A 69,338-nucleotide genomic window follows, 5' to 3' on the forward strand; every position below is an offset into this window, starting at 1 on the left:
CTTTACATTAAATGAATCCTTAACACAAAAAAAACGTTGCAATGAACGTGCTTTGTTTTAAATAAATCACACACAGTAAACAAAACCTTAACAAAAAAACTTTGCAATGAACTTTGCAATTTAGACGCGCAAACTGCGTGCCGGTGCGGTGAGACGTAGCCTACATGCTCGGGCAGATTCGGCTTGAAGTCGTTCATCCTCGGATGCGGTGTCGCGCGCGCTGTTACAAAAAAAGCGGTGCACACAGCCAAGTGAAATGGGGTCTTGCCGGTCTTGCGCACCCAACGCGTCATTTTTTTGCCGTCCGCACCTTCGCGCTCGTGTGGACGCGTCGAGTATAAACAAGGCTTTACTCCGTGTCAGCGCGCGCTCTGATCGGTAAAGGTGCACAGACCTCTCCGAATCATCTCCAGCACTCAGCCTCCGATCGCACCACTAACTCCGCCTCCGTTTCCCTCGTAAGATGATATTAGTATTTAAACATTCTCTATGATAAAAAATGTTTGTAAAAAATATTTTAATAGCACGGTTTTGGCGGTTATAGAGTTCTATAACTATAACCGTTGGTCTCACGGTTATATAATAACGTCACACCCCTCATAACACTTTCCTACTATTCGACTATGAGGTTCATAGTCGAATCAGACCTCTCCGAATCGAATCGTCGAATCCTCGACTATTAGAAGTCAGCCCTAGTACATAGTAATTTCTGAACATTCACAACTGTTTCAACAGGATGGGCTCCACCCAAACAAACTTGGTTCAAGAGTGCTAAAGGACAATATCTACTTCTCCCTCAATCATCCTTCTGCAGTGTGTGCCAATCCACTCAACCTGAATTGCACACACACACCTGGACACAGTATGAATGACCACAGGACTTCACTTCAGCACCTGAATGGACATGTGGTTGACATATCACACAAGGACAATGATAACACCATGCAGCCACAACAACTTCTGCTCACGGACACAATCTCTGCAGAGCCCTGCCCACAGAACTCACCACAGATAGACCGGGACATATTAGAACTGCTCCAAGATTCAGCTCCCAAGGACGACTTTCTGGAAAACAGTGAGGGAAACCAGGACAGCATATTACAGCCTCCGATAACACCAGAGCAACAGCCCCTCTCCCCAGACACGTTATCCCTCTCTCCAGCATCTCCACTTCTGTGCTTCTCAGAGAAAATGGAAAAACTGGTGTATGCTGGAACCAAACTATCCCACTCTTTTGCTGCAAGCCCCCAGATGTCAACCAAAAAACGGCAGGCCCCACAACCACCAAAGCCTGCGGGCCCAGCCCCTCCTCCTCCCCCTCCTCCCGTGAGAGCTCTTCGGCCTCTGCCACAGCGCCAGGGCTCACACCCTCCTCAATCTGCTCGAGGTGAACCAAAAACAACTGATACCAGCTCTCAGTGATATGTGTCGGGTCCCCGCTATGATAACAGTAACTTTCTTAAATGTTTACGAAACAAGCGGGAACCCAGTGTGCCTGAATCTTTCTCTATTGCTCTTCAATTACATTATAGAAAATCTAAGGCCTTCAAAAGCCGTACAGCAAACCCATCTAATCTGGTGCCTATTACACGCCAAACTAAGATTGCTGTGGGGACAAAAAGTAAGACTGTTAAGTTAGCACTTTTAAACATCCGCTCACTTAAAAATAAATCACTTCTAGTCAATGACTTAATAACCACACACAACCTGGACTTTATGTTTCTAAATGAAACTTGGTTAGAAGACAGCTGCAGTGGAACAGTCCGCAATGAAACATCCCCTCCTAACTTTACTTTTATGAGTGTCTGCAGAGCGGGTAAGAGAGGCGAGGGTTTAGCTGCTCTTTTTAAAGATGTCTATGAATGTAAGCAAATATCATTTGGGAATTACCCGTCTTTCGAATATCTGGGTATTGTGTTAAAAGGTGCTCCACGTATTTTAGTTATCATTATTTACAGGCCTCCAAAATACTCTCCAGCCTTTGCTGAGGACTTTACATAACTCCTATCAACAATTTCCTCCGAGTTTGACTGTTTTGCCATTGCTGGAGATTTTAACATTCACATAGATAATGCAGAAAACAATATGGCAAAAGAAATCAAAACTGTTTTAAAAACTTTTGATCTGACTCAGCATGTACATGGCCCCACACACAATCGTGGACACACTCTAGATTTACTTATCAGTAAGGGTCTAAACATCTCATCGATTGTTATTAAGGATGTAGCACTTTCTGATCATTTCTGTATTTTCTTTGATATATTGATCTCTCCTGCCATTGAAGCTAGACCTGTGTCTGTCAAGAAGAGATGCTTAAATGAGAACACTAGTGTGCTATTTATGAAGGCTATATCTTTAAAACCAAGCATATCTGCTGACTCTGTTGATTTTCTCCTTAATTCTTTTAACTCAAAGTTAAAAGTGTAATTGATGATATTGCTCCTGTGAAAGTCAGGAAGAATAGTGGTAGACAAAAAGCCCCTTGGAGAAACTCAACAGCTGTGCAAAATATGAAAAGACAATGCAGAAAAGCAGAGCGCATATGGCGGAAGTCAAAACTTGTAGTCCATTATAACATCTACAAAGACAGCATCCATGCTTTTAATATTGAACTAGGCAAAGCTAGACAGACTTTCTTCTCGAATATTATAAACATCAACTTAAACAACACACGCACTCTTTTTGCTACTGTAGAGAGACTGACAACCCCCCCAAGCCAGATTCCCAGTGAAATGCTCTCAGACAGCAAGTGCAGTGAGTTTGCTTCTTTCTTTTCTGAGAAAATCAATAATATCAGAAAGGTGATCAGCACATCCTTGAGTTGCTCTGGGGTCAGACAGATCAGACCACAACCGCAGAAAGTAGTTACTATGTCTGCTATTGAAGAAATTGAAGGCAACATTTTGGATGAAACCGTACAGCACCTTAAAACATCAACCTGCGCCCTTGACGCACTACCCACATCTTTTTTCAAAAGTGTGTTAAACAGCTTAGAAGCAGATCTCCTAGAAGTGGTAAATGCCTCACTTCTCTCTGGGAGTTTTCCAAAGTCCCTGAAAACTGCAGTTGTCAAGCCCCTCCTGAAAAAGAGCAATCTGGATAAGACCATCTTAAGCAACTGTAGACCGATCTCAAATCTTCCTTTCATAGGCAAGATCATTGAAAAAGTTGTCTTCAATCAGGTGAACAAATTCTTAAGCTTGAATGGATACTTTGACAATTTTTCAATCTGGTTTCCGATCGCATCACAGCACAGAGACAGCGCTCATAAAGATAATAAACGATATTCGCTTAAATACTGATTCAGGCAAATTATCAGTACTGGTACTACTCGACCTCAGTGCTGCATTTGACACTGTCGATCACAACATACTTCTTGACAGGCTGGAAAACTGGGTGGGGCTTTCTGGGATAGTCCTAAAATGGTTCAGGTCATACTTAGAAGGGAGAGGTTATTATGTGAGTATAGGAGACCATAAGTCTGAGTGGACATCCATGACTTGCGGAGTCCCTCAAGGCTCAATTCTTGCGCCACTCCTGTTCAACCTGTATATGCTCCCAATGAGCCAAATAATGAGAAAGAACCAAATTGCTTACCACAGCTATGCAGACGACACCAGTGTTGAGCATGTTACTTAAAAAAAGTAATTAGTTATAGTTACTAGTTACTTCTCACAAATAGTAACTGAGTTAGTAACTGAGTTACATCATTATAAAAGTAACTAATTACCAGAGAAAGTAACTGTTGCGTTACTTAAAAAAAAAAATCAAATAGGCCTATGTCAAATAATTTGGATGCCCCCAGTATTAAATGTGTTAAATTAATGAAATGGACACTTAATAGTGTAGATTAGTGTTCAATGTTTTATAATAATAATTTATTCTATTTTAATGTTGCTGTGGGACAATGTGAGAGACGCCTATTAAATTCAATATATTATTCTAAATATTAGCATTACTATAGTAGAATAATAAAACATTATAGATGGTTTACTTAATATCGCACAGACCCCAACTGGCCAACAAATAAGTTTAAAAATAAATTATGCTTCTTAAGAAATGTACCAAAAATGATTAAAAATAATAATAAATATGCATACTCTTTGTGCATATTAAAATGATAAAACTGTTACACAACTTCACAACTAGTAGACATACTGTAGCCTGAGTATTTTCTTCCTAACAAAAGTAAACAGTTTAACAAGTGCTCTCTCAATATAATACTGAACAATTTACCAAAAAAAAAAAAATATAATACTAAAATATAATATTTTGGGGGTTTATTTTTTATAATAGCGAACGTTATCATCAGAGATTATTTAAGCCAAATTCTAGACATGTTTACAACCGGTCAAACAAATAGCCTATGTTTTCTGTGAATGTTCCCTGCAGGTTATTTTCGGGTTTATTTTATAACCTAAACAGAACGTTACCTGACGGTGATTTTTTAGATTTTACTTGTATAACCCTGTAAATTAATTAAAGTTGTAGATATGTGTCATTTATTTATAAACAAAATAATGCTCGGACACCCTCGATCTCTCTTGCGCAACTGTTGAGCGCGCTCTCGGACACTTTCGGTCTCTCTCGCGCATTGAGCGCGCTCGCGCCAATCGCTTCGCTTTTGTCCACTCCGGCGCCTCATAAACACACACACACACACACACACCAGAGAAAAAAACTTTGCAGGTCCTATGGCGGAGAGAGAGCCTACTCGGATGAAAGCCGCTTCAGTGAGTTCAATTATAGTAACGCCACATTTTTTTTGTCAGTAACGGTAACTGTGTTGTAACGGGGGAAACAGTAATTCGTTTGATTACTCGTTACTGAAAAAGATAACGCCGTTAGTAACGCCGTTTATTTATAACGCCGTTATTCCCATCACTGGACGACACACAGCTCTACTTAGCCCTATCGCCTAACGACTACAGCCCCATTGACTCCCTGTGCCAATGCATTGATGAAGTAAACAGTTGGATGTGCCAAAACTTTCTTCAGTTAAACAAAGACAAAACTGAAGTCATTGCGTTTGGAAACAAAGATGAAGTTCTCAAGGTGAACGCATACCTTGACGCTAGGGGTCTAAGAACTAAAAATCAAGTCAGGAATCTTGGTGTGTCTCTAGAGTCAGACCTTAGTTTCAGTAGTCATGTCAAAGCAATAACTAAATCAGCATACTATCATCTGAAAAATAGTTCAAGAATTAGATGCTTTGTTTCCAGTCAAGACTTAGAGAAACTAGTGCATGCTTTTATCACCAGCAGGGTGGATTATTGTAATGGACTCCTCACTGGCCTTCCTGAAAAGACCATAAGACAGGGCAGCTCATACAGAATGCTGCTGCCAGGATTCTGAGCAGGACCAGAAATTATGAACATATCACACCAGTCCTCAGGTCTTTACACTGGCTCCCAGTTACATTTGGGATTGATTTTAAAGTATTATTACTGGTATATAAATCATTTAATGGGCTAGGACCTCAATATATTGCAGATATGCTCACTGAATATAAACCGATCACTCAGATCATTAGGATCACATCAGCTAGAAATACCAAGGGTTCACTCTTAAGCACGGAGAGTCTGCTTTTAGCTATTATACCAGCCGCAGCTGGAACCAGCTTCCAGAGGAGATCAGATGTGCTCCTACAGTAGTCACATTCAAATCCAGACTCAAACCACATCTTTTTACCTACTGAATGAGCACTGTGCCACTGTTCGTCCGATTGTTTTTACTGTATTTTATTTTTAATTCCAAACTGTTTTAATTATTCTTATTTGTTTTGATTATTTAAATTTTTTCTATGTAAAGCACTTTGAATTACCATTGTGTATGAAATGTGCTATATAAATAAACTTGCCTTGCCTTACAATCCAACGGCCAATACAATTTGTCTATGTATTTATGCCAATACTATGCCAGTCACAACACACGGAAGGAGAGGCTTCATCGAAGAGGCTAGTTTGGAAGGAGAGGCTTCATCGAAACAGGAAATAAATGGCGCGTTCCAGCCACACAGGTGTGAGAGGTGCTGTAATAATGTAAAATATGTGAAAAATAATGTGTCTTTTGAACAATCAAGCATGAAAGAATATTTTAGAACAACCAAAAAACAAAATCAAGACTTCGTAAAAGGGCATTATTATAGGACCCCTGTAAAGCAATCCACACATCAGTAACTTGCAGGGTGTTTATTAGTGTTAATTGCATTACAACAGTGGTAAAATAAAATAAAATTGTCAAAGAACAATCAATTCTGCATGATCAATTCCACACCGCTCACATTTTGTGAATTAAATTTGGATGTATTTTCTTAAGAAAATGTGAAATTTAATTCTTCGTGTCTTATTCTTCCTTGAAATGTTTCTGAATCCAGGAGAGAATGTCCTCATCGATATGAATGGAAAGAGTTCCGTCTGGATTGATGGGAACAGCGACAGGGAGACGAATATTCATCCTTGACAGTGTCATCTAGAGCAGCCGGAACAAAAATAATTAGTTGTATTTTCTTATTATATCTCTGTGAGAGTCATAATTTAACTGAAAACTATTTCACCTCTGGAATCCTAGCAATGACATTCAAGGATCTCTGACTTGGCAAGGCTGCAGTCAGTTCAATCTCTTTCTCACTGTTCGATGCTCTTTCTAGGCTAAAGCCCGTCTGGTAAGCCGCCATAGGAATGTGCTTAGACAGCCTAATTGTAAAGGGATGCACAAAGAAGAGCAGATTAAACCAGTGCCATTTTCTAAACTATACAATACATTTGTCATTCAGTGTTGCTGAACATTACTTTTTGGCATATGTGGTGACAATTATTGGCAGCCTCTCCCATTCCAGCTCTAGACGTGCAGCAGGGAATTCGCCCAGGACACCGGCTTCAGCTTTAGCAGTGACTGCATACTGTTGGCATTCTTGACCCCAAGCAACCTTGGCCTGAAGGACATTTGTGTTCAAAGGATGGTATTGATGTAAATTATTTCACTTAAGAAATTAATTTCGATAATAGTTCCAGTCTCACAGTGACTTTGTGCTTGCTCAGCAGGGCACCATCAGCACAGATCTTCATGTTGTCATTTTCAGCGATGGAGGAAACAACGAGCTGCACTCTTGCTGTTGGCTTGTCAAAGTATGCAGCAAGTTGGTAGCCCAGCAGCTTGTGGTCAACTCTCACAGCACGGGCAATGACAGCAAAAACAGGTGGAAGAGCATTTCCGAGGAAATTAGCCTGAAGCATAAACCATAATCAATTTAAGTGGAATTTAGTATAAAATGTCACCTTTGGGTTATATGTTATTAATGACACTAATTGATTCACCTGTTTCTGGAGAGCCTCAAAGCTAGATGCAGTGCTTCCACTGCTTACTGCCTTTGAGGCGCCGTGGGGTGCCAAGAACTGCAAGCAAAACACATTATAGACATGATAATTGATGATCTAAAAAGAAACAAGATTTTTAACAAAATAATTTTTAGTATAGTTACCCGGTCTTTGTGGAACTTCTTGAAGGGCTCCATGACCATGGCAGTCTGAAAATCCATATAACATGATTAACCCTTCAGAGTCTTGGGCTATTTTGGCCCTTTTTGAGTACTTTTTCATTTTTTAATTTTGCGACATAAACAAATGTTTACCATACTAATTTTTGGTATCATTTTTTTCAGCACATCATCACCTATATGACCAGACAATTAGTTTTTCACTTTGGTGTACTGTATCAACATACTGGACCCAAAATCACACAAAAAACACAAAATCCGAATAGAAAAATTATAGCTTTTCTACTACAAAAAACACAAAAATGCTCAATGAAGCATTTTAAAAGGTTTAAAATGTAGACACAAGTTGTAAATGTCAACAAATACAGGTACAATTCAGATATAATCAAGCTATATACAAAAAAAATATGATTATCAAAAAAAGCGGGTGTAGCCATAGGCTTTTTTTTTTTTTTTTTTTAGCTTTGCCACTTTAAAAAAAAAAGTGCACACAATTCTACAGAGAGCTATATTTAAGGCCTTGCATTCCCAGAGTATGAGGGCTCCCAAATAGTGCTAATACAACATAAAAAAAGGTAAAATTGAGATAAAATCAAACTATATACAGCAAAAAGCAGGTGAGGCAATAGGCATTTTTTCTTTTCTTTTTTGCTTAGAAACTCTACAAAACACTTAATGTACAATTACACAGACAGCTACATTACAGGGCTTTCATTCCTTGAGTAAGAGGGGTTCCTCAATAGTGCAAATATACCATACTAAAGGTAAAATGAACACAAAATCAAACTATACATACAACAAATATCAGGTGTGTTTTTTGTTGTTGTTGTTTTTTTTCATCTGTGCCACTCCTCAAAACAGTTTATCTAAATCTACTCCTAAACTACCTAAACTACTCCTAAACGATCTACACTATTCCCAAACTACTCTCAAAATCTACTCAAACTAGCAATAATATCTCTCTCTCTATATATAACGTATATATGTCTCTCTTTATCTACTCCGTAAATCTCCTGCCTTTCAATTTCGCGTCTTTGCTCAGTTGGCTCCTCCTCCAATCCGTAAAATGTGCAGCCTGAAGAGCAGAGTCAGTAGATTCACACGTTTTTCTCCGTTTTGTTTTATGACAAAAATCGACAAAGTTATTAGAATAAATGCAACGTCTGTCACATCCCATCTTGCGTTCTTTTACGAACGCGTCAATATACACGTCATTTTTTTTATATAAAGTTTAAATTATCATATCTCCGTTTTTACGTGGTCTATCAACACAAAACAAAAAGTAAAATAGAATTTCAAGCCAGCACTTTCGACAGAAGTGGACGGCAGCGCTCAACGTGACTTCGTTTTTTTGCTTCGACGTCTTAAACTGGACATGTGATTTGATCACGCCGGCGTGATCAGCGACCCCGAAGAGTTAAGTGTAAATGCATATTTATGACACAAATATTGGCTACCTAACCAACACGCTACTTTCCACGTACTCACCTTACTCCTACGAGAGTTTGACATGGAGGAGCTTGAACTGCTGCTGCTGCTGCTGCTGCTGCGGCTCCTGCGGCTCCTGCGGCTGCTACTGCTGCTTTCAGAGGAGACGGACGCATTTTTGTCTTCAGTCTCCAGGATTTCCCTCAGTTTCAACAGGAAGGCCTTTCCTTCTGGAGTCTCTTCATCAATGAGGCTGATTTGCTTAAGGAGCCTCTCAGCAGCTCTGGGACCAACTTGGACTTCAAGCTCCAGTCTTTCAACTGCAGGACCTTCAGCTAAAGCCAGAATGACAATTATTATTTTGTCTGAAAACATTTGAGTTTAATCAATGTAATCTTCCATGAATGAATACCTCTTGTCAGTGCAGCACGGGCTGAGTGCTGTCCAATTATGTAGAAAAGAGGAGAATTTCTGATAAAAGCAGCATTGCGAGAGTGCACCTCAACGCACCCCTTGATTTCAATGTATGGGACAGCAAGACAGAGAGTCTTGTGAAATGGAGCAGCAGCTCTCACAGGAGTCTCATCTGGTGTTTCAGAGGACTGAAAAGAATAATTGAGTATTATAACAAGAACAAAACTTAAAACTTTTTAAAACTTAAAACAAATTAATGCTCTGCATACTAACACATATACATCATATGTGTGTTCAAAATTTACCAAATAATCAGCAGTCTGGGCATTTTGCATGGCAGACTCAGGTACTAAGGGAACAATCCTCTCAGCGTTGGGCTCTTCAATGTTTCTGACCACAGCAAGAGTCTCAAAGCTGTTGGAACAAAAAAAGGTGAATCTCACTTTCAGAAACCTTTTGAATTGTTTATGAATTGATTCAGAATGTTTGCAACACTGGTCTGACTAAGATTTTATTACCTCGCATCAGCAATGTGTTCAGGAAGATCAACAGGCAGAGCCTCCACCTTGTAGTTGCCCTTGAGAATGTCTGCTCTTGCAACCACTTTTCCAGGGACAATAGTACGGACCTTTCCTCTTGCCATAACAGCAGCTTGGATCCAGGCAGTGTTCACTCCCATCACAGCAAAGGTCTGGAGAGCAACACTGAAATAAGAATAAGGGAGATTGTTTGTAAAACTGTTGTGTACATTATATCGAATCTTCATGAATGTAGCTTCAAAAGTCTACCTTGGTCTAGCTTCAGCTTGGAGTTGAACATCAGTCTTCTTGAGCTGCTCAAGAGTCATAGTCTCAATCTCCTCAGGGAGAGGAGGTGTAATGGTGGCCTTAACTAGAAGGATGAACAGAGCAACATCAAACTTTGAAGTGACTCCCTCATATCCAAGAAAGATTTAAAAATTCTAAGAAAAAAACATACCATTGAGACTTGCAGCAGCAACAGCAGCAGTGTACAAACTGAGCTCCATGGGCACACCAACTGCTGTTGGCAAAATACGACGCACTTCAGATGCAAGCAGGGGTTTGGCATACTGGAAGGCAACTCCTTCCTGCAAAGCTTTAAGGGCACGCTTCAACTGTTCACGTGGTTTGGGTCCAGTGGCCATCTGAGGATGGTGTTTATGAGAACTTTATTCTAATTGTGAGAACTATTTTTGAGACAGATCACAAAAAATATATTAATGAGAGACAAGATATAAAGTGCAACACAGTACCGGTATTGCTTCTTCAATGATGGTCTTGTCAATGTTGAAATAAGCCACTTCTTGTCCAAGTAATTTGACATAGGCTGAAGCCCATGGCTGATTGGTTGGAAAGTCCTTCCAGTTTGTGAGCTTGAGGAGTTAAAACAGAGAAGTTATATACATTTTGCCTATATCATGTTTATTATATTACTTAAAAGTACACAATTATACTGTACACTGGACATGAAAACTTACAGCTTTTAGTGTGCGCTTGATCCTTGTGATACGGTCAACACTTTCATCTGCAGCAGGAGATTTCAGAAGAGCCTCCTGGATTCCTTCAGTTCTCACACCGATCTGTTTGAAAGGATCAATTGAGTGAAGACTGAAAATATTTTAAAACCATGAATCAGTTTTTTTTTTTATGTCTTGGTTGTCCCACCTCAAGAACATCAGCAGCAGCTCCAGCCAGGTAAGCACGTGCTTTAGCTACAACAGCTCTGGGCAGGATGGTTGCGGCATCATTGATCATGTAGGCACTACCAGCAGCTCCAATCATAAGAGGAGCTGCACAGGGACAGAGGTAAGAATACATTTAATGTGTCAGGAGAGTTCTTTACACATTTTAAGAAACTATTTTCTTATTTAAACTATTTTTTTAGCTCTCTCTCAAAAATGGCAAGACTCACTATGATAGAAGTCCAGCTGAATGGCTCTGCTGAAACGGAAGCTAAGCCTGTCCAGTTTGCGATTCATGAGTTTGATGGCAACATTAGCTGCACCCGCACTGAAATGGACAACCATAATTATCTCTGGATTGTGCTCAATTCTGTCTGTTAAATTAAAATATTTGAAAGATTATTTGTTATTCTTACACAGATGCCATATCCGGAGCAGTGATTCTGGTCAAGGACTTCATGTGGGAATAGGCAAAGCTCGCAACATGCATGTTAGTCTCAGTCTTCAAAGCACCAGCAAGATTGGAGACGAGAGCCACTGAGGGCTTGGCCTCGAACAAAACAATACAAGCAACCATACGCACTTCAGGGTGAAGAGCCCTGTCCAATACAAGCTGCAGGGCCACTGGCTGAACCTGAGGCAGAAAACAAGGTTAGTATATTATTGAATAAAAATGTGTGTAATCTTTACAGTAATTGATTCCTACAGTGTCTGACACTTACCAGTTTGTGCTCTTTCTTGGCAATGTTCCTCAGAGCCAAGATGGCATCAACCTGGACTTTAAGAGGCAGAGAAGTAGCTGCAGTTCTCAGTCCAGGTAGGAGCTTCATGATGGTTTTAAGACTAGCAGGGTGACCAGCATTGCCCATAACTTTCAGAGCCAAAGTGATTTCAGGAATGTCATTCTTAGAAATGGCCTCTGTAGCAATATCATGGATGGGCTGAGGAGTTTGAGGCACATACAGTTAGACAAATATAAAATACTATAGTATGTCCATGACAGAAATTTATGGATGTCTTGAGGTGTTTACCTTGAGGAGCTCGGAGGGGCAAGTGGGAACTGCAAAACAGTGTTTGGCAATCATGGAACCATATCCAAGCATGACGACTTCACGAAGAGCTGGGATTTTGGCGATTTTCTCGTGCATTGCCAAACTCTGTTCAGCAACATATAGAAATGATTAATTTGATTTAGGTAAGATTTGAAGAACAGCACTTTGAGTATAGTAAGATGTACTTACAGCTGTCAACTGGATGGTCTCCAAATCAGCAGTGACCATTTGCAAAGCAACCACAAGAGCCTGAATGAACTCAGGAATGGTAAGTTCACCAGCCAGAAACTTCTCCTTGATGAATTTTACAATGACTGGTGTGCCAACAGCAGGAAGAGCATCCAGAAGCCAGCGCCTAACAGATTCATTGTTTAAAATATATTCATAATAAAAAATTGCCCTTGAACTATATTCATATTAACTTATTGCTCAAATATTGTACCTGTAAACTGGTTTGTCTTTGAACTGAGCCCAGATGGCCTCAATATTCTCCAAGGTGGCAGCACGCAGGAGCTGGATGAGCTCAATAAACTTTTGTGGAGCATCATCGTGGACCATGGCCACATTGTTTTCAACAAGGTGCTTTAAGACCTCAGTAATCTAGAAAGAGTAAGGGCAACACTCAGATGACATCTTCATGGATCAAAGGCTTTGACTTGGAGACTTTTAAAGATGTTAAGTAATGAATTATACCTGAGCGGGTGCATCACTGATCTTCATGAGTTGAATGGGGGTCTGAAGAATTTCAGTTGAAAACTCATACTGCAAGGATCCACGGGCCAAGTAATCAGCTTTGATTGGAACAACAGGCGTCTTCTCCATCTCAACAAAAGTCAAGGTTTGTCTGGAAAAAAAATATTATTTATTATTTATTTATTAGTAATATTGTTACTTCATATTTTAAGAGAAATCTCACAGAGGATCAATCTTACTTTGCTTCCATCTGGGCAGCACCATGGATCTCATTGAAGGGTGAAAACTGATGCACTTCCTCAACTGTGGCTTCAGCGATCAGTACACCGGCGGCAGATGGTTTCATGATGTAGTTGTAAGATGCAGTTTCAATCAGACTCTTGACCCTCTGTTGGGTGAAAGGTATGTTGCCATTTGACTCTTGGCATTTTCATTATATTGAGTAAATATTTCAATTCTTTCTAGTCTTCTTCATTACCTCTGTGCATTCAGCACATCTCTCAGTGTATGCCAAACCGACGTCCTTCTTGATTCTCTCCTGACAGTGGTTCAGATCCTTAGACTTGGTGACAATAATGTGATTGGCCTTTGTATCCTCATTGATGACGTAGTGGGTCCTGCACACTCCCTGAACTCCATCCTTGAAGGAAAAGTCAAAGAATTAGATTGCAGAACTCAAAATAGATCAAAAACGTACTAGGATAACTTTCTAACCTCTTGCAGCTCATAGATGTTCTGGGTCTTCTTGAGGTTGAGCTGAATGATGTTGAGGATTCCTCTGTGCAGGTTCAGTACTGTAGGGGAGACTCCTGCAGGGGCGAATACCTTTCCAACCACACCATTAGCATACTCAAACTTGATGGGAATCTGAAGCTGATCAGCCAGAGCTGAGGTGAGCTTAGTGGCAGGAACAAATGGATCCTTGGGCCAAATGCCAGCATACTCGTGGAGTAGAGGATCCATGAGCTGTAAGGAAACATTTTTACTTTAAATGAGGGAATTGTTGCAATTGCAGCTATAGCTTAACACCTTTTTGCCTGTCAGTGTGGAACACCTAGAAAGTGTATAGTTCTCAATGGTCATTACCTTCATCATGAAGGTGTTCTCTGACACAGCACTGATGTGAACCTTGCTGCTGACTTTTATTCCTGCTCTGGCCAGACCTTCTTGAGGAAGACCACCCAAGAGCAGAGCCTCATACTTGTACACATAGGTCTTATCAGGGGCAAACTCAGGAACTGAAAAGTGTACAGTATTTTTGATCTTAGTCAATTGTTAGGGTTATATTTTTAAGCAATAATGCAGTCTAAATTACCACTTAAACAGCGCAGTCTCATCCCAAGACGTCATATAACTGACGTCTTGGGACGTCTTTTGACCATACGTCAATATCCGCCTTTTTAGGGTACCCTTAAACGTCGGTTAGATGACGTTATCGGATCCTAACTCTACCCCAGACCTAAACCTACCCCTAAACCTACCCCGTCACCTAACTGACGTCAAAGGTAAAGCGTCAGTTGTATGACGTCCCAGGATCGTCATAAACCATCGTTTAAGGGTACCCTAAAAAGGCGGATATTGACGTATGGTCAAAAGACGTCCCAAGACGTCAGTTATATGACTTCTTGGGATGAGACTGTGTTAACTTAAAACTCATTTGCCATATCATATTACTTACCAAGGTTGATCTGTTGAGCCGCTGAAAGAAACAGAAAAAAATTCTATGAAAATCTTGTTTTAAATTTGGTTTTCAAGAGGTTCTTAATTTTCCAAACAAGTTATTCTATAGAGCTAAAAAGAGAGAGAAAGAAAAATATATAAATATATTTTCACTTACCCACAAGGGCTACAGTCAGGGCAAGCACAACAGCTCTCATGGCTGATGGTTTGTGAAGAGCTACTCAGAGAAACGGACCTTTTATAGCATTTTCTTGCTGACCAAGTACTAATTCTTAAATTAATTATTAACCGATGTCTTTAAAGGAATATCAAATTGCACACATGACAAGACTTCTGTCAACTTATTTTAACATAAATATCAGTAGAGGTTAGGTTACCCTGGCCTGTCATCATGTCATTCTTCAGCCAATGTCCACAGTGAAATCATGCTGATCATTTGTCTTTTATGTTCAAAAAGGTGATTTTTTTCCCCCTATCATATAAAATAATGCTGAAGCAACAAAATTATCTATGGAGGTATTATTACAGAAAACATATTCAATATTATTGTAAATTGTTATACAAATAATAATTGTGGTTAACAGCCTTGGATTGAAGGAAAATCTTAGCTATCAGTTTTGGGTTAGGTTACCCTGGCCCTTAATCTAAAAACTTGTTAAAGTCCATATTTATACATTTTATGTAAAGACTGGTGAAATAACTTTGGTTGAACTTTGGAGCTAGACGTGGAGTGATCTCTGGACAGTTTTATAATTGTTAATGCAAGTAATATTTGTTAAACACATATAAAAACTATTAGTGCAATCACAAAGAAAAACTGCAAAGTATTCAACAGACTGCATATGAGCTCGGCACCTCGTATTAAAAAGTCAACAGTGATAGAACCAGTGGCGGCCGGTCAATAGGGGGGGCTGGGGGTCCCCTTCAAGTTAGCCAGAGAAGAAGGCTACTTCAACATGTTAAAAATAAGATAACTATATATTGCAAAATAATTATGAAATAAAAAATTTTTTAGTCATAATATTCGACTGGTAGTCATGATAGCACCTCTTAAAAAAAATTGTATTTCGTTTGTTTTGTGTGTGGGGGGCGCCGGGCAAATGGTTGTCTATAAACTTTGAAACGCTTGTGACTTGAGGCTGAGCTCTAATTGTCTTGTTTCTTTGGGGAGCAGAGCGCTGCACCCCAGACCCTCCCACTTTTGATTTTAGTCAATCAATATAGGGTATATGTCGAACGTCACATGACCAAACCGAAATTCTGAGCTGCGTTTAGCCCCGACAAAAGGTTACAAAACTTTTTTAAACGGAAACAGTGGTGCGTTGAACACCCTGTTCTGATTACGCAAGAGTTACAACTATGGCAGCTAAGAAGGCCATTCTTTGTGTTCTTTTTGAAGAATTTTGGAGCCTGATGAAATCGTTTTTAAGCAGATGTCTTAACAAATGTAAGTAGACCGGGAAGATTTTAAACCGTTCATTCATAAATGCGCAAGATCGCTGTGAAATTACAAACCGGAAGTCAAAAGACAATGAGTGCAGCGCTGAAAAGGCTACATAAGGTCTATATTGTCCACCAAGGCAGAAATGTACGTGTCTTGTGTCGACACGCCCCACGGAAGAGAGGGATGGGGTGAGCAGTTGCTCATTATCATTTAAAGAGACACATGCACCGAAACGGGTCGCTGTGAACAGAGCTGTTTTTGAGGAGGTAAAAAGGGCTTTGTTTTACCCAACCATTGAGGTATTTTAACCAAAGTATGTTACAAACTTTACATGAAGACCCTAAAGAATCATACCAACTTGTGGAAAATGGGCATCCGATAACCCCTTTAAAGGTGACCGGTTTGAGCAGATTTGGAAGGCTGTTTTTGATTGCTAAACTGGTTTTAGTTCTTCCCCACTCGCATGCAGATGCAGAGAGAGTGCATGCAGATGCAGAGAGAGTGTTCTGCATGGTGGGTTTGAACAAAACCAAAACTAGGAACAGTTTGACTCTGGATTGAACGCTATCATCCATCATGACTGTGAAAATTGCTGGCCTTGAGCCACAGTGCTTTAATGCTGCGTTCACACCGGACGCGAATAGTGCGTCAAATTCGCGCCTACCGCGTCTAGTTATACGCTTGACCACTTTGAATCCATTCGCGTGTCAAAAGCGAAATTGACGCGTGTAAAAAACAAAAGTTTGAAGCGAAAATTACGCGCGTCAGAATCGAAACCCGTTGGCGGCCATCTTTTTTATGTTGATCGAGCATTCATCGAGAGAGTCACCGCTCTGTATTTGCTCTGAATAACATATATTCTGAATACGAGAGCAGAACGGTGGCGTAGGGATCATCGTCGCCGTATTTATGTCCACCAGACCCTTCGGAGGCGAACCCAGTGTGGCGAGTTTCACCATTTGCTCGCTCCAGGAGCTGCGCCTGGATGACGGCCGCTGTCAGCGGTACTTCCGCCTGTCCCGCGCCCAGCTTGATGACCTGTTGTCCCGCATCGGAGCGAGGATCACCCTCGCCCTCATCCACCTAATCTGTCATTTATTTTTGTTTTGATGATAAATGAAGCCAGCCTCCAAAAGTGATTAATCTGTCTAATCTGATTTTCTCTCTTTCTCACACATCACTGTCCAGACACGGACTTATATTGGTTGTCTTTACATTATAATAATATTTCATATAATCTTGATATGGAATAAATAGCATTCAATAGAAAATGAATATGTCTCATATATTGAAATCAAGTTTTATGTGATAAAATATTTGCTTTGTTGTGCATTAGAACTACATTAGAACCACCGTCATATTACAAAATAATTTATTGAAGCATCCAGATACTTCACCACGTGACAGCAGCAAGCAGCTAGGCTCCTGATTGGTTAACGCGGCGCGAATTGGCGCAGAAGTTCAGATTTTTCAACTCGGGCGGCTGACGCGAATTCGCGTCAAACACGTGAATGCGCAAAATGCACCATTCGCGCGTAACGCGCGCGCCAGACGCTCAATTCGCGCCATTCGCGCGAACTTGACGCGCGAATGAGGCGTATTCGCGTCTACCGCGACGCGCTCTACGCCTCATTCGCGCCGCAGGAATTTTTTTCGCGCGTAACGCGTCTTTGCATTGACTCACGGTGCAGATCCACTTGTCCGTGTGACACTTCTGTTGCGCCGCGCTCCACCTTATTCCCATGGGTGACGTCACGCGACTTTAACGTGCCCGCAAAGCATCCCGGGAAGGCGGCGCTTCATTTGGAAAAATGCTGCGCGTCAAAAGCTGGCCGATGCCCATCTTTATGCAAATGAATTCCGTTGAACGCGACGCGACTATCCAATAGAAGTAGAGCATATGGAGACGGGGGGAAGTCTCTCGCAGGTCCTCTGTTCTAGACTGGCCGCTGCACGCCCATAGCGGTAAACTTGAGGAACGCCCATCCAGACTGATCTCATGAAATGGCGTATGTATGACACGCCAATTCGTATTTCCATTTTTGGCGTGCTATCAACACGCATAATCGCTTTTCAGCGTGTTTATCAACGCCTTTGACTTAACGTTATATTACTGTATTATGTACATATAAATATATGACCTACCCCAACCCCGTCCCTAAACCTACCCGTCACTGGGGTTAATACCATTTATGAGTCTTCTCCTACCATCCTAGGAAAAGAAATATCGCTCCACAGATGTAGAATATAGATTTTGCTTCGTTTCGCTCGGACATTTAACGGCGTACACATACACGCGGAATCACTCGGACGTTTAATGGCGTAGACATACACGCAAAAGATTTCGGCGTGGACATACACGCGGATAGCTCAAAATGCGTATAGATAACACGCCACTTGAATTGAAAGTGGCGTGTATGTTTACGCAAAGTCATGATGTCATGTTGGCCCATCAATGTACAAATGTGGGGAGGCGTCGCGACAACACGCGACTGTCGTGTCCAAAAGTGGATCTCTACCGTTAGGGCCGTTACATAGTCAACGCGAGCAAGCAACGCGAGCGACGCGAGCTACACGCTCCTTTTAATAGTACGCAAGCGTCACGGCGATGCGTGAAATGCAATACACCGATCACGCAACAGGGGGTTGTAGAGTCTAGAGTCGGGTCACGTGATATTCAGATCAAAATGGCAACTGAAGAGGAGTGCATATTGCTGATTTTACATCGGCGGCAACAAAGGTAGCACAGAGATAGGCGGTGGTACTTTTCCTCTTCGCCTGCCATTGTATTCAAATCTTCTTCTTCTGTAAACATAATAATATACCTTTTTATGTACATTACTTGCAATGTCGCCCCCACCGACAACGCATAGTATTGCTTGCATCGGTGCGTCGCGTATCAAAAACTAGGATGACACATTTGGCTACGCATCGACGCATAATGGCGGCCGAAGCGTAGCGATGTGTAGCCTTGCGCACGCGTATGCGTACCAATGCGTTGACTATGTAAGGGCCCTTAACATTGAAATCACTCGCGCTATTCGCGTCCGGTGTGAACGCAGCATAAGTGGGAGCCCCCTACCCCTGTCATCAAGGCATCAAAATGTGCAACAAACACTTACAACACAAAACACCATTCATAAGCTAAATGTGTACAGACACACACAAACACACAACTTGACATACATGCCCAGGCCAAGTTGTTATGACTGAGTGTGTACATTGAGAACTGCTGTTCAGTTGGCTCGTTTGGGGCCAAATTTCTTTTTCTTTTTTGATAAATTTGTATTTTTGAAATATATGAAACTATTTTATTTGGATGACATGACAGGCAATACACAGCACCTTGCCTGAGCCAATCAGCGTCCAGAAACCTCGACCACGTGATCTGCAGAGGATAGGCAACTTCGCTCCTGGAGGGCCACTTTCCTGCAGAGTTTAGCTCCTCCAACCCTAATTAAACACACCTGAACAAGGCAATCAAGGTTTTCAGGATTACTAGATAGATACAGACAGGTGAGATTTTATCAGGGCTGAAGCTAAACTCTGCAGGACAGTGGCCCTCCAGGAGCGAAGTTGCCTATCCCTGCCATAGTGGATTCCAAGTGATCAAGGGCTTAGCACGTTCCAAATCAGCCTATTGCAAAGGTTCCGCCAAGTAGTGGGCACTCATGCAACGAAAGCAATGACGCACATCCGAGTGAACGAGACGGAGGGAAGTTAGCGACTCAGCGAGTGAAGGGCATGGCGATTTTGGACTGGAACGCAGCACAATGGCTTGTGTGGTATAGTTATACAATGTCTCTTTTCAAATAAAATATAAGTCTTTACTTAAACTCTTTGTGTAAGGATTATTATATATACACTATTAAATTAGACAAATAATCGAGTGTCTCTTCTTTAATTGGACATACATTCAGTCATGTCTGCAATTTACAAATACGTTGTCAATATCATTAGGATTAAGATAAAAAGAATGAATCCTCTATAAGTATTTTGGAGATCACAGTTTTTGCAAAGGTATATTGGGCTTTATTGAACTTTATGAAACTATAATAAATGAATATGTATTTTTTACTACAAGTAAATTTATTGAACACTTAAAATGATTTGCTATCCTTTGGCTCCCTCTAGTGGATGACATTAATATTGTGGGCTTCATCTCTGAATCGGATTGACATAAATGACTGATCATTTTTTTAATGATTACTTTATTGCTGATAATATACCCACATTAAACTCAAATTCACTGATTCATGGTACCTTATTTCATTCTTTTAACAGTTGTTTTTTCAAGTAAATTTTTCAACAGCTAAGCAGTAATGATACATTATTATATCACTTGTTAAATGGTTATTTAACAATTACATTCAGTCCTGCATTACTAACAGTGTGATTTAGCATGCTAATAAATAGTAACAGAAATTACCCATATGGACGATTTCTTGATGTGTCATCAAAGCGGTTGACGTTGTCTAATTACAAATAAACAAATTAAGCTGAAAAGTGGCTTTTTTTTCACATGTTCTGATAAGGCAATGATATTAGATTCATATTTTAAACCAGTCTACAGAATAAATAACTACTAAATAAATAAAATGGAAGATCAATTGGACTACATTTGATGATTGGGTAACACTTTAGAATACGGTTCCTTCGTTAATGAATAACTACACAGGAACAAATGAGTAACACAATATTAACAATCTAGTAACTACTATTAACTAACAAGAAATTCTGATTAACAAATTAGTAAGTAAAAGCGCACAGATGAAAGCGGTAGTTCACTATTAACTAATCAATAACTACTTTTTTTTAATGCTTCCCAGAGAACTACTATAAGAATCATGGTAACTAACTAGTAATGACTCAAGTGTTACTTCATACTTCTAAAGGAATGACTAATTATTTGGATCCGTATTCTAAAGTGAAGATCACGCTAATTAACTAGTAATTACTCAAGTGTTACTACATACTTCTAAAGGAATTACTAATTCTTTTAAGCTTTTGAGGTTTTTGGTGAAGTTTTAGATAGTAATTCCCATAGAAGTATGTATAACACTTGAGTAATTAGTTAATTACCGTGATCTTCACTTTAGAATACGGATCCAAATAATTAGTCATTCCTTTAGAAGTATGTAGTAACACTTTGAGTCATTACTAGTTAGTTATCATGATTCTTACATGAAAAGCCAATCCTAAAGTGTAGAATCTTCTAATCCTTCACAACATATTTGCACACACGTATATGAGGTAGGAGACATTAATAAAATCTCTTTTTTTTTTTCGAGGTATAGGTTAAATAATAAAATCACTTTATATGGTATTTGGATGGCCGATAACTCAATATGTTCCAGCCGTCACCGTGACTCTGGCCAATTTTCTGGCATTCCTCTGGACTGGCATTGAATCACTACAGGACAAGTGCTGACAACTGCATTTAAAAAGCCATTTCTTTAAAATTATTCAGTTGATAAATAGTTCTCTAGGAGAGACCATAGGCTAATTATTTCCCAAATCATAAATCTGCTATGCTATTACATATTGATAAACCTTGTGTATTTGTTTACAGCAGTTATTAATGTTAATGTAGTGCTAGTCATTTGTCCTGCATTAGTTATTGATTAGTTTTGCATGAACTATTAATCTTCTTCAGTAGTTCTCTGGGAAGCATTAAAAAAAGTAGTTATCAATTAGTTAATAGTGAACTACCACTTTCATCTGTGCGCTGTTACTTACTAATTCGTTAATCAGAATTTCTTGTTAGTTAATAGTAGTTACTAGATTGTTAATATTGTGTTACTCATTTGTTCCTGTGTAGTTATTCATTAACGAAGGAACCGTATTCTAAAGTGTTACCGATGATTGGTATGATAGACTTTAGACATAGGCTATCTAATGATGTTGACATGTAAACTCAACTTAACAGTGGTTCTCCAAAAATGAAATGAACTGTGCAAGCAAATTAAGTGCAACGATTTACAAACTACACTCACCGGCCACTTTATTAGGTACACCTGTCCAACTGCTCGTTAACACTTAATTTCTAAGCAGCCAATCAGATGGCGGCAACTCAGTGCATTTAGGCATGTAGACATGGTCAAGACAATCTCCTGCAGTTCAAACCAAGCGTCAGTATGGGGAAGAAAGTTGATTTGAGTGACTTTGAACGTGGCATGATTGTTGGTGCCAGAAGGGCTGGTCTGAGTATTTCAGAAACTGCTAATCTACTGGGATTTTCACGCACAACCATCTCTAGGGTTTACAGAGAATGGTCCGAAAAAGAAAAAACATCCAGTGAGCGGCAGTTCTGTGGGCGGAAATGCCTTGTTGATGCCAAAGGTCAGAGGAGAATGGCCAGACTGGTTCGAGCTGATAGAAGGGCAACAGTGACTGAAATAACCACTCGTTACAACCGAGGTATGCAGCAAAGCATTTGTGAAGCCACAACACGCACAACCTTGAGGCGGATGGGCTACAACAGCAGAAGACCCCACCGGGTACCACTCATCTCCACTACAAATAGGAAAAAGAGGCTACAATTTGCAAGAGCTCACCAAAATTGAACAGTTGAAGACTGGAAAAATGTTGCCTGGTCTGATGAGTCTCGATTTCTGTTGAGACATTCAGATGTTAGAGTCAGAATTTGGCGTAAACAGAATGAGAACATGGAACCATCATGCCTTGTTACCACTGTGCAGGCTGGTGGTGGTGGTGTAATGGTGTGGGGGATGTTTTCCTGGCACACTTTAGGCCCCTTAGTGCCAATTGGGCATCGTTTAAATGCCACGGCCTACCTGAGCATTGTTTCTGACCATGTCCATCCCTTTTTGGCCACCATGTACCCATCCTCTGATGGCTACTTCCACCATGTCACAAAGCTCTAATCATTTCAAATTGGTTTCTTGAACATGACAATGAGTTCACTGTACTAAAATGGCCTCCACAGTCACGAGATCTCAACCCAATAGAGCATCTTTGGGATGTGGTGGAACGGGAGATTCGCATCATGGATGTGCAGCCGACAAATCTGCGGCAACTGTGTGATGCCATCATGTCAATATGGACCAAACTCCCTGAGGAATGCTTCCAGCACCTTGTTGAATCTATGCCACGAAGAATTGAGGCAGTTCTGAAGGCAAAAGGGGGTCCAACCCGTTACTAGCATGGGGTACCTAATAAAGTGGCCGGTGAGTGTATTGTTAGTAACTAGCTCCTTGTGCTGTGGCTCTCAATCTTTTTGATTGTCTAACACAATAAAGCAAAGGCCCCAAATATTGGCTACACTGTAAAAAAACAAAAAACAAAAAAAAAACAGTAAAATTGTTAACATGTTTACTGACCAAATCTTTACAATTTAAACTGTCGTTTTAAATCCTGTCTTTGTCTTTTTTTTCGACTTACATTTACTTGCAGTTTTCCAGTTGGAAACTTTTATTTGTAATTTGTCATATCACATGAAGGCAGGGTGAAGGTGGAGATTCTTTTAAAATTGGTCAAAATATAGATGAAATTCTAATTATTGAAGAATCTTAAAACAAATGAATGCCAGGGACATTTTGTTTCCAACAAAGAAGTAGTGAAGAATGGATTTGTACACAGATGAGTACTTAGATGTTACTGCAGATGCAATGGGGCAGTCTAATCATTTACAAATGTCTGTAGATGGCAATGTGTGACTAATATGTCACTTTACTACTGTAACAGGGGAATTCACAGTTAAGACCCAAGGACCAGATATGATGAATGAAGACCAGGAGTCAAAGATGCAATCAATTGAATAACATTTTACTGAAGAATAGTTGGCAGTTTCATTAGCAGAAATCATCTTCAACACTCAGCAAGGAATTTAGGCCACTTTCAGTACACACTCAATACAGCAGCAATTATACTCTAACACAGGTCACTAAACTACGTCATCACGTCATGTTGAACGATTCTGACTGGTTAAGACATAGATAAACTTGGAAAATCTCCACATAATGGACAGAAGCATATCTCCATTGATTATCTGGTTGACAAGGATCCTGGTTTAAGCACGAAGTTACCCACCAAGGCCACGAATCAATAATATATATAAAACCAAAAGGACTGTCAGGATACACAGACTTGCAGAAGTACTGAGTAACAATAAACAGTCTTTATTCAAACAGATAGATGGTATATTGAAGAAGTATATTGCAGGCAGACCACAACCATGAAGACAATGATGATGAAGCAATGGAACAGGGGTACGTTGCACCACACACACCCTACACACCAGTATAACACTGAGTACTAAATAAATTAGATGTTTTCTCTTACAAGGAGTTGGAGAACTGGAGACTGGAGACAGGCAGCTTTGGAGTCAAGGAAAGGAACACGGAGGTAGGTATCGCAGGTAAGGAATATCCACAACTTGGGTGAGTCCTAGTTCAGACCAGCTATGTTTACATGGACACCTTTTGATTCAATCGGAATGAAATCAATCCGATTGATGAATCTGAACACGGTGTTTACATGAACGATAAATAAAGTAATCGGGTTGATGTGCGCGTTAATGTGTCACATGCTTCAAATCGGAAATTGATTTTTCGACATGCACACACTGCACGAATATGCTGCCGCTGTTCGCGCATAACTATTCTCCTCTATTGTTTCTTTATTTGTTTTAAACAGCAGACTTAATTTTTTTCGGTCATTATTTGGAGACAATGAGCATATGAACTGTTTTGCCGTGCTGCTTATATTTATCACGCAGTAAAACCCCGCGCCCAAAACCAGTCGTCTGTGGATGAGAGTCTGAAAAAAAGATGGGAATGGTGGGAAGTTGTCCTGCTTCACTTCACAGACGCTGAGTGAAATGAGAATTTTAGAATAACGGGACACTCATTTAGATTACACTTTATTCAAAAGGAAGAACAGCTCATTACGCTATTTCAACGTCATTGCACATGCGCAGTCCTTTTAGTTTCGGTTTTCAATCCAATCAAGTGTTTACATGTTCTCTCGATCGGATTACAAAAGGAATAAACCATCCCTTTCAATCCGATCGAAATTCCAATCGGATCGAGCTCAATCAGATCGATTAAGGTGTTTACATGAAGGCTTTTTAGTCTGATTGAGCCGTCAATCTGGCTCAATGATTGGTGACAGGTTGTAATCAGCACTCCGGTGAAAGTGAGCCTTGTGAGGGAGTAAAGGTGGAGCGTGGCGGATCCCTGACTGTATACCCCCTCCACGGCTCGCTCCTGAGGGCCGGGGACCACGATGTCGATGTGGTCGCCCTCTGATTTGGACAGTTCTCATAGAAGGAGGTAAGTAGATCAGGGTCAAGTATGTCATCTCTAGGAACCCAATAACCCTCCTCTGGACCGTACTCCTGACAGTCCACAAGGTACTCCAATCGACCACCTCGGTGCTGGGAGTCCAAACAAAACTGAACTGAGTAGACCCCTCTGTCTTCTACGATGGATGGCTTGTTGGAGGAACGTTGGAGAGTTCCCCTGACCATGGGAACAGGGGCGGTTGGTATCCGAGTATGCACTGGAAAGGAGTCTGGCCGCTGTTCCTCTGGCACAAGTAATTCTGAGCGTACTCTGCCCATGCTGGAAACTGGCTTCAAGAGTTCTGGTGGCTGCAGCAGAAGGTTTGGAGGAATCACCCGATTTCTTGGACCTTCCCTTCCATCTGCCCATTGGTTTGAGGATGGTTGCCCGATGACAGATTTGCGGTCACATCTAGGAGCTTGAAGAAGGCCTTCCAGACATTAGAGATGAACTGAGCTCCACGATCAGACTTAGTAGCTGTGCAAATAATATAGCCACAAATCTAGGTCCTCTGTCATCCAATCTAAAAAACACATATATTAAGAATCTGGGTTTTATCTTTATGAGAGAGTAGACATAAGCTAAAGTTGTGATGAATAGTTTTTCAATTGCGAAATATCGCTAAAACTATCTTTCAGTGATCTGGAGAAAGTAATTTATGCTTTTATTTCTTCACATCTTGATTACTGCAATGTTTTGTACCTGGGTGTAAGTCAATCTTCGCTGTCACGTCTTCAGAGAGTACAAAATGCGGCAGCAAGGTTGCTGACAAAAATAAGAAAGAGGGATCATATATCTCCAATTCTGGCCTCTTTACACTGGCTACCAGTTCATTTTAGAATAAAGTACAAGTTACTTTTGTATACTTTTAAAGCTCTGCATGGATCAGCACAAAAATACGTTTCTGAGCTTATAAATTTTAGTTGCTCTCACAGGTCTCTGAGATGCCAAAATCCGCTACTCCTAGAAATTCCTCGGCCACGCTTAAAAAGTAAAGGAGATTGCACTTTCTCAGTTGCTGCCCCAAAGTTGTGGAATGGTTTACCAATGTCAGATCATCTACCTCTGTAAACATGTTTAAAACTCGTCTTAATGCTACAATATGTAATTTTTTTCGCCGCTAAGGGGTCGCTAACCTCTTACAATAACAAAGGCGTTGGTTGATGACGCAAAGCATTTAAGCGGAATTATGGATCTTGTCGTCAAGCTGATGGATCTAACAATGTTTATGGATGAGTGAATACATTGTTTTTAACATGACTGTGGTATGAAGCAAGGCGTGATTGCTATTGAGAGACAGATATCAGTGCCAGACGAGAGTCCCATGGATATAAAGGAATAAGGACATTTAATTCTACCGAACTACAAGTCACAGGTCGGGGGGTCGACTCAGTCTACACCCTCCCTTTAGCCAGTACCACTGAGGAGCAGACCAGAAACCAAGCAGAACAACGAGGTAAAAATTTAACAGACTTTATTTACTTAAAAGAATTTGTAAATCCTAATTTAAAACTTCTTCTTTCTCAGCATCCAATGGCTGCAGGGGACACCGGCAGGGCAGCAGCTAAGTGATCAGTACGGTCGACTCTTCCCAGACTCTCAGGTGCCAAAGGCTTACGGCTGTGAAGGGGACGTTAACTGGACAGCAGGTAAGTACTCTCAGTACGGTTGGTTCTTCCCAGTACAGCAGGTGCAGAAAGCTTACAGCTGTGGCGGGGACGTCGACTGGACAGCAAGTAGGTACTCAAAGTACGTTTGGTCCTTCCCCATACGTCGGGTACAGAAGGCTTACGGCTGTGAATGGGCGTCGACTGGACAGCAGGTAAGTACTCTCAGCACGGTTGACTCTCCTCAGTCCCTCAGGTGCAGAAGGCTTACGGCTGTGAAGGGGCGTCGACTGGACAGCAAGTAAGTACTCTCAGCACGGTTGACTCTCCTCAGTCCCTCAGGTGCAGAAGGCTTGCGGCTGTGAAGGGGCGTCGACTGGACAGCAAGTAGGTACTCCACGGACGTTTGGTCTTTCCCAATTTGTCGGGTGCAGAAGGCTTGCGGCTGTGAAGGGGCGTCGACTGGACAGCAAGTATGTACTCCAAGTACGGTTGGTTTCTCCCAATACGTCGGGTGCAGAAGGCTTACGGCTGTGAAGGGGCGTCGACTGGACAGCGAGTAGATACTCCAAGTACGGTTGGTCCTTCCCAATACGTCAGGTGCAGAAGGCTTACGGCTGTACACCACTCAGAACAACAGATACCTGGGTTTCCTCCGTTCTCCACAACTGCAATGATGAATCAGAATACAGCAGGCTTTGGATGTGCAACACTCAGAACAAATACCTGGGCTTCCTCCGTTCTCCATGACAGCGATGATGAAACAGAATGCAGCGGGCTTCAGATAGGAAACACTAGGAACAGCAGATAACTGGTTTTCCTCCGTTCTCCACAGCAATGATGATGAAACCGAATGCAGCAGGCTTCAGATAGGAAACACTCAGAACAGCAGATAACTGGATCTCCTCCGTTCTCCAGAACAGCATCAATAATGAATCAGGATACAACAGGCTTTGGGTATACAACACTCAGAACAACGGATACCTGAGTTTTCCTCCGTTCTCCACAACAGCAATGATGAGACGAAAGGGGGGGGGGGGGGGGGGGGGGGGGGGGGGGGGGGGGGGGCGGCGCCCTAGCGCCCTCTATTGGCCAGCCGCCCCTGCACCTCACTCTCCTTGTTGTGCCCTATCTACAGTCTTGTTAATAAAAACCCCCTTCACAGCTATTCTGCGCCTGACTCTTTTCAGATTCTCGACAGTACCTGACACGCAAGTGCTTATTACTACTCACACCGGTCAGTTTATTAGACGAATGAAACTTGTGAGGTAACGCAGCGTTGTTTCACTTGGTCTAACAGTTACACTATCACACTGAACTGCATTTGAGTGTGTTGAAAGTTATAATGTTATTCTATGTAAGTTTGTTGGCTGTATGAGACAGTAATCAGTAAGCTAGATCAACATTAGAATAACATACAGATCATGTTCTAACATTTCATCATGAACTATATAACATTGAATAGTTTTATGTACATTTACTCACCTGTCTAATAAAGTACATGCAACACTCTGTCAAGTAGAAGTTAGTCGCGGACGTGGAGCTCTCGGCATCTCGAAAATGATATTGATCCTCGTTTTAGTCCTCTTTTTGTCTCAAAGTCTGCTTGCCATGGTCCAAAATGTTTAAAAAAAACAAGAACATAGTGAATGTACCACTAGGCGTAACCCAGTTGTCCATGTCTGTCGCCATGGTTACTATGGCTGTACGAGCGGAAACCGAGGGTAACGCGGATATGACGCCATTGACTGGCGACTCCCTCGCACCTGCTCAAACGTCCCGGTTCCTTGGTTAAAATCGCAATTTTCTCTCGATTTACAAATAGTTGGAAAAATTTGGGATATTGTAAGTAATCAACTAAACAAAATATATAACACTGGCCTGGTGGTTTTTGGATATTTTACTGCAAAATTCTTACATAGTGCACCTTCAAGACGTATTTTTTTTGATGAGGTCTTTTAGTGTTATTGTAAAATGAAAGCAGTTCACACATTTCTGACACTTGCAGGGTATTTATTAACATTAGATTACATTACATTACACACATCACAACATTGTTAATGTATTCAATTAAACTGTCAAAAAAACAATAAATTCTACATAAATACAGCTCACATTTTCTTCTGAAAATGTAAATTGTAATTCTTCATGTCTTATTCTTCCTTGAAATGTTTCTGGATTCAGGAGAGAATGTCCTCATCGATATGAATGGAAAGAGTTCCATCTGGATTGATGGGAACAGCGACAGGGAGACGAATATTCATCCTTGACAGTGTCATCTAGAGCAGCAGGAAGAAAATTAATTAGTTGTATTTTCTTATATCTCTGTGAGAGTCATAATTTAACAGAAAACTATTTCACCTCTGGAATCCTAGCAATGACATTCAAGGATCTCTGAGTTGGCAAGGCTGCAGTCAGTTCAATCTCTTTCTCACTGTTCGATGCTCTTTCTAGGCTAAAGCCCGTCTGGTAAGCCGCCATAGGAATGTGCTTAGACAGCCTAATTGTAAAGGGATGCACAAAGAAGAGCAGATCAAACCAGTGCCATTTTCTAAACTATACAATACATTTGTCATTCAGTGTTGCTGAACATTACTTTTTGGCATATGTGGTGACAATTATTGGCAGCCTCTCCCATTCCAGCTCTAGACGTGCAGCAGGGAATTCGCCCAGGACACCGGCTTCAGCTTTAGCAGTGACTGCATACTGTTGGCATTCTTGACCCCAAGCAACCTTGGCCTGAAGGACATTTGTGTTCAAAGGATGGTATTGATGTAAATTATTTCACTTGAGAAATTAATTTTTGATAATAGTTCCAGTCTTACAGTGACTTTGTGCTTGCTCAGCAGGGCTCCATCAGCACAGATCTTCATGTTGTCATTTTCAGCGATGGAGGAAACAACGAGCTGCACTCTTGCTGTTGGCTTGTCAAAGTATGCAGCAAGTTGGTAGCCCAGCAGCTTGTGGTCAACTCTCACAGCACGGGCAATGACAGCAAAAACAGGTGGAAGAGCACTTCCGAGAAATATAGCCTGAAAGCATAAACCATAATCAATTTAAGTGGAATTTAGTACAAAATGTCACCTTTGGATTATATGTTATTAATGACACTAGTTGATTCACCTGTTTCTGGAGAGCCTCAAAGCTAGATGCAGTGCTTCCACTGCTTACTGCCTTTGAAGCACCATGGGGTGCCATGAACTGCAAGCAAAAATAAGTTTTGTAATAAGTAATCAATATAATCTAAAGTAATAATATTAAAAGTAGTAATTTTAGTAGTTACCCGATCTTTGTGGAATTTCTTGAAGGGCTCCATGATCATGGCAGTCTAAAAATCCATATAAAATGATTCAGTGAAAAAAATATATTTATGAGACAAATATTGGCTACTTAACCAACACGCTACCTTCCACGTCCTCACCTTACTCCTACGAGAGTTGGACATGGAGGAACTTGAACTGCTGCTGCTGCTGCTGCTGCGGCTCCTGCGGCTCCTGCGGCTGCTACTGCTGCTTTCAGAGGAGACGGATGCATTTTTGTCTTCAGTCTCCAGGATTTCCCTCAGTTTCAACAGGAAGGCCTTTCCTTCTGGAGTCTCCTCATCAATGAGGCTGATTTGCTTAAGGAGCCTCTCAGCAGCTCTAGGACCAACTTGGACTTCAAGCTCCAGTCTTTCAACTGCAGGACCTTCAGCTAAATCCAGAATGACAATTATTATTTTGTCTGCAAATTTTTTAGTTTAATCAATGTAATCTTCTCTGAATGAATACCTCTTGTCAGTGCAGCACGGGCTGAGTGCTGTCCAATTATGTAGAAGAGAGGAGAATTTCTGATAAAAGCAGCATTGTGAGAGTGCACCTCAAGGCACCCCTTGATTTCAATGTATGGGACAGCAAGACAGAGAGTCTTGTGAAATGGAGCAGCAGCTCTCACAGAAGTCTCATCTGGTGTTTCAGAGGACTGAAAAGAATAATTAAATATTATATGCCTTGCTGTTTTAAAACTTAAAGCAAATGAATGTTCAGAATACTAACACATCCATCATGTGTGTTCAAAATTTACCAAATAATCAGCAGGAGTCTGGGTATTCTGCATGGCATACTCGGGTACTAAGGGAACAATCCTCTCAGCGTTGGGCTCTTCAATGTTTCTGACCACAGCAAGAGTCTCAAAGCTGTTGGAACAAAAAAAAAAAAGGTGAATCTCACTTTCAGAAGCCTTTTGAATTGTTTATGAATTGTTTGCTACACCGGTCTGACTAATATTTCATTACCTGACATCAGCAATGTGTTCAGGAAGATCAACAGGCAGAGCCTCCACCTTGTAGTTGCCCTTGAGAATGTCTGCTCTTGCAACCACTTTTCCAGGGGCAATAGTACGGATCTTTCCTCTTGCCATAACAGCAGCTTGGATCAAGGCAGTGTTCACTCCCATCACAGCAAAGGTCTGGAGAGCAACACTGAAATAAGAATAAGGGAGATTGTTTGTAAAACTGTTGTGTACATTATATCTCATCTTCATGAATGTAGCTTCAAAAGTCTACCTTGGTCTAGCTTCAGCTTGGAGTTGAACATCAGTCTTCTTGAGCTGCTCAAGAGTCATAGTCTCAATCTCCTCAGGGAGAGGAGGTGTAATGGTGGCCTTAACTAGAAGGATGAACAGAGCAACATTAAACTTCGAAGTGACTCCCTCATATCCAAGAAAGATTAAAAAATTCTAAGAAAAAAACACACCATTGAGACTTGCAGCAGCAACAGCAGCAGTGTACAAACTGAGCTCCATGGGCACACCAACTGCTGTTGGCAAGATACGACGCACTTCAGATGCAAGCAGGGGTTTGGCATACTGGAAGGCAACTCCTTCCTGCAAAGCTTTAAGGGCACGCTTCAACTGTTCACGTGGTTTGGGTCCAGTGGCCATCTGGGGATGGTGTTTATGAGAAACTTATTTCTAATTGTGAGAATTATTTGTGAGACAGATCTAAAACAAATATGATAATGAGAGAGTAGACATGAGCTAAAACACAATACCGGTATTGCTTCTTCAATTATTGTCTTGTCAATGTTGAAATAAGCCACTTCTTGTCCAAGTATTTTGACATAGGCTGAAGCCAATGGCTGATTGGTTGGAAAGTCCTTCCAGTTTGTGAGCTTGAGGTGTTAAAACAGAGAAGTTATATACATTTTGTCTATATCATGTTTATAATAGTTCTTAAAAGTAAACAATTATATTGTACACTGGACATGAAAACTTACAGCTCTCAGTGTGCGCTTGATCCTTGTGATACGGTCAACACTTTCATCTGCAGCAGGAGATTTTAGGAGAGCCTCCTGAATTCCTTCAGTTCTCACACCGATCTGTTTGAAAGGATCAATTGAGAGAAGACTGACAATAATTTAAAACCATGAATCAGTTTTTTTTTAAGTCTTGGTTGTCCCACCTCAAGAACATCAGCAGTAGCTCCAGCCAGGTAAGCACGTGCTTTAGCTACAACAGCTCTGGGCAGGATGGTGGCGGCATCATTGATCATGTAGGCACTACCAGCAGCTCCAATCATAAGAGGAGCTGCACAGGGACAGAGGTAAGAATACATTTAATGTGTCAGGAGAATTTTTTTTTTACACATTTTAAGAAACACCCAATAAACCATTTTTTATATCTCTCTCAAAAAATGGCAAGACTCACTATGATAGAAGTCCAGCTGAATGGCTCTGCTGAAACGGAAGCTAAGCCTGTCCAGTTTGCGATTCATGAGTTTGATGGCAACATTAGCTGCACCCGCACTGAAATGGACAACCATAATTACCTCTGGCTTGTGCTCAATTTTGTCTGTTAAATTAAAATATGTGAAAAATGATTTGTTATTCTTACACAGATGCCATATCAGGTGCAGTGATTCTGGTCAAGGACTTAATGTGGGAATAGGCAAAGCTCGCAACATGCATGTTAGTCTCAGTCTTCAAAGCACCAGCAAGATTGGAGACGAGAGCCACTGAGGGCTTGGCCTCGAACAAAACAATACAAGCAACCATACGTACTTCAGGGTGGAGAGCCCTGTCCAATACAAGCTGCAGGGCCACTGGCTGAACCTGAGGCAGAAAACAAGGTTAGTATATTATTGAATGAAAATGTGTGTAATCTTTACAGTAATTGATTCCTACAGTGTCTGACACTTACCAGTTTGTGCTCTTTCTTGGCAATGTTCCTCAGAGCCAAGATGGCATCAACCTGAACTTTAAGAGGCAGAGAAGTAGCTGCAGTTCTCAGTCCAGGTAGGAGCTTCATGATGGTTTTAAGACTAGCAGGGTGACCAGCATTTCCCATAACTTTCAGAGCCAAAGTGATTTCAGGAATGTCATTCTTAGAAATGGCCTCTGTAGCAATATCATGGATGGGCTGAGGAGTTTGAGGCACGTACAGTTAGACAAATATTAAATATTATAGTATGTCCATGACAGAAATTTATGGATGTCTTGAGGTGTTTACCTTGAGGAGCTCGGAGGGGCAAGTGGGAACTGCAAAACAGTGTTTGGCAATCATGGAACCATATCCAAGCATGACGACTTCACGCAGAGCTGGGATTGTGGCGATTTTCTCGTGCATTGCCAAACTCTGTTCAGCAACATATAGAAATGATTAATTTGATTTAGGTAAGATTTGAAGAACAGCACTTTGAGTATAGTAAGATGTACTCACAGCTGTCAACTGGATGGTCTCCAAATCAGCAGTGACCATTTGCAAAGCAACCACAAGAGCCTGAATGAACTCAGGAATGGAAAGTTCACCGGCCAGAAACTTCTCCTTGATGAATTTTACAATGACTGGTGTGCCAACAGCAGGAAGAGCATCCAGAAGCCAGCGCCTAACAGATTCATTGTTTTCAAAATATATTCATAGTAAAAATTTCCCTTGAACTATATTGCTATGAACTTATTGCTCAAACATTGTACCTGTAAACTGGTTTGTCTTTGAACTGAGCCCAGATGGCCTCAATATTCTCCAAGGTGGCAGCACGCAGGAGCTGGATGAGCTCAAGAAACTTATGTGGAGCATCATCATGGACCATGGCCACATTGTTTTCAACAAGGTGCTTTAAGACCTCAACAATCTAGAAAGAGTAAGGGCAACACTCAGATGACGTCTTCATGTATCAAAGGCTTGAAGACTTTTTTAAAGATGTTAAGTAATGAATTATACCTGAGCGGGTGCATCACTGATCTTCATGAGTTGAATGGGGGTCTGAAGAATTTCTGTTGAAAACTCATACTGCAAGGATCCACGAGCCAAGTAATCAGCTTTGATTGGAACAACAGGCGTCTTCTCCATCTCAACAAAAGCCAAGGTTTGTCTGGAAAAAAATTATTTATTTATTTGTTAGTAATATTGTTACTTCATATTTTTAAGAGAAATCTCACAGAGGATCAATCTTACTTTGCTTCCATCTGGACAGCACCATGAATCTCATTGAAAGGTGAAAACTGATGCACTTCCTCAACTGTGGCTTCAGCGATCAGTACACCGGCGGCAGATGGTTTCATGATGTAGTTGTAAGATGCAGTTTCAATCAGACTCTTGACCCTCTGTTGGGAGAAAAGTATGTGACCATGTGACTCTTGGCATTTTCATTATATTGAGTAAATATTTCAATTCTTTCCAGTCTTCTTCATTACCTCTGTGCATTCAGCACACCTCTCAGTGTACGCCAAACCGACGTCCTTCTTGATTCTCTCCTGACAGTGGTTCAGATCCTTAGACTTGGTGACAATAATGTGGTTGGCCTTTGTATCCTCATTGATGACGTAGTGGGTTCTGCACACACCCTGAACTCCATCCTTGAAGGACAAGTCAAAGAATTAGATTGCAGAACTCAAAATGGATCAAGTGTACTAGGATCACTTTCTCACCTCTTGCAGCTCATAGATGTTCTGGGTCTTCTTGAGGTTAAGCTGAAGGATGTTGAGGATTCCTCTGTGCAGGTTCAGTACTGTAGGGGAGACTCCTGCAGGGGCGAATACCTTTCCAACCACACCATTAGCATACTCAAACTTGACGGGAATCTGAAGCTGATCAGCCAGAGCTGAGGTGAGCTTAGTGGCAGGAACAAATGGATCCTTGGGCCAAATGCCAGCATACTCGTGAAGTAGAGGATCCATGAGCTGTATGGAAACATATTTACTTTAAATGAGGGTATTGCTGCTATTGTAACTAGATCTTGCTAACACATTTTTTTCTTAGTTTCCTGTCAGTGTGGAACACCTACTGTGTTTACAGTTCTCAATGATCATTACCTTCATCATGAAGGTGTTCTCTGACACAGCACTGATGTGAACCTTGCTGCTAACTTTTATTCCTGCTCTGGCCAGACCTTCTTGAGGAAGACCACCCAAGAGCAGAGCCTCATACTTGTACACATAGGTCTTATCAGGGGCAAACTCAGGAACTGAAAATTGTACAGAATTTGTGATCTTAGTCAATTACTTTTACTGGTCATTACTTTTAAGCAATAATGCAGTCTAAATTACCACTTAAAACTCGTTTGCCATATCATATTACTTACCAAGGTTGATCTGTTGAGCCGCTGAAAGAAACAGAATAAATAATCTGTGAAAATCTTTTTTAATTTAGTTTTCAAGAGGTTGAAATTTTTTAAAGATTTTTTTCTAAAGAGTTAAAAAGAGAAGAAGAAGAAGAAATGTATATAAATATATTTTGACTTACCCACAAGGGCTACAGTCAGGGCAAGCACAACAGCTCTCATGGCTGATGGTTTGTGAAGAGCTACTCAGAGAAACTGACCTTTTATAGTAGTTTTTTGCTGACCAAGTATTAATTCTTAAATAATTATTAACAGATATATTTAAGGAAATACCAAATTGTACAAAAGACAAGACTTCTGTCAACTTATTTGAATATAATTATCAGTAGAGGTTAGGTTACCCTGGCCTGTCATCATGTCATTCTTCAGCCAATGTCCACAGTGAAATCATGCCGATCATCTGTCTTTTATATTCAAAAAAGGTGATTGTTTTCAATTATATCATATAAAATAATGCTGAAGTAATAAAATTAGCTATTGAGGTATATTACAGTAAACTTATTCAATATTATTGTACATTTTTATACAAATATTAATTGTGGTTAACAGCCCTTGCTTGAAGGCAAATCTTAGCTATCAGTTTTGGGTTAGGTTACCCTGGCCCTTAATCTAATGTTAAAGTTCATATTAGTTTAATAATTTTATTGAAAGACTGGTGAAATAACATTGAATGAACTTTGTCCTGTTTCTAGATTAGGATGCTCTCTGCACACGCAAGATCATCTCGGTTACTATTGTAACCCTCGTTCCCTGAAGGAGGGAACGGGAGACGTAACGTCGACGTGATGACGAAATTAGGATCAATTCAGGGAGCCCTATCAACTTCGAGTATCTACAGAACGAGCCAATGACCGTTTGCGTGCGTGAAACGCGTCACGCGCCCCGCCCCGCAGCGCGGGTGTAAACAGGAAGCGGGCGCACGCACACACTGTTTTTCGCTGAGGAGCCGAGATTGAGACGGCCGTGCAGCGATGGTCAGCAACCGTGGCGACGGGACGTTACGACAAATTGGGATCCCATGGAAAATGCCACGGTTGCTGCCACATCCAGCGCCCTACGCAGGACTCTCAGACCCCCAACTGGCTGGGGCAGAAGGCCTGCGTAGAGGGAATTCAGACTGCTGTTCCGTTATAACCCACACAGTGGAACTCTTGGATAACACTGGGAAAGCGTGCCTTTCCAGGGGAGAGGGACGCTGCGGATGCCACATCCTGCCCGAAGGGAGGTGACGTGGAGAATACACATATGGACTGGCCGGTTAGGGGCAGTGCAACATATGGAATGTCACTGGGGTGGCTCCAGCCTGAGAAGGGGGAGGCTACACCGGACAGTGACGGCAGAGCAGACTCTGCCAAGGGAAAGACACAGGCTCACCGCAGGGAGCTGGTCGTGGAAGAATACGCATATGGGATCGCCGCAGGGATCACCACATATGGAACCCAGCCTAGCACAAGTTACACAAGCATACGAGCACTAGGCCTGGCGTCAGACACTCCCCAACGTCTGACTGCTGAAGGGGTGCGGAGGAACTCTACAGGGTTCGCCTAAGTGGGGAACTCGACTGGAGCAGAAAAGCGCACGTATCCGCTCCATGTGGAGGGGAGTGGCGCAGCAAGCCGTCACTAGAGCGGAAACTTCGGTGTTACCGGCTGGTTGAAGCGAGCACACAGGAAGAAACCGGCTCAACACGTAGGCTATAAAACCTAGCGAACGTGTTAGGTGTCGCCCAGCCCGCAGCTCTACAGATGTCTGTCAGCGAGGCGCTGTGGGGCCCAAGAAGAAGCGACACCCCTAGTGGAGTGGGCTCTCAACCCGGGCGGGTAAGGCACGCCTTGGGCTTCGTAAGCCAGAACGATGGCATCCACTATCCAGTGGGCCATCCTCTACTTGGAGACAGTCTTTCCCTTCTGCTGGCCTCCGTAACAGACGAAGAGCTGATCTGAGGTCCTGAGGCTTTGCGTTCTGTCCACGTACAGGCGCAGAGCACGGATGGGACAGAGAAAAGCCAGGGCTGGGTCTGCCTCCTCCGAAGGCAGCGCTTGCAGGTTCACCACCTGGTCCCGGAAGGGAGTTGTAGGAAGCTTGGGCACGTATCCGGGCCGGGGTCTCAGGATCTCGTGAGAGTTAACCGGGCCGAAATCTAGGCACGATTTGTCGACCAAAAATGCATGCAGTTCCCCTACCCTCTTGATGGAGGCCAATGCAACCAGGAGTACTGTTTTACCAGACAGAATTTTTAGCTCCGCTGATTGCAAAGGCTCGAAGGGTGGTCTCTGAAGAGCCGAAAGGACCAGAGACAAATCCCAAGAGGATATAGAGGGTGGACGAGGATGATTTAGTCTCCTCGCCCCCCTCAGGAATCTGACGATCAGGTCGTGCTTTCCCAACAACTTACCTTCAACTGCATCGTGATGTGCGGCGATAGTGGCAACATACACTTTAAGGGTGGAGGGAGACAGCCTTCGCTCCAACCCAACTTCCAGGAAGGAAAGCACAGCTCTGATCGAGCAAGTTCGGGGGTTCTCCTCATGAGAAGAACACCAGTCAACGAATAGGTTACACTTCAACGCATAGAGGCGCCTCATAGAGGGGGCTCTAGCGGAAGTGATGGTGTCAACTACTGCTGGGGGTAGGTCACCTAGAACCTCCGCGTCTCGTCCAGGAACCAGACATGGAGTTTCCAGAGGTCTGGACGCGGGTGCCATAGGGTGCCCCGTCTCTGAGAGAGCAGGACCTCTCTCAGAGGGATGGGCCAGGGAGGGGCTGTCACGAGGAGCACCAGTTCCGGGAACCAGGTCCGGGAACCAGCTCACTGGGGGAAACGCATACTTGCGTAGGCCCGGGGGCCAGCTGTGTGCCAGAGCATCCGTGCCGAGGGTCCCCTCGGTCAGGGAATAGATAAACTGGCAGTGAGACGTGTCCGGAGCAGCAAACAGATCTACCTGTTCGGTCCCGAAGAGCCTGAATATCAGCTGGACCACCTGGGGATGGAGTCGCCATTCTCCCGGTACGCTCGTCAGCTGCACGGTTAAGCAGGCCCGGAATATAAACGTCACGAAGCGACCTCAGATGCTTCTGACTCCAGAGGAGGAGATGGTGGGCGAGTTGTGACATGCGACAGGAGCGTAGACCACCCTGGCGTTTGATGTATGCAACGGTCGCAGTGCTGTCCAAACGGACCAGTACATGCTTGCCTAGTAGCAGCATTTTGAAGCGGCCCAGCGCAAGATGTACTGCTAACAACTCGAGGCAGTTCATGTGCCAATGCAGTTGAGGCCCCGTCCAGAGACCTGAAGCTGCATGCCCGTTGTACGTGGCCCCCCAGCCGGTGGCAGAGGCATCCGTGGAGACCACAGAATGCCTGGACACTTGTTCTAGGGGAACACCTGCCCGCAGAAACGAAGGGTCCGACCACAAGCTGAGAGTTTGGCGACAGTGCGGGGTCACTTGGACCCGGCACGAGCCGCTCTGCCACGCCCATCTCGGGACTCGATCGTGGAGCCAGTGTTGGAGCGGCCTCATATGAAGCAATCCGAGCGACGTAACCGCGGCTGCAGATCCTCTGCCCGGGGGAGAGTTTGCTCTTTTCCCAGTTGACCTGAAGCCCTAGGTGGCTGAGATGACTTAGCACCATGTCCCTGTGTTAGCACAACTCCTCTCTTGACTGGGCGAGAATGAGCCAGTCGTCGAGGTAGTTGAGAATGCGAACACCACGCTCGCACATGGGAGCAAAGGCCGCCTCCGCGACTTTCGTGAAGACGCGGGGCGACAGGGCCAGTCCGAAGGGTAAGACTTTGTACTGATATGCCCGTCCCTCGAACGCAAAGTGAAGAAACGGTCTGTGTCCAGGGAGCATTGAGACATGAAAGGTCGATGGCTGCAATTCAGGTCAATGGCTGCAAACCAATCTTGGGGACGGATGCACTTCTCAGAAAATGCGTTTCTTGAATGGCAGCCTTGAAACAAAAGATTCTCCGCCAGGCCCTCCACCGGGGGAAGGAGCGGTGCGCTCACCATCTCCTTAAGAGCAACTTGATCCACCTCTGGGTCGCCCGTCTCAGGGTCGTTTGCACCTCCGCTTGCCTCCTGGTTTGGCAGCGACTGGATGGGCGTGGTCGACTTCCTGCGGCTTGCTCCACGCTGAGGCCTGGGGGGTGGCTGCTGCTGGGGCTTCGCGGGAACGGAGGACGCCGCAGAAGGTTGACCTCGACGACGAGCGCACGGAGGGGCTGCGGCCGGAGGACAGGTGGGAGCAGCAGCAGTCTTATTATATTAATTATTAATTATGAATATTTGGGTCAGTTAATTGGATTAACTTGACATGGCTAAATGAATATTACAGTCAATTAATCAGTTCGTCCAACTAACTCTTTTGATTATTAATTTATTCTAAGAAAAGGGTATCTTCAATGGCCACAGAAGAATAATTATTTCTTAGCATGTACAGCGCTTTGAGCATGTAGCAAGATCAAGATCGTAAAAGAGACTTTGTTTGCAAGCAGTGAATCAGAACCAAATACATAAAGTGCACAAGTTTTATTAACTAAATCATAAACATGAATAAACTAAACAAACATACATAAATACATAAATACATGTGTAGGAAAAAGGAGTGAGAGATGGAATGATGTAACGATGGAGAAAATCCATCTAACTATGAGAAGAACCAACAGCATTTAATTTTCACATTTCATTGAATTGAATACTTGCATTTGTAGTGGGAACAATTCTCGAAGTTGTGGAAAATTGAAGTCGTTGAGGGTTTCGGCAGTGGCAAGTGGAAGTTGTTTGAAAGTTATCTTTCTCCATGAGCACATTTGGTCAAGGCCTGGGGCCCTGGGCCCTGTTGAGGCCACGGCGAGCACCCCTGAGAAGTGAGGAAGTTGGAAGAGTGGGTGATTGGAGTCGTTGTTGGTTGGAGTCCTGGTTCCAAACTCCTGAGATTGTCCTTGGTTCTTTGTGAGAGAATCTTCTCTCTCCTGTATGAGCCCATATCTGGTTGGATCAAGGCCTGCTGGGCCCCGGGGGCCCCCATGGAGGGGGAGGGGGTTCCCCAGTATCACCAGAAACAGTGTTGCGGCTGGATGAAAAACTAAGAGAGGGATGTCACATGTGGACTGTCCCTAATAAAGCCTGAGAAAGATCCAACCCCTAAGGGTTGACTGGCAAGCAATAAGCAAGGTGACATGTCCGAGTGGGAAGGTTGCTCTAGTTAATTTACGAGTCTTTGTCCCAAGCATGGTTATACCTTCATTAATGCTCAGATAGATATAACACATCCACACTGCATTCTAGAAGAAGGTGATGTACATCAAAGTGTGAGTCATTAAATGAGGATGAATTAGGTAGGAGGAATGATACATGTGAGGTTACATTGATCGTTAGTTGGTTGTATACCAAGGTACATACCATAATATATACATAATAGTACACAAGACAGTAAATCATTTACACAATGATATGAAGCATGTTCATTTATAGATCAGTTAGTCTATGATTAATGCAGCAAAGTCTGTTTTAAAGAGGGTTTCTGTCTTCCCATTGTCTCTCTCTTGTGCACGTGGCCACATTCCTGTGGAGGTCGTAAAATCTCCTTATCAGGTAATCAGTTTCATTTGGGATGTAAGTTTTGGAGTTTCATAAGCCTTTGTATATATTGAATAATTAGTGTGTGTCTGATGGGTCCAGACCCTACACTACTAACTGTTTTCTCAAGCGTTGCGTTTTCTCATTGTTCACTGTGTAGCTTCTTCTTGAATCGTTGCGCTTATGCATTTGTGGATGTTAACTGAATATGGAAGCTTTAGCGTTAAGTTCTGCCGGGAAGACTCAATTGCTACGTCACTTATTACCTTCTCATCTATCCAATCGTGTCTAATACTTGCGGTATAAAAGACCAGTACTTACACATGTTTGAGTTCGCAGATGCTGACGCTTTCATTCACCTCCATCCTCCCCACCACCACCAGAATGGTCCCTTCCTATACCTCACAGGGGGTCGGCTGCGCCCTTGCCTTCGTCTTCAGGCAGGAAATGCAGAGTCCGGACCCTCGGATTGCGAGCTATGGACGGGGCCTACGCCAAATAACTTTATTGCTTGCTGGGCTATCAATAAATGTATTTATTGTTACAGTATTTATTCTCCCGAGTCTTTCTGGTAGAACTATAAGTCAGCTACGCTGTTTACTTCTGAATATTATATTTCATTCTGGTGCGCTTAATGTTATCGCTACTGTGTAATAGTAGCAATAGCGTTCACAGTCTCTTTCACTGTCATCATTTGTAGTAGCCTATTCACAAACTGTTTGCTCAAGCGTAGCGTTTTCTCTGAGTTCACTGTGCAGCCTGCTCCCTGAATCGTCACACTTACAGATACAGTTAACATCCACAAATGAATAAGTCAGCTACGCTGTTTACTTCTGAATATTATATCTATCTATAAATTACAGGTACGTCTTTCTGTGTGTGTGTGTGTGTGTGTGTGTGTGTGTCTCTGTTATTCATATATCTCTCGAACCATTAGTCCGATGGATTTCAAACTTGACAGGTGTCTTGCTATGGGCACGATCAGACTGCACACTGAGTGGCCACTCCCCCTCTCACACTAAACACTGAGTGGCCACTCCCCCTCTCACACTGCACACTGAGTGGCCAATCCCCCTCCACTTTACTTGTTGAGGCACATGACTATTGTTAAGTTAGTTTCAGTGTGCAGTGTGACACTAAGAGTGGCCACTCCCCCTCTCACACTGCACACTGAAACTAACTTAACAATTAGTTAATAGTCATGTGCCTCAACAAGTAAAGTCATAACATAATGATACCTTTGCAAATCATTAGCTAATGATTAGTTAAAGCAGACAACACATTAATTTACACTATTAGTTAATAAAATATGTTATTAAGGAATTAATACATGATGACACATTTAATTAATAGCAATTAATTTATTACTCAATCTATTAATCATATAGACTCTGTATTAGTTGCTGATGCAGTAATAATTAATTAATGGTTTAGTTCTTCATGAGTTATACATTAACTCATGATTATCTGTGCATTAATTAAGTATGAATTAATGCTTGTTAGTGCACCCGTTGTTACATGTGTGTCCTGTGTTTCCCCCGTTCTTTTTGTATTTGGATCAGTCCTGTTTCCATTTTCCTGCTCCTCGTTACTGTTTAGTTAATTCACCTGTTTACCTGTCATTATCAGTTCATTTGCCCCAGCTGTGCCTTGTTTCCCCAATCTGTTCTATGTGTATTTAAACCCTGTGTTCTCCCTCACTCCTGGTCGGTTATCGTTTGTGTATGGTGTGTTTGTGTTACCTTGGTGTGTTTATCCTCTGCCCGTCTGCCTGCCTATACCTGTTTCTTGAGCAGTTTAATAGTAAAGTTTATTGAATTGGAAATCCGGACTCTTGTCTTCATCTACCTTCACCACACCCGTAACAGAATAACCGACCCCAACATGAGCTGGGAGCTCGCTGGACAGATCTGGATAGACGCAATCTGTTCCACTTCACTTGGAGTTTTGTTCCTCTCGCTGCCTCCTACTCTCTGGACAATGAGGCGATTAAGGCGTGTTACCGGCTGGGGGCTAAGGTGGTTGATCCCAGGGAGATTCCAGATCTCTCTGGTCTGGACTGGAGAGAGGGACTCTCCAGATGTCTGGAGAGCTTCCTCCCATGGCACGCCATGTCACCGATGGTCCCATCCAGCCCTGCCGAGCCTTCACCGCTGGTCCCGTCCAGCCCTGCTGAGCCTTCGCCGCTGGTTCCGCCCAGTCCAGGGCCTTCACGCTGGTTCTGTCCAGCCCAGAGTCTTCACCGCTGTGAAGTTATGTATTATGTTATTATTATTATTGGTTATATTTATTATTTGTTGTTATGTATTTGCTTTATTTCCCATTCAGTTCATGTATCTCTTTACCTAAATAACTTACTGTATGTTATTTTACTTATGTTTTGTAAATGCCCTGTCATGCCATAAAAGTTTGGACTTTATGACTGTATTTCGGTAGGCTTAGGCTACACTAGTATGTTATGATAAATGAGTTTGAATAATTTGTCATTAGCCTATTAATATATATATATATATATATATTAGGGCTGTCAGTTAAACGCGTTATTAACGGCGTTAACGCAAACCCATTTTAACGGCGTTAATTTTTTTATCGCGCGATTAACGGTCTTTTTGGCCTAGCAAACTTTGTAGTTTTTTTTTTCACATGCTTTTGCAACAGGACGGCATGCGGGCCGCTGCGCTATGAAACCCATTCATTTCAATGGCTTGCGGCGCGCGAGGACGTTTTGAAAGCGCAAGCGGATCTAGCTAGACCGGAAACAAAACAACAGGCACGCAGCACACACTTGTTTGGGCTTGCGAGCCGGATGCGCGAGCGCGAATCTCTCTGCTCGCGCGCGGAATATAATGTGCCGAGCACGAATCTCTCTGCTCGAGTCGCGCGCGCTCTCAGATACACGCTGCTCTTGTAAGAATTTTCTCTGGGCTCACTCAGAGAATATGCCTGCACTTAAAACGTGTTCAGTGCAATCGCGAATCTCTCCTCTTCCCCAGCTAACAATTTTAGGTTATAAGAATGTTTTCATAACGTTCCCATTAAGTTATAAAAACGTTATTTCTGAATGTTATAGGAACGTTCAAAACGTCCAGTTTTGAGTGGATGACGAGCGTGAGACGCCGAAATGGATGCCAATAAGATTCTGAATGGAAAGTTTACTTTTAAAAAGTTGCCAAATGGTTCCATTGACAAGACCAAAGTGATATGTGTGTTTTGTCGTTGTGAACTGAGCTATCATCATCGCAGCACGTCCAGTCTGAATACCACTTGATGATGGCCAGCACACACACACACACACACACACACACACACACACACACACAGCTGATGCGAATTCTCCGCCCCCTCGTCAATATCAGGACCTCGTCAGTATTTATTTCACCCTTTTATTGATGGACAGTGTTATATTGTGTGAGAGATTATTTGCTCCAAGTGATAATGTTTTAGTGTGAAATTGAACAGTATATGCCAATATTGTTTTCAATAAAAAACATTTGCACAAAGCAAGCCGATCCACTTTTCCATGTTGATAAGAGCATTAAAATGAGAAAAAAATAATGGGACAAAAAGAAATCAAGAGACATTTAGAATAGATAAAAATGTGCGATTAAATGCGATTAATCGCGAGTTAACTATGACATTAATGCGATTAATCGCGATTAAATATTTTAATCGTTTGACAGCACTAATATATATATATATCAGTTATATATTAGGGGTGGAACGGTACATGTATTCGTATCGAACCGAAACGGTACGGGCGTCACGGTTCGGTGCACGAATTTGCACGGAGAATACACGGTACAAAAAAACCCCTCTTAAATAGCGATAAATTTCACTTTATTCGCTTTTGGTGTGACTGTGAACGCAGGCTGCGATCAAGACTGTGATCAAGATTGCAGTGCTGGAGTGTGTGTGTGTGTGTGTGCGAGAGAGAGAGAGAGAGGCGCGATTAACAGTATGTGTGTGTGTGTGTGTGTGTGCGCGCGCGCGCGCGTGTGCGAGAGAGAGGCGCGGGCGCGAATCGCGCGATCGAACAGTGTGTGTGTGTGTGTGTGTGTGTGTGCGCGCGCGTGCGAGAGCGATAATAATCTCTCCTGCGCGATCGAACAGTGGAAACATAAAAACATACTCCGTCATTTTTTTTATACAGGACATCATTAAAACTGCAAATTGTTACTTATATTTGTTTACACTCGCAATAAAACACAACATTGTGCTTTTGTCACACTCTAAACTCTTGTCGAACTGTAACCTACAACTGTTAACAAAAGTTTTGAATGGTAGTATTATTTTATACGGAAATCAACTATTTATAATTCAGATGAGAATAAAGTTAGGGTTAACTAAAATGAAGGAAAACAAATATATTGATCTGAAATAGTAAATTAATTTGAAATTCATTCAGGTACAATTACCAAACATATCTCAAGGTCTTTTCATCTTTTTACTATTGTCAGTGCACTACAAATAAACTGGTTCTATGCCTTTATTAATAAAACTTATTTAAAAAATACAAGGCTTAAGACATTTATAAAAATGCCTTCTGCATTTTTGTTTTGCTTTTCACTCCATTGTACCGAAATCATACCGAACCGTGACGTCTGAACCGAGGTATGAACCGAACCGAAACTTCTGTGTACCGTTCCACCCCTATTATATATATATATATAACTGATATATGTTAAAATAATATTTAAGCTACAAAAAAGAGTTTGTAGAGTTTGTTTCCCATAAAGTATTTTTAATTAATTCACTGATATTGTCACATATATGGTGGTATTGAATAAATGCATGACGCAGAATATCTCACGATAACTTCTTTTAATAAACTTGGACAATACACACGAGAATAACAGAACTGAACTGAACAGGGAGTTCCCTTTCGAGGGAACTCGCGATGCGTCAACGACGCTTTGGGAACGTCCCCAGCGTGAATGTGTCTGAGCATCAATGTCAACTAGTCCAATGGAAAGAGTGAGCATCACGGGCGGGTGACGTCATGACCAGGAAGGCATAAAAGCACATCCGGTGCAAACCGGCATTAGCTTCTGTGCCTCAGCAAGCGATCTGTGTTACTCTGTCTCTGTCTATTTATTGTTGTCTGTTCGATATTATTGGGAAGAGTTATGGCGAACCAACTTTACAAACTCTGTGCTTCTCCCTGCCCGCGTTATTTAACGGGTGGGGACACACACGAGCTTTGTGTAGTTTGTTTGGGAGTGGAGCATGCGGTGTCAGCCTTCGAGGGGGCTGATTGCCAGCATTGCGAGATGCTTCCGCTCCGCATGCTCCGCTCTCGCCTGGCGCTTTTCGAGGAAAGTGGCCAGGCTCGCGATCCTCAGGGTGCAGGACCCGCGTCTGCCGAGGCAGCGCGGAGAATGCATTCCTGTGGATCGCGAATAGGATCTCTTTACGGGGTTGGAGACGGGTCCGCGGATCTTATCTCCTCCCTTTCCACGAGGGATCCAGTGCTCTCTTGCCGGTCTCGGAAGCCCGAGCTGCGGTCTCTTCCGCCCGGGGAGAGAAATCAATGCTTCAGTGCTCTACCTCCGAGGAGGTAGATGTGCTGGGCATTGAAAGTGACACAATCATGGGGGAAGTGGATTTGCCATCTCTTTCCCCAGCGTATGAGAAATATACACTCACCGGCCACTTTATTAGGTACCCCATGCTAGTAACGGGTTGGACCCCCTTTTGCCTTCAGAACTGCCTCAATTCTTCGTGGCATAGATTCAACAAGGTGCTGGAAGCATTCCTCAGGGACTTTGGTCCATATTGACATGATGGCATCACACAGTTGCCGCAGATTTGTCGGCTGCACATCCATGATGCGAATCTCCCGTTCCACCACATCCCAAAGATGCTCTATTGGGTTGAGATCTGGTGACTGTGGAGGCCATTTTAGTACAGTGAACTCATTGTCATGTTCAAGAAACCAATTTGAAATGATTAGAGCTTTGTGACATGGTGGAAGTAGCCATCAGAGGATGGGTACATGGTGGCCATAACGGGATGGACATGGTCAGAAACAATGCTCAGGTAGGCCGTGGAATTTAATTGGCACTAAGGGGCCTAAAGTGTGCCAGGAAAACATCCCCCACACCATTACACCACCACCACCAGCCTGCACAGTGGTAACAAGGCATGATGGTTCCATGTTCTCATTCTGTTTACGCCAAATTCTGACTCTAACATCTGAATGTCTCAACCGAAATCGAGACTCATCAGACCACGCAACATTTTTCCAGTCTTCAACTGTTCAATTTTGGTGAGCTCTTGCAAATTGTAGCCTCTTTTTCCTATTTGTAGTGGAGATGAGTGGTACCCGGTGGAGTCTTCTGCTGTTGTAGCCCATCCGCCTCAAGGTTGTGCGTGTTGTGGCTTCACAAATGCTTTGCTGCATACCTCGGTTGTAACGAGTGGTTATTTCAGTCACTGTTGCCCTTCTATCAGCTCGAACCAGTCTGGCCATTCTCCTCTGACCTCTGGCATCAACAAGGCATTTCCGCCCACAGAACTGCCGCTCACTGGATGTTTTTTCCTTTTCGGACCATTCTCTGTAAACCCTAGAGATGGTTGTGCGTGAAAATCCCAGTAGATTAGCAGTTTCTGAAATACTCAGACCAGCCCTTCTGGCACCAACAATCATGCCACGTTCAAAGTCACTCAAATCAACTTTCTTCCCCATACTGATGCTCGGTTTGAACTGCAGGAGATTGTCTTGACCATGTCTACATGCCTAAATGCACTGAGTTGCCGCCATGTGATTGGCTGCTTAGAAATTAAGTGTTAACGAGCAGTTGGACAGGTGTACCTAATAAAGTGGCCGGTGAGTGTATATAGCCTATATATACTATATACATATGATAGTTTATATATTATATATAAAATAAAGTGAATATATATAAAGAATATAGATAAAAAAATAATAAGCTGGTGGAGGTGTTTACTAAGGCTGTAGATAAATTAAATATTTAATGGCCAGCAGAAATAAGGGGGCACTCGTCCTAAAAATAAAATAAATTAAACGAGTTTCCTTCCCTCTATTTTTCCATCTCCATCACGGGGAGTATCGTCCCTGAAGGCGTCGGCTTCTCTCACTAAACCATTAAAGAAAACTATTTTTTAATCTAGTGGGAAAAGCATATATGGCAGTGGGTCTAGCATGAGCCTGCTTGCACACTATAGCAGTGCTACAAGCATATCAGGCTGACCTGCTGCGGTATTTGGACAGAAGTGAGGGAGTTTGGCCCGATGGGGTTTGAGAACTCCGTCGGGCCACAGATTTATCTCTCAGGGATGGCAGCCCTTGTGGTCACTGAGAGACACCTCTGGCTCAATTTGATGGGAATCATGGAGAAAGATACAAGATAATCTCTCCCTCGCTATGTCCAACCCCCTGGGGCTGCTGGGCGTGAGCAGCTCCAGCCGTCTAGTTTCTCATACACAACACAGCAGCCAAAGCCTTCAAAGCAGAAGCCGGATCCGAGGACCGTTCTTCACGCTGAGAAGGCTGCGGCTCAAAAGAAAAGGTCTGGTGCCACCGGCGTCAGACCGGTGAGGGCAGCCCCAACCGGGGTGGAATGGTGTACACCTCATTATACGGTGCCCTTTCCATCTTGGTGCCCTCAGGGGACCGTTCTGCCAACCCCGCCACCCTTGGTGCTTCGGGGTGCAGCGGTCTCCAGCGAGCTTCTGGCGCAGCGTCAACTCGACATTGCGTCGGACTCGCGCCCTCTGAGGGGGGTTCGAAAACAGTCAGTTCGGGTGGTTCCTGCCAGTATGCTTCAGGTCCCCGAACTGGCTGTCTTTATTACACCAGAGGCCAGCCTCGAGGGGCTGGTTCCCTTGGTAGATTTTCTGGCAGCACGGAAGCTACTGCCAAATATACACTACCGTTCAAAAGTTTGGGGTCAGTGAGAATTTTATTTTTATTTTTTGGAGGAAAGAAATCAATACTTTTATTTATCAAGGAATAATTAATTTGATCGAAAGTGACAGTAAAGACATTTATAATGTTACAAAAGTCTTTTGAACTTCCTATTCATCAAAGAATCCAAAAAAAAAAAAAAAAAAAACTGTACAACTGACAGACCAACAACTGTTTCAACATTGATAATAATAATAAATGTTTCTTGAGCATCAAATCCTCATATTATACTGATTTGTGAAGGATCATTTGACACTGAAGACACTGACACTGGTGATGCTGAAAATTCAGCTTTGATCACAGGAATAAATTACACTTTACTATATATTCACACAGAAAACAGCTGATTTACACTGGAATATTTAATACTATAACTGATTTTTGTTGTATTTTTAATCAAATAAGCGCAACCATGGTTAGCAGAAGAGAATTATTTTAAAAGTATTTAAAATCGTACCGACCCCAAACTTTTGAACGGTAGTGTATCTCTATGGGTCCTGCAGTTAGTAGTAAGAGGCAGATTTGGTTCTCGTCCTCCAGGCTACAACGGAGTGTTGCTTACGTTAGTGCATTCCGAGCAGGCTCTGGTAATGGAGCAAGAGGTAAAGGCCCTGTTAGCAAAGAAAGCTATAGAGCAGGTGTACTCACCCGACATTGCATCGGGTCTTTACAGTCGTTATCTCATTGTTCCAAAAGAGGATGGAGAGCTGCGTCACATACTAGATCTTCGTCTGTTGGAGTGTTTGGTGCTGGAACTCAAGTCCAAGATGCTGACACTCAAACAGATCGTGACTCAAATCAGATCCGAGGACTGGTTTGTCACGATAGATCTAAAAGACGCATACTTCCATATCTCTATCCTCCCTCAGCATAGGAGGTTCTTGAGGTTTTCTTTGGGGCAAAGAACACCAGTATCAGGCACTTCCTTTTGGTCTAGCTCTATCACCCCGTACATTCACGAAGCGTGTAGACGCAGCTCTGGCCCCGCCAGGCTGCAGTGCATACGCATTCTGAATTGCATAGATGACTGGCTGATTCTAGCGGAATCAGAACAGTTAGCGGTTCGGCACCGATGTGTCGTTCTCGCTCATATGCAGATGTTGGGGTTGAGGCTCAATGCCAAGAAGAGTGTGCTTTCTCCAGTACAGAGAACCACTTTCCTTGGTGTGGTATGGGATTCAGTGACGATGCGGGCCACTCTGTCGCCCGTTCCTATAGCTGCTATCCTAATAGCCACATAAGAGCTGAGGCTAGGCCAGTCACGCACTGTAAAACAGTTCAAGAGACTGTTGGGTCTTGTGGCAGCAGCGTCCAATGGGATACCTTTTGACCTGCTGTACATGAGACCTTTACAGTGGTGGCTCAGGACCAGAGGGTTCTCCCCGAGGGGAAACCCACTTCGTTTGATCAAGATCACGCGGCGGTGTCTCCGCGCCTTGGTTATATGGAGGAAACACTGGTTCTTAACCCAGGGTCTGGTGTTGGGAGCTCTTTGCCATCGAGTTGTGATCTCGACAGATGCTTCCCTCACCGGCTGGGGAGCGGTATTGGAAGGCCGCTCAGCTCAGGGCTTGTGGAGGAGTCATCATCTCGCTTGGCACATGAATTGCCTAGAGATGATGGTCGTCTTCAATGCGTTGAGACACCTCCTCCCAGACCTGAGGGGCCATCATGTGTTGTTCTGGAACAGTGACTGTTAGGCCTCAGGGCAGCAGCGTCCAATGTGATACCCTTTGACCTGCTGTACATGAGACCTTTACAGTGGTGGCTCAGGACCAGAGGGTTCTCCCTGAGGGGAGACCCATTCCGTACGATCAAGATCACGCGGCAGTATCCCCGCACCTTGGTTATATGGAGGAAACTCTGGTTCTTGACCCACAGACAACACGTTGGTGGCCTCTTATTTTGGTCCCTCAGGAAATTACGCTGTCTGAGGGCAGTGTATATTCCAGGGGGGCCAGAATATTGGAGCAGACACCCTGTCGAGGCAGGGGCTGAGGCCAGGGGACTCCACCCCGAGGCGGTGGAGCAAATATGGGAGTTTTACGGCCAGGCAGAAGTGGATTTGTTCTCGTCTCAGCATACGACGCACTGTCCACTCTGGTTATCCCTCATAGTTGCTATGGTGCAGATGTGGCCGAGGCTACGTCTGTACGCATTTCCCCCTGTTGCTCTGCTCCCAGGAGTTCTGGAGTGATTCCGCCAGGATAGAATAAGCCTATTTAGTAGCACCACCCTGGCCGAACTGAATTTGGTTTGCGGACCTAATTTTTCTCCTTGACGGACCTCCCTTGGAGGTCCCGATCAGGTCCCGATCAGGTCCCGATCAGGAGAGACCTTCTGTCTCAGGCAGGGGATGCAATATTGCACCCCCGGCAGGGGATTTGGAAACTGTGGGTTTGGCCTCTGAGGGGGCCCAACTCATAAGAGAGTGGTCTCTCAACCGAGGTTGTTGAGACCATTCTAAGCTCCAGAGCTCCCGCTACGAGGAAACTATATTCACTATTTCGAGAGTTTTTCACTTCTTGGTGTTACCAGCGTCAGTGGGATCTGGTTAACTGTTCAGTAAACACAGTATTCGAGTTTCTGCAAGAACGCTTTGTATCAGGTCTATGTCCTTCCACGCTTAAGGTATACGTGGCGGCCATTGCGGCTTTCCACGCCCTGGTGGGCAGTTCATTTTTGGGTCGAGACCCCCTGATCACTCATTTCCTTCGTGGCACTTTGAGGCTGAGGCCTGCAACTTGCACTAGGGTGCTGGCTTGGGACCTGGCAATAGTTCTAGAAGGCCTATCTCGGGCTCCCTTCGAGCCCTTAGATTTGGTCTCAGAGAAGTTCCTTTATTTTAAGACTATTTTCTGCTAGCTATTTCGTCCCTATAAGAGTCAGACCTTCAGGCCCTTTCGGTCCCCACCTGCCTTGAGTGCACCGGGGATGGCCAAGACAATCTTACCCGAAACATGGATATGTTCCAAAGGTGCCTACCATTATTCCGAGGCCTATTGTGCTGCAGGTTTCTGCCCTCCCCCATTTTTTGGACCAGGAAAAGCTGAACCTCTTGTGCCCAGTGGGAGCACTGGACACTTATGTTCATTGGACTTCTCTGTCGAGAAAATCCAACCTATTGAGCAAATAGATAGTCGAGACTGTTCTTCTTCCTTGTGAGTCTTCTGGCCAACCATTTGGTGGTCAGGGCTCATTCCACTAGGAGTATGGCTTCTAAGCGTATTATCTGGAGTTCTCTCCAAGACGTTTGTGATGCGGCGGGCTGGTCCTCACCGCTCACTTTCGTGAGGTTTTACAGCTTGGACATGGATGCTGCCTCAGGATCCCAGGTGCTTGGTGCAGTGTGACAACAGGCTGACACTCAGGCATTTGAAAGTCTGACGTTTTGGGTATTCTCGTTCCCAAAGCGTCGTTGACGCATCGCGAGTTCCCTCGAAAGGGAACGTCTCAGGTTACGACTGTAACCATAGTTCTCTGAGAAAGGGAACGAGACGATGCGTCACCCTGCCATACTTCCTCCATCCCTGTGATCGGCTTGCTTCGGCGATTTCGAAGCTAATGCCGGTTTGCACCGGATGTGCTTTTATCCCTTCCTTGTCATGACGTCACCCGCCCGTGACGCTCATTCTTTCCATTGGACTAGTTGACATTGATGCTCAGACGCATTCACGCTGGGGGCGTTCCCAAAGCGTCGTTGACGCATCGTCTCGTTCCCTTTCTCAGGGAACTATGGTTACAGTCGTAACCTGAGACGTTATATATATATATATATATATATTCATTTTTTTTTATTGTCCCTTGATCTCATTGTCTCTTTACCCAATTAACATTCTGTATTATCTATAGGCCTACTCACAGTATCATAGAGGTTAGCCTATGTTTTAAAAATACTGTGTCCGACAGTCATGCCAATAAAGCCTTGATTCTATGACTCTATTTCTGTAGGCGCACTTATGGGAATTGTACAGGAAGTTCTCTTTACAGGAATGTATCATATTAGGCTATATATTTCATTCTATCTCAGCTAGTAATCAATAGGCTATAGGGGCCTATTTAATAATAATAATACCCTAATATTAAATAAAAAAGACATGATCATTGAATGAATTTAAAAGGCTGTGGGATGGGGTGGATGAAAATGTTTTCTTGTAGGCCTATATTATTTTATGTTCTTACATAATCTTTTAACATTTATTGCTAATGAACTATTTAAATAACATTTTAATTTATTAACAATATCCATTTCCGATATTCCCATGTTGCTATGGTCACGCAGGTTTGTTTACACATTATACTCATGGCCACAGGAAATACAGTTGATGTTGTTCCCTCAAGAATCAAGAATTCATGGCCACAAGAAAAATATGTCCTTCCCTTTAAAATTGGATCTTAAAGCCACGACTTCACATCACGTGCCCACAACATAAAAATGTTGTTGTTAGCTCGACAAAATGATCTTTTGGCCACAACATATTATCACGTTCCCACAAATTAATATGTCGTGACCACGACAAAACTATGCAAACCGAACATGTCCCCTCTCGGGCACCATATTATATATATGTTTCATAAATAAAGAATAAATAGTGAACCTTTTTGTCAAGTGTAAAAAAAACCTTTTATGAGCACTGAGTATTATTGTAAAATAAAATCAGTTCACACAATTCTGACACTTGCAGGGTATTTATTAACATTAGATTGCATTACATTACAAATAACACAATGTGGCAATGTATTCAACTAAACTGAATGTGAACATGTAAAATGTAATTCATTTCTTATTCTTCCTTGAAATGTTTCTGGATCCAGGAGAGAATGTCCTCATCGATATGAATGGAAAGAGTTCCGTCTGGATTAATGGGAACAGCGACAGGGAGACGAATATTCATCCTTGACAGTGTCATCTAGAGCAGCAGAAACAAAAAGAATTTGTTGAAGTTTCTTATTATATCTCTGTGAGAGTCACAAATTAACTGAAAACTATTTCACCTCTGGAATCCTAGCAATGACATTCAAGGATCTCTGACTTGGCAAAGCTGCAGTCAGTTCAATCTCTTTCTCACTGTTCGATGCTCTTTCTAGGCTAAAGCCCGTCTGGTAAGCCGCCATAGGAATGTGCTTAGACAGCCTAATTGGGACATGATACACAGATAATAACCATTAAATCATTCATATATTTTTTTTTTTTTTACATTACTCCATACATTTGTCATTCAGTGTTGCTGAACATTACTTTTTTACATATGTGGTGACAATTATTGGCAGCCTCTCCCATTCCAGCTCTAGACGTGCAGCAGGGAATTCGCCCAGGACACCGGCTTCAGCTTTAGCAGTGACTGCATACTGTTGGCATTCTTGACCCCAAGCAACCTTGGCCTGAAGGACATTTGTGTTCAAAGGATGGTATTGATGTAAATTATTTCACTTGAGAAATTAATTTCGATAATAGTTCCAGTCTTACAGTGACTTTGTGCTTGCTCAGCAGGGCACCATCAGCACAGATCTTCATGTTGTCATTTTCAGCGATGGAGGAAACAACGAGCTGCACTCTTGCTGTTGGCTTGTCAAAGTATGCAGCAAGTTGGTAGCCCAGCAGCTTGTGGTCAACTCTCACAGCACGGGCAATGACAGCAAAAACAGGTGGAAGAGCACTTCCGAGGAATATAGCCTGAAAGCATAAACCATAATCAATTTAAGTGGAATTTAGTATAAAATGTCACCTTTGGGTTATATGTTATTAATGACACTAATTGATTCACCTGTTTCTGGAGAGCCTCAAAGCTAGATGCAGTGCTTCCACTGCTTACTGCCTTTGAAGCACCATGGGGTGCCAAGAACTGCAAGCAAAAATACGTTTTGTAATAAGTAATCGATATAATCTAAAGTAATAATATTAAAAGTAGTATTTTTAGTAGTTACCCGATCTTTGTGGAATTTCTTGAAGGGCTCCATGATCATGGCAGTCTAAAAATCCATATAAAATGATTCAGTAAAAAATGTATTTATGACACAAATATTGGCTACCTAACCAACACGCTACATTCCACGTCCTCACCTTACTCCTACGAGAGTTGGACATGGAGGAGCTTGAACTGCTGCTGCTGCTGCTGCTGCGGCTCCTGCGGCTCCTGCGGCTGCTACTGCTGCTTTCAGAGGAGACGGACGCATTTTTGTCTTCAGTCTCCAGGATTTCCCTCAGTTTCAACAGGAAGGCCTTTCCTTCTGGAGTCTCTTCATCAATGAGGCTGATTTGCTTAAGAAGCCTCTCAGCAGCTCTAGGACCAACTTGGACTTCAAGCTCAAGTCTTTCAACTGCAGGACCTTCAGCTAAAGCCAGAATGACTATTATTATTTTGTCTGCAGATTTTTGAGTTTAATCAATGTAATCTTCTCTGAATGAATACCTCTTGTCAGTGCAGCACGGGCTGAGTGCTGTCCAATTATGTAGAAGAGAGGAGAATTTCTGATAAAAGCAGCATTGCGAGAGTGCACCTCAACGCACCCCTTGATTTCAATGTATGGGATAGCAAGACAGAGAGTCTTGTGAAATGGAGCAGCAGCTCTCACAGGAGTCTCATCTGGTGTTTCAGAGGACTAAAAAGAATAATTAAATATTATATGCCTTGCTGTTTTAAAACTTAAAGCAAATGAATGTTCAGAATACTAACACATCCATCATGTGTGTTCAAAATTTACCAAATAATCAGCAGGAGTCTGGGTATTTTGCATGGCAGACTCGGGTACTAAGGGAACAATCCTCTCAGCGTTGGGCTCTTCAATGTTTCTAACCACAGCAAGAGTCTCAAAGCTGTTGGAACAAAAAAAAAAAAAGGTGAATCTCACTTTCAGAAGCCTTTTGAATTGTTTATGAATTGATTCAGAATGTTTGCTACACTGGTCTGACTAATATTTCATTACCTGACATCAGCAATGTGTTCAGGAAGATCAACAGGCAGAGCCTCCACCTTGTAGTTGCCCTTGAGAATGTCTGCTCTTGCAACCACTTTTCCAGGGGCAATAGTACGGATCTTTCCTCTTGCCATAACAGCAGCTTGGATCAAGGCAGTGTTCACTCCCATCACAGCAAAGGTCTGGAGAGCAACACTGAAATAAGAATAAGGGAGATTGTTTGTAAAACTGTTGTTGTGTACATTGTATCTCATCTTCATGAATGTAGCTGCAAAAGTCTACCTTGGTCTAGCTTCAGCTTGGAGTTGAACATCAGTCTTCTTGAGCTGGTCAAGAGTCATAGTCTCAATCGCCTCAGGGAGAGGAGGTGTAATGGTGGCCTTAACTAGAATGATGAACAGAGCAACATCAAACTTCGAAGTGACACCCTCATATCCAAGAAAAGGATAAAACATTCTAAGAAAAAAACATACCATTGAGACTTGCAGCAGCAACAGCAGCAGTGTACAAACTGAGCTCCATGGGCACACCAACTGCTGTTGGCAAGATACGACGCACTTCAGATGCAAGCAGGGGTTTGGCATACTGGAAGGCAACTCCTTCCTGCAAAGCTTTAAGGGCACGCTTCAACTGTTCACGTGGTTTGGGACCAGTGGCCATCTGGGGATGGTGTTTATGAGAAACTTAATTCTAATTGTGAGAATTATTTGTGAGACAGATCTAAAAAAAATATGATAATGAGAGAGTAGACATGAGCTAAAACTCTATACCTGAATTGCTTCTTCAATTATGGTCTTGTCAATGTTGAAATATGCCACTTCTTGTCCAAGTAATTTGACATAGGCTGAAGCCAATGGCTGATTGGTTGGAAAGTCCTTCCAGTTTGTGAGCTAGAGGTGTTAAAACAGAAGTTATATACATTTTACCTATATCATGTTTATAATATTACTTAAAAGTACACAATTATTCTGTACACTGGACATGAAAACTTACAGCTCTCAGTGTGCGCTTGATCCTTGTGATACGGTCAACACTTTCATCTGCAGCAGGAGATTTCAGAAGAGCCTCCTGGATTCCTTCAGTTCTCACACCAATCTGTTTGAAAGGATCAATTGAGTGAAGACTGAAAATATTTTAAAACCACGAATCAGTTTTTTTTTTTAAAGTCTTAGTTGTCCCACCTCAAGAACATCAGCAGCAGCTCCAGCCAGGTAAGCACGTGCTTTAGCTACAACAGCTCTGGGCAGGATGGTGGCAGCATCATTGATCATGTAGGCACTACCAGCAGCTCCAATCATAAGAGGAGCTGCACAGGGACAGAGGTAAGAATACATTTAATGTGTCAGGAGAATTTTTGACACATTTTCAGAAACACCCAATAAACCATTTTTTATATCTCTCTCAAAAAATTGCAAGACTCACTATGATAGAAGTCCAGCTGAATGGCTCTGCTGAAACGGAAGCTAAGCCTGTCCAGTTTGCGACTCATGAGCTTGATGGCAACATTAGCTGCACCCGCACTGAAATGGACAACCATAATTACCTCTGGCTTGTGCTCAATTCTGTCTGCTAAATTAAAATATTTAAAAATATTTTTTGTTATTCTTACACAGATGCCATATCAGGTGCAGTGATTCTGGTCAAAGACTTCATGTGGGAATAGGCAAAGCTCGCAACATGCATGTTAGTCTCAGTCTTCAAAGCACCAGCAAGATTGGAGACGAGAGCCACTGAGGGCTTGGCCTCGAACAACACAATACAAGCAACCATACGCACTTCAGGGTGGAGAGCCCTGTCCAATACAAGCTGCAGGGCCACTGGCTGAACCTGAGGCAGAAAACAAGGTTAGTATATTATTGAATGAAAATGTGTGTAATCTTTACAGTAATTGATTCCTACAGTGTCTGACACTTACCAGTTTGTGCTCTTTTTTGGCAATGTTCCTCAGAGCCAAGATGGCATCAACCTGGACTTTAAGAGGCAGAGAAGTAGCTGCAGTTCTCAGTCCAGGTAGGAGCTTCATGATGGTTTTAAGACTAGCAGGGTGACCAGCATTGCCCATGACTTTCAGAGCCAAAGTGATTTCAGGAATGTCATTCTTAGAAATGGCCTCTGTAGCAATATCATGGATGGGCTGAGGAGTTTGAGGCACATACAGTTAGACAAATATTAAATATTATAGTATGTCCATGACAGAAATGTATGGATGTCTTGAGGTGTTTACCTTGAGGAGCTCGGAGGGGCAAGTGGGAACTGCAACGCAGTGTTTGGCAATCATGGAACCATATCCAAGCATGACGACTTCACGCAGAGCTGGGATTGTGGCGATTTTCTCGTGCATAGCCAAACTCTGTTCAGCAACATATAGAAATGATTAATTGGATTTAGGTAAGATTTGAAGAACAGCACTTTGAGTATAGTAAGATGTACTTACAGCTGTCAACTGGATGGTCTCCAAATCAGCAGTGACCATTTGCAGTGCAACCACAAGAGCCTGAATGAACTCAGGAATGGTAAGTTCACCAGCCAGAAACTTCTCCTTGATGAATTTTACAATGACTGGTGTGCCAACAGCAGGAAGAGCATCCAGAAGCCAGCGCCTAACAGATTTATTGTTTTCAAAATATATTCATAATAAAAATTTCCCTTGAACCATATTGCTATGAACTTATTGCTCAAACATTGTACCTGTAAACTGGTTTGTCTTTGAACTGAGCCCAGATAGCCTCAATATTCTCCAAGGTGGCAGCACGCAGGAGCTGGATGAGCTCAAGAAACTTATGTGGAGCATCATCATGGACCATGGCCACATTGTTTTCAACAAGGTGCTTTAAGACCTCAGTAATCTAGAAAGAGTAAGGGCAACACTCAGATGACGACTTCATGGATCAAAGGCTTTGACTTGGAGACTTTTTTTTAAAGATGTTAAGTAATGAATTATACCTGAGCGGGTGCATCACTGATCTTCATGAGTTGAATGGGGGTCTGAAGAATTTCAGTTGAAAACTCATACTGCAAGGATCCACGGGCCAAGTAATCAGCTTTGATTGGAACAACAGGCGTCTTCTCCATCTCAACAAAAGTCAAGGTTTGTCTGTAAAAAATTTATTTATTTATTTATTTATTAGTAATATTGTTACTTCATATTTTTAAGAGAAATCTCACAAAGGATCAATCTTACTTTGCTTCCATCTGGACAGCACCATGGATCTCATTGAAGGGTGAAAACTGATGCACTTCCTCAACTGTGGCTTCAGCGATCAGTACACCGGCGGCAGATGGTTTCATGATGTAGTTGTAAGATGCAGTTTCAATCAGACTCTTGACCCTCTGTTGGGAGAAAAGTATGTGACCATTTGACTCTTGGCATTTTCATTATATTGAGTAAATATTTCAATTCTTTCCAGTCTTCTTCATTACCTTTGTGCATTCAGTACACCTCTCAGTGTATGCCAAACCGACGTCCTTCTTGATTCTCTCCTGACAGTGGTTCAGATCCTTAGACTTGGTGACAATAATGTGGTTGGCCTTTGTATCCTCATTGATGACATAGTGGGTCCTGCACACACCCTGAACTCCATCCTTGAAGGACAAGTCAAAGAATTAGATTGCAGAACTCAAAATGGATCAAGTGTACTAGGATCACTTTCTAACCTCTTGCAGCTCATAGATGTTCTGGGTCTTCTTGAGGTTGAGCTGAAGGATGTTGAGGATTCCTCTGTGCAGGTTCAGTACTGTAGGGGAGACTCCTGCAGGGGCGAATACCTTTCCAACCACACCATTAGCATACTCAAACTTGATGGGAATCTGAAGCTGAGCAGCCAGAGCTGAGGTGAGCTTAGTGGCAGGAACAAATGGATCCTTGGGCCAAATGCCAGCATACTCGTGGAGTAGAGGATCCATGAGCTGTAAGGAAACATATTTACTTTAAATTAGGGTATTGCTGCTATTGTAACCAGATCTTGCTAACACCTTTTTTAGTTTCCTGTCAGTGTGGAACACCTACTGTGTTTACAGTTCTCAATGGTCATTACCTTCATCATGAAGGTGTTCTCTGACACAGAACTGATGTGAACCTTGCTGCTGACTTTTATTCCTGCTCTGGCCAGACCTTCTTGAGGAAGACCACCCAAGAGCAGAGCCTCATACTTGTACACATAGGTCTTATCAGGGGCAAACTCAGGAACTGAAAAGTGTACAGAATGTGTGATCTTAGTCAATTGCTTTTACTGGTCATTACTTTTAAGCAATAATGCAGTCTAAATTACCACTTAAAACTCATTTGCCATATCATATTACTTACCAAGGTTGATCTGTTGAGCCGCTGAAAGAAACAGAATAAATAATCTGTGAAAATCTTTTTTAATTTAGTTTTCAAGAGGTTGAAATTTTTTAAAGATTTTTTTCTAAAGAGTTAAAAAGAGAAGAAGAAGAAGAAGAAATGTATATAAATATATTTTGACTTACCCACAAGGGCTACAGTCAGGGCAAGCACAACAGCTCTCATGGCTGATGGTTTGTGAAGAGCTACTCAGAGAAACGGACCTTTTATAGTAGTTTTTTGCTGACCAAGTATTAATTCTTAAATTAATTATTAACAGATATATTTAAGGGAATACCAAATTGCACAAAAGACAAGCCTTGTAGAGGTTAGGTTACCCTGGCCTGTCATCATGTCATTCTTCAGCCAATGTCCACAGTGAAATCATGCCGATCATCTATCTGTCTTTTATATTCAAAAAGGTGATTGTTTTCAATTATATCATATAAAGGTAACACTTTACAATAAGGTTTCATTAGTTAACATTAGTTAATTAAGCCTATTAACTAACATGACCTAACAATGAGATTTGTTATTGTATTAGTTAACCTTTGTTAACGTTAGTTAATTCAAATCCAGCTGTTCATTGTTTTTTCATGTTAGTTCACAGTGCATTAACTAATGTTAACAAATGTAACCTTTGATTTTAATAACATATTAGTAAATGTTGAAATTAATATTATCTAAGATTAATAAATGCTGTAGAAGTATTGTTCATTCTTAGTTCATCTTAACTAAGGTAGTTAACTTATGTTAATTAATGAACCTTATTGTAAAGTGTTACCCATATAAAATAATGCTGTAGCAATACAATGAGCTATTGAGGTATATTACAGTAAACATTTTCAATATTATTGTATATTTTTATACAAATATTAATTGTGGTTAACAGCCCTTGCTTGAAGGCAAATCTTAGCTATCAGGTTTGGGTTAGGTTGCCCTGGCCCTTAATCTAATGTTAAAGTTCATATTAGTTTATTCATTTTATTGAAAGACTGGTGAAATAACATTGAATGAACTTTGGAACTAGAAGTGGAGTGACCTGTGGACAGTTTTATATTTGTAATGAAAGTAATTTTAGTACTTTAAACAAATGCAAAGTTTTCAACAGCAGTAGACTGCATTGAGCACGACACATCGTATTTAAAAGTCAACAGTTATAGAACCCTGGAAAATATGTGATATACAGTATTATTAAAATGTTAAATAATATTTTTCATAGACAATACATAACCCCATTCCACACACACACACACATTCAAACACTTAAACTGACTCAAGTAATCGTTCAAGCCAATTAATGTTACACATTCAGTTTGTTCTTTCGTTTCATGGACTTTTTAGTTTGTATTAGTCACATGTGTTTCTTTGTTTGAGTTTCCCACAACTAATAAGTTTCCATGGACACTAATCTTCATCACAGCTGTTCGTCATTTAGTTAATCACCATGTGCATTTAAGTTCCTCACCTTCACTCAGTGTTTGTCTGGTCTGAGTTAGAGTTTGTGTAAGTTGTGTCCGTTCTGAACCCTCTGTGACTTCTGGTGCGTTCACGTGCTATATGGTAAATACCAAAAGCCGACGTGGAAAATGCACAGGAACACCCCCTCATGTGGTATTTTCCACTGGGCAGCTCGTAGAATTTTTCGCTAGATGAGATATCTTTTGACCTTTTCAAAATGGCGGAGAGCAACGCAAGAGTCGTGAATGGTAAAAATATGTACTATTCATGATCTAGAAAATATACAGCGTATTATTTACCGTTTGAGTTTTGATAAATCATTTTCTTGCTGTAGCAGATGACTTAAAGGTTCTCTAAGCGATCCTGGGTGACATCACTTCTTGTTGACGTTCGAACTATTGTCAAACAAAACGGAGGCTAGCTAGACCCTCCCTCCTCCTCATCCGCACACTAACCCCCCAAACCACACCCCCAAACCCTTCTTGTCGGTCATTGGCTGGAACAGTTTGTTATGTTTCGGGGAGCGGGTCGCTGCAGTTTGTTTTTGTTGCTGTTTGTGGAGCCTGGGCTGTCTACAGAGATCGCGTTTCTTTACAGTGTGTTCAGAGGACAGGCAGCCAGCGGATAGTGAGGAGATGTTTGCTGTATGTGACAAAAAATGTTTTGGCCAAAAAACGCGCGACATCGCTTAGAGCACCTTTAAGCAATCTAAAATAGTTTTAGCTAAATAACAGGTCTGGATCTCCATCTTTTTACCACATTACGACAACAAAAGCACTTGAACGCAACACTCTGGTAAATACCAGTTCACAAGTGAACGCACCATTACTGTGTGGATTTTTATTAAACTGTGAATTTATTTTGTTGTGAATCTTCTTCGTGTATTCCTGCACCCTTGCTGACAATTAGCTCTTAATATCCATGGAGTGTCAAACCGAAGTTCTATGTAGGCCACCAGTGGCACTTTAATGTGCTGTTCGATTTTGATGTTAAATGGTGCAGTCAGCTGTGGATCCCTAAACCTTGCGGCAGTATTCAAATAATAAATTGTGACAGAGATTACCCATAGGGTCAATTTCTTGACATGTCAATCAAAAAGACAGCATATTTTAAACCAGTCTACAAGGGGGAAAACACCAGTTACTTAGCTTTTGTCACTAAACTTGCTAACTTCACATTTAAACAAAAGATTTATGGATGCCAGCGACAGAAATAAAATAAAAACTTGGAAGTAAGATGGAAGACTCATGTTTTGTATGATAGACTTCAGTCCTTTAGACATACCTTATGATGTTGGCATGTATTCTACTCCGTAGTAGCTCTCCAAAATGAGAACCAAATTAAGTGCAGTGGCTCTCAACCTTTTTGATTTGAAGGCTCCACATTGTCTAACACCAGGGGTTCCCAAACTTTTCCATTCCAGGACCCACGTAGACAAGAATAATCTATCTCAAGATAGTTGGGTCATCTATAGCATTTCCGTGACCGTGGAGAGCGAAGGTTCGTTTCTCACTGAATTTGTCATCTATAAAGGTTAAAGAAAAAATGTAGCCGGGGTGCCCCTCACAAAAATGTGGGGAAATTTTGTGAGAGCCCTATATCCAAAATGGCTGCCGTCAGCCAAGCTGGAAATTAACTTTTTAATGGTTTTGCCCACAGTGCTGCATAATACATGGTTTCTGAGACTATTAGGGTCAAGAAATTCATAAATTCTGTAGATTTATTGATTTGACCTATTTTTGACCTTCAAATTCAAGATGGCCACCATTTTTTTGGCTCTTTAAGGCGAGACACTACAGGTGAATAGGGTAAAAATTTTAACTTACAGATATCACCATGAAACTTTACCAGTTGATTACTCGCATGAATAGGAGAAAAAAATGTATTGCAAGTTTTCTGTAATTTTATGTTTAAATATGCTAATCAGGCCATATCTATTTAAATATGCACTAATTTGCATATATTTTGAAGTGACGAATCTGACCATTGAAAAAAAACAAGGTTCAAAATTATTTTAGCATTTTGTTGATATATTCAATGAAAAGACATTACCTGAGGGGATTATGAATATTTCTTTTTGTTACCCTGTAAATCAGAAAATACTGCCAATAGCCTTAAATTGACGCTCCTAGTTCCAGTTACTCAGATCTGCCGTCAGAGGCTGCGTTTACACTTGGCATTTACATGCGACCTGTATCCGGATGTTGTCCACATACACATTGAAAAGACAAGTGTAAACGCGCTTCTGATCGGAATGTTATCAGATCAGCGTGTCCAGGTTCGGAGGTAGGTAGTGGAACCTCTTCGTCAACTGGTGCTCTTCTCGCCGAGAAGACCCCCGGAGATGCTCGATTAGAGTCGTGCTTTCCTTCCTGCGAGATGGGTTGGAGCGAAGGCTGTCTCCCTCCACCCTGAAAGTGTATGTTGCCGCTATCGCCGCACATCATGACGCAGTCGAAAGTAAGTCCATGGGAAAGCACGACCTGATCGTCAGGTTCCTGAGAGGAGTGAGGAGACTAAATCCTCCTTGCCCTCCTCGTTCCCTCTTGGGATCTCTCAGTGGTTCTATCTGCCCTGCAGAGTGCTCCCTTTGAGCCTCTGCAATCAGTGGAGCTTAACTTCCTGTCAATGAAGACAGCTCTACTGGTTGCACTGGCCTCCATCAAGAGGGTAGGGGACCTGCACGCATTCTCCATTGACGAAGCGTGCCTGGAGTTCGGGCCGGCCTACTCTCACGTGATCCTGAGACCCCGGCCTGGATATGTGCCCAAGGTACCCACCACTCCCTTTCGGGACCAGGTGGTGAACCTGCAAGCGCTGCCCCTGGAGGAGGCAGACCCAGCCTTGGCACTGCTCTGTCCAGTACGTGCTCTCCACGCCTATGTAGACAGAACGCAGTGTTTCAGGACCTCGGACCAGCTCTTTGTCTGTTATGGTGGGAGGCTGAAGGGAAAGGCTCTCTCCAAGCAAAGGCTGTCTTACTGGATAGTGGATGCCATTGCTTTGGCATACCAGCAGCAAGGTCGACCATGCCCCCTTGGTGTGACAGACCACTCCACCCGGATTGTGGCTTCCTCTTGGGCTCTCATGGCGCCTCCCTAACAGACATCTGCAGAGCTGCAGAGCTGCAGGCTGGGCGACACCCAACACATTCGCGAGATTCTATAATCTCTGAGTAGAGCCAGTGTCCTCTTATGTACTCGCTTCAACCAGCCGGTACTAGGACCCGCTCATGTGTCTTCGCTTGCTCGCCACTCCCCTCCACGGACTGGATGCATGCGATTTTTTCCTCAGGTGAGCTTCCCCCGTCAAGCCCTGAGTTCCTCCAGCACTGCTAACGTCAACGCCAGTGTCTTTTGCCGATTTGTCTATTGCCTGCGCATTGGCTAGGTGCCTCCGTGTGCATGTGTAACAGGTTAAAGAAAGATAAATATTATTGTAACCTTTCATTTTCTGTTTTGTGAGTTTGTTTTACCAAAATCTGGTATTGTTCTGTTATTTCATGGTAGCTTATCGGTATTGGGAGAGTTATTTGTTGTGTACATGCGCCCTCTATTGGATAGAGGCTAAAGTGGTGGCTATATACTGAATTTTCACGTTCTTTTTTCAGTCTGCAGTCTATTTGACTGAGAGAGGTACTTATTTACATCAGTGCAATGTAAACTTGACGTTTACCTGTTGTAACTTTAGTTTTAGGGCATTTTAATGATGAGTGCAGTGCACATACATTTATTTGAGATGAGTTGAGAACTTTTCTGTTTTGAGAGCATAAGAAATTGCTAACATAGCTAACCTCGTGTTTTGTTTTGCTGTATGCTAGCGCTCACTATTCTATCCTCTTTTGATGTAGCCCACATGTTTTAGTAGTCCTTTTTCTTATGTTAGGCTGATTCTGATGGATAGAATCCTGATCTTTTGCTCTCTTTGGAATTGTGCAGGTATGTACTTCCAATACCAGGTTTAGAGTATAGGTATAATGTGTTAATTTAAAGTTTTCTTGTGTTGATTGATGTTCAATGGCACTGAACAGCCTAGATGTAAAGTATGTACATTTTGCTTTGTGCATATTACTGTATGTATTATTGGAAAGAGGATGGTTTATTTCATGTTATAAAAGCTAAAAGCCCTTAGTCAATAACAGAAATGACATGCAATATGTTTATTTTCTATAATTATTTTTCTGTATTTTATTTTCTGATTTTTGAATGTGATCAAATGCTGAGTCTGCAGTCTATTTGACTGAGAGAGGCTGATTCTGATGGATAGAATCCTGATCTTTTGCTCTCTTTGGAATTGTGCAGTGTGCAGAATAAAGTGTCTTGAGGAACGTCAGCGTCTTGTCATCAGTGCACCAGAACACAACGCAGTAGTCAGCGAAGTGCAGACGGCGCCGGCTACACATGGTCCCCCCTCTGGGCGACCCCCACATGTGTATTTCCACTGTAAGCCTCTCTGAGCACGTGTCTTTCCCTTGGCAAGCCACCTTGCCCCCCTGGGGTTGAAATATTCCACCCTTCGGGCTGGACACCCCAGTGTTCTCCGTATGCTACCCCCTTCCCGGTCATATGTGTATTCTGTAAGTCCCCCCTTCGGGCAGGCACTATTTGCATATTTCCTCTGAGATATGCTTCCCAGTGTACCTTGGTATTCCTGTGTTAAGTACGAGTCCTTCGTCCGTGCCAGGCTCACAACAGGGAGCTCAGACTTACGCAGGGCACTGGAAGACAGCTGTGAAGCTTGCTTGATTAGACTGGAACCCCATTCGTCATCACTCGACGTAACTTGGAGTGACAACGAAAGGGAACGTCTCGGTTACGTATGTAACCCTCGTTCCCTGAGTAGGGAACGGAGACGTTATGTCTTCCTGCCACTTCCGCTGTACCGCGGGGACCGCCTGAGTTCAGTCTTGGCTCCTCAGCGAAGAAACATATCTGCATGTTGCCGGCGTCCTCCTTTTATACCCATGAGGTGGGGCGGAGTTGCGCCATGCAAATCCCGCAGGCCCATGGCATTTCTTTGCAATTGGCTCGTTTTTTAATACTCGAAGTCGATAGGCTTTCTAAGCGAAACACCATTCATCGTCACTCGGCGTAACGTCTCCGTTCCCTACTCAGGGAACGAGGGTTACATACGTAACCGAGACGTTTTTTCTCACACTCCTAGTGACGATATTCCACTTCTGTAGCACCTACATACACCAAACTGTACAGTTTTATCCTAACTATATTGTGAAGGTTTGTCCAGAGGGATTTGTTGATATATCATTCTTGGCCTGATTTATATGACATTTTATGCCTAAAAATAGGGCGGAAATGTCAGGTGTGGTGGAGGTGAAAGGAGCGAGGACTCAGGTGCAGAGATGATGGGTTCTTTAATGATAATAACAAAACAAAAATACAAACAAAACTACCCCGTAGGGGAAAACAAATGACTTGACTTGACTGACTTGACACAAGGGGTAACACACCAGGTACGTACAACAACGAAACAGCACAGGACTGCAAACACAGGGAGAATAAATAGGGAGACCAATCAAAGGAGGTAACGAGGGAGGACAGGTGGGGCAAATTAATCAATCAGGTAACAAGATGGGAGGGGCTAGACAATCAACAGGAGAGCACATGGCACAAGGAAACATACATGACAAGCCATGTGCTCACACCAAACGTGACTTGAACACAAGCACATGGCCAGTAAAACCAATCACCAGCCATGTGCTCACACAAAACGAGACATGAACACGCAGCTAATGAAAACACTCATAAGCCACGTGTTCACACAAAACATGACAACATGAAAGCACACAGCTAGTGTAAAACACAAGCTGTGTGCTACACAGCACAAGACATGAAAGCACATGAAACAAGGCACAGACAAGATAAAACAGGTGTGTCAGGGCTCTGTCACAAAACCAAGAGATAGACTAGACAGAAGTGACAGAACCCTGACACTACCCCTCCTCTAAAGGACGCCACCTGGCGTCCCTAAGGAGGAACACCAAAAAAAAAAAAACAAGACAGGAACATGACAACTCACCAACAGACAACAAGACGGGTAGATCAAAACACAGAGACAAAGTGGGGAGGGAGGGAGGGAGGGGAGCCAAGACAGAGCCAGCATGACAGTCCAGGAAGTCTCTATAAGTGACCAGGGAGGGACGGGAGGGTTGACCCAGGGAGGCTCAGGCGGGTCTGAAGTCCCAGCAGAGGGCCATGGCGGGCCAGACCAGGCAGGCTCCAGCGGATCAGGAGTCCCAGCAGAGGGCCATGGCGGGACAGACCAGGCAGGCTCCAGCGGATCAGGAGTCCCATCAGAGGGCCATGGCGGGACAGACCAGGCAGGCTCCAGCGGATCAGGAGTCCCAGCAGAGAGCCAAGGCGTTGCCGGAGGGGCGCTCCAGGGGGACTCCGGCGGGTCTGGAGTCCTGGCAGAGGGCCAGGGCGGTGCCGGGGGGGCGGACCAGGCAGGCTCCGGCGGTTCAGGACTCCAGAATGAGGGCCAAGGTGGACCAGGCGGATCTGAATACTTGGCAGAAGGCCAGGGTGTGTCAGACAGCAAAGACTGGGTTGGCAGGACAAGACATTTGGGTGACTCTGGGACGGCCTCCGGGCTGGCAACGGGCTCTGGGACAGCCTCCTGGAGCTTGGGCGGAACCAGCCTGACTGGCAGCATGGACGGAGCCGGCAAGGTAAGGCGCTGGAGTGGCGCCGACAGGGCAAGGCGCATGGGCGGCGCCGGAAGGGCAAGGCGCATGGGGACGGCCTCTGGGCTGACAGCAGGCTTTGGAACGACCTCCGGGCCCTGTGGTAAACAGGAAGCCTTCTTCCTTCTCTGTTTCCTTGAGCGAGGCGGCGATGCAGCCTCTTCGGCCAACACTGGGGGCGCTGCAGCCTCTTCGACTAACACTGGGGGCGCTGCAGCCTCTTCGGCCAACACTGGGGCCTCGACAGTGAGAGTGGACGGCTCTGGGAGCACCAGACTTGTTAAGACAGAGGAAGCCTTCCTTCTCTTCCTCCGCTTACGTCTGCAAGGCGATGGTGTGGAGATTGCTGCCTCTGGGGGAAATGCAGCATTCACGGCCACCTCTGGGGAAAATGCAGCATTCACGGCCACCCCTGGGGGAAATGCAGCATTCACGGCCACCTCTGGGGGAAATGCAGCATTCACGGGCGCCTCAGGATAGGTGGCAGAAGAGGTGGACCCGTTCTTCCTCCTCCCTCTCTCCGAAGGGGTCATCGGAGGACTGGGGACCTGGCAGTTTGTGAGGTAAATGGGAGGTGGGCCAAGAGGCGGAAGACCACCCTCTTCCCCACGGTTGTATACAAACCCCACAAACTGCCAGAAAGACAGTATCCCCAACATTTCCATCTCCCAGGCGCTGACAGGCTCGTTCAGGCCGCTGTTAAAAATGTCTTTAAGCGCAGTGTTGTTAAGGTCGAGCCCCTCCGCAGTGATGATAAACTGGTGGGCAAACTCCTTTACTGTGGAGCCCCCTTGTCGAAGAGAAAAGAGCTTGCCATAGCGTTCCATCGTCTGACGAGTGGAGGGGCAAGGGCTGGGAGATGGAAACAAGAAGATGCCCATTCTCTGCTGAGTCCTCTGATGGCTGTTTCGTTCTGTCAGGTGTGGTGGAGGTGAAAGGAGCGAGGACTCAGGTGCAGAGATGATGAGTTCTTTAATGATAATAACAAAACAAAAATACAAAT

General features: G+C 43.0%; 2 protein-coding genes and 1 pseudogene across 2 annotated transcripts; all 3 read right to left on the minus strand.

The window, feature by feature from the left end:
- Positions 1 to 6,318: 6,318 nt before the first annotated feature.
- Positions 6,319 to 14,673, minus strand: LOC130103507 (vitellogenin-like). Its single transcript, XM_056269752.1, has 28 exons — positions 14,622 to 14,673; positions 14,463 to 14,483; positions 13,871 to 14,022; positions 13,499 to 13,750; positions 13,263 to 13,424; positions 13,024 to 13,172; positions 12,785 to 12,935; positions 12,534 to 12,691; positions 12,281 to 12,446; positions 12,071 to 12,196; positions 11,762 to 11,980; positions 11,456 to 11,673; positions 11,270 to 11,367; positions 11,023 to 11,147; positions 10,836 to 10,937; positions 10,611 to 10,730; positions 10,316 to 10,502; positions 10,126 to 10,228; positions 9,856 to 10,041; positions 9,643 to 9,751; positions 9,336 to 9,525; positions 8,984 to 9,258; positions 7,481 to 7,525; positions 7,317 to 7,394; positions 7,020 to 7,226; positions 6,792 to 6,934; positions 6,557 to 6,695; positions 6,319 to 6,471 (listed from the first exon to the last, which is right to left on the minus strand). The coding sequence occupies exons 1-28, from the start codon at positions 14,659 to 14,661 to the stop codon at positions 6,346 to 6,348; spliced, it is 4,047 nt and encodes a 1,348-aa protein (XP_056125727.1). The 5' UTR covers positions 14,662 to 14,673; the 3' UTR covers positions 6,319 to 6,345.
- A 14,300-nt stretch (positions 14,674 to 28,973) lies between these two features.
- On the minus strand, positions 28,974 to 35,581 carry LOC130103505 (vitellogenin-like; annotated as a pseudogene).
- Positions 35,582 to 53,708: 18,127 nt separating this feature from the next.
- LOC130103506 (vitellogenin-like) lies at positions 53,709 to 60,369 on the minus strand. The gene is made up of 28 exons (XM_056269751.1): positions 60,318 to 60,369; positions 60,154 to 60,174; positions 59,885 to 60,036; positions 59,505 to 59,756; positions 59,271 to 59,432; positions 59,032 to 59,180; positions 58,794 to 58,944; positions 58,539 to 58,696; positions 58,285 to 58,450; positions 58,075 to 58,200; positions 57,766 to 57,984; positions 57,460 to 57,677; positions 57,273 to 57,370; positions 57,032 to 57,156; positions 56,844 to 56,945; positions 56,621 to 56,740; positions 56,324 to 56,510; positions 56,133 to 56,235; positions 55,860 to 56,045; positions 55,638 to 55,749; positions 55,346 to 55,535; positions 54,997 to 55,268; positions 54,861 to 54,905; positions 54,701 to 54,778; positions 54,403 to 54,609; positions 54,175 to 54,317; positions 53,931 to 54,069; positions 53,709 to 53,845 (listed from the first exon to the last, which is right to left on the minus strand). Exons 1-28 carry the CDS (start codon positions 60,355 to 60,357, stop codon positions 53,720 to 53,722), a joined length of 4,047 nt encoding a protein of 1,348 aa, XP_056125726.1. The 5' UTR covers positions 60,358 to 60,369; the 3' UTR covers positions 53,709 to 53,719.
- Between the last annotated feature and the right edge of the window lie 8,969 nt (positions 60,370 to 69,338).

The sequence above is a fragment of the Rhinichthys klamathensis genome, unplaced genomic scaffold, assembly GCF_029890125.1.
Source record: "Rhinichthys klamathensis goyatoka isolate OS25496 unplaced genomic scaffold, OSU_Roscu_1.1 h1tg000289l_1, whole genome shotgun sequence".
NCBI lineage: Eukaryota > Metazoa > Chordata > Actinopteri > Cypriniformes > Leuciscidae > Rhinichthys > Rhinichthys klamathensis.

Bases quoted from the DNA above. Each gene is read 5' to 3' on its own strand.
- LOC130103507 (XM_056269752.1), bottom strand. From the start codon at position 14,661: ATGAGAGCTGTTGTGCTTGCCCTGACTGTAGCCCTTGTGG. The intron at 9,259-9,335 runs GTATTCATTCAT...TTCTGGCTTTAG, and splicing joins CCGTGCTGCACTGACAAGAG to CTGAAGGTCCTGCAGTTGAA. The intron at 7,395-7,480 runs GTAACTATACTA...TTTTGCTTGCAG, and splicing joins AGAAGTTCCACAAAGACCGG to TTCTTGGCACCCCACGGCGC.
- LOC130103506 (XM_056269751.1), bottom strand. From the start codon at position 60,357: ATGAGAGCTGTTGTGCTTGCCCTGACTGTAGCCCTTGTGG. The intron at 57,157-57,272 runs GTGAGTCTTGCA...GTCCCTGTGCAG, and splicing joins TCAGCTGGACTTCTATCATA to CTCCTCTTATGATTGGAGCT. The intron at 54,779-54,860 runs GTAACTACTAAA...TTTTGCTTGCAG, and splicing joins AGAAATTCCACAAAGATCGG to TTCTTGGCACCCCATGGTGC.